We start from the raw sequence: 67935 nt of genomic DNA, 5'->3' as shown, positions 1-67935 counted from the left end.
CTGAGGCACCCCCACAATATTCAGAGGAATCATAGAATATCAGGATTGGAAGGGACCTCAGGAGGTCATCTAGTCCAACCCCCTGCTCAAAGCAGGACCAATCCCCAATTAAATCATCCCAGCCAGGGCTTTGTCAAGCCTGACCTTAAAAACTTCTAAGGAAGGAGATTCTACCACCTCCTAGGTAACGCATTCCAGTGTTTCACCCTCCTAGTGAAAAAGTTTTTCCTAATATCCAACCTAAACCTCCCCCACTGCAACTTGAGACCATTACTCCTTGTCCTGTCCTCTTCTATCACTGAGAATAGTCTAGAACCATCCTCTCTGGAATCACCTCTCAGGTAGTTGAAAGCAGCTATCAAATCCCCCCTCATTCTTCTCTTCTGCAGACTAAACAATCCCAGTTCCCTCAGCCTCTCCTCATAACTCATGTGTTCCAGACCCCTAATCGTTTTTGTTGCCCTTCGCTGGACTCTTTCCAATTTATCCACATCCTTCTTGTAGTGTGGGGCCCAAAACTGGACACAGTACTCCAGATGAGGCCTCACCAATGTCGGATAGAGGGGGACGATCACGTCCCTCGATCTGCTCGCTATGCCCCTACTTATACATCCCAAAATGCCATTGGCCTTCTTGGCAACAAGGGCACACTGCTGACTCATATCCAGCGTCTTGTCCACTGTCACCCCTAGGTCCTTTTCCGCAGAACTGCTGCCTAGCCATAGGTGCCTAGTCTGTAGCTGTGCATTGGAAACATTAGAATCATAGGTTTCAGAGTAACAGCCGTGTTAGTCTGTATTCGCAAAAAGAAAAGGAGTACTTGTGGCACCTTAGAATACCAGGGTTGGAAGTGATCTCAGGAGGTCATCTAGTCCAACCCCCTGCTCAAAGCAGGACCAATCCCCAATTTTTGCCCCAGATCCCAGATGGCCCCCTCAAGGATTGAACTCACAACCCTGGGTTTAGCAGGCCAATGCTCAAACCACTGAGCTACCCCTCCCCCCTTAAAACAATCCCACTTCGTCACATCGGATGCCAGCATGATGCAGCGACAAGGAAGCATGGCCCCAGCTGGGCGAGCAGCAGGGTTTCCAACGGACAGTTTGAGAGGGAGGGCTAGGGAATCGGGTGCTGGATGGGGGAGACCTTGGTTCAATTCCCAGGCCTGCCACGCACTTCCTGTGTGACCTTGGGGAGTCACTTATCTCTGCCCCGTGGCTCCCCAAACAGAGATCCAGGCGCACACAGGGGTGGGTGGGGTTAGAATCCATGCATGTTTGTGAGGCACTAAGTCACTCCATGACGGGGGTCAGAGAAGCACCGAGACAGGAACTTCTTGCCCCAACCTGCAACAAGCCTGCCGTAAGGACCCCTGAGAACCAGCCTCTCCCCCTCCGCTTGCTCCAGCATGGCCGTGCCTCGGGGGGGGCGGGGCAGTCTGCTGGGACCTGTGTGCTCAGAAATCCAAGAGGAGACAAGCCAAGAGCTCCTACCGGCTGATGGTGGAGCATGGTCAGGCCTTTGACCCCTGCCAAGATGAGGTTCTTCGCCACTTCTGCTCCCAGGCCCTTCACGCCAACCAGCAGCACCCGGGATGCTCGCAGCCTGCAACGAGATGCATGGGCAGTGTTAACGATGGACTGCACCAGCTGAGACTCGGCGAGCCCGGAGAACAGCTCTGTGTTCACAGCCACACGATGGCAAGGAGAGAAATACATAATGTGACAAACCATCTGCCGGAGGATGAACTTTAAATCGCAGAAACGCCGCAGCGGCACATCTGGCTCCAGCGTGTGTCTGCATCCCTGGCTACGGGTCGTGTGTCCGTGCTAACGAGAACAAAGAGAATCGACACAACCTATAGCCAGGGCCCTACCCAATTCACGTCCATTTTGGTCAATTTCCCGGTCAACAATGGGGACCCAGACCCATAAGGGAAAATGGGGTGAAACTTTCAGGTCCATGCACAGAAGGTCTCTCTAGGCAGACTCGCATTATAAAAAGGGGGGGCCCAGAGCAGGGACATTGAGCTTCCTCTGGGGAAACTCCAGCGGGAACCATCCCTCTCCTGACCATCGATCCACGGGGGCCCCAGCAGCCCCTCGCCCCGTGTGGGAAGCTGCGAGTACGTGCGTAGCTCTCACTGGTACATGGATCGCTCTCGGAGTTGGATACGCGGGGACAGTCGTCACTTAGCTGGTGACTTTAATCCGACTGAGACGAGACAGGGCACCTTGTTCCCACGACTGTCTGTGTCACTGGCCTGGGCCTCCCTGTGTCCCGGTGAGCGCTGGGTCGAAACCAGGCCGAGGGAGCTCTGCTGAACGGAGACGGTAGCCACCAGCGCCGGCCCCTCACTGCTGTAATGTCACATCACTAGCATTCACTTCAAATAAACATACAGGCCACAGGGGTGGGGGGGCTGATGGTTTGCAGGGCTCATGAGACACTTGGGGGATTCAGGGGGCTGGTGGTGTGGGGGGGCTCGTAGGAAACATTTGGGGGGAGTCGGGGGTACGGGTTTGGTGGTTCAGGGGGGCAGGTGGTTTCGGGGGACCCAGATCTAATAACAGAAACCATTTTCCCTTTCCCATGAGGTGCTGAGTTTTCCCACAGACGCAGTCACGCTATGAGGTGAGTGCAGGGTCTGTTACTCTGCCCCTGGGACTTCGCTACCCCCTGCTGGCTGGGTGCAGGGTGGGGCGGCAGCCTCCCCATCTCCCCCCGCACTGCAAATCCCTGCCCCCTGCTGGGTGGAACCGACGCTGCCTGCGTGTGTGTGTCAGACCCCGTCCTGCTACCGGCTCAGGGGAGATTCCCCCAGCCACAGAGTGTCCGGTCCTGGCAGCACCCACCCCACTGGCTCTGGGTCCCACTGAGCAGGGATCTCACTGGCTCTCTGTTTGGGCCTACAGGAACTCCAAGGACAGACCCAGGATATTTACAGCCAGTTGGTCTATCCCGAAGCTGGTTCCTACTGAGCTCTGCCGAAATCCCGACCAGCCGGAGAACCCTCTGCACGGCTGCACAAAGAGAAGCCATCGCTCAATGGGGGCAGGTCCCAGCGGGGTCCACAAGCGCCGGCTTTCCATTGTGCCGGGGGGTGCTCGAGCCCTGGCTCTGCCCCAGGCCCCATCCCCACTCCACCCCTTCCCTCAAGGCCACACCCCTGCCCTGCTCCCACCCCACCTCTTCCCACCCCCAAGCGCACTGCATCCTCGCTCCTCTCCCCTATGCCTTTGTGGGCAGGAGGAGCGGGGAAGGAGAGGGAAGCACTAATGGGGGGCTGCCAGTGGGTGCTCAACACCCACCACTTTTCCCCCATGGATGCTCCAGCCCTGGAGCACCCATGGAGTCGACGCCTATGCTGGGGTCAAGTGGCCGTAGCTCCATTGGAATGAATGGGGCCAGACCCCCAGCTGGGGTGATGTGGCCATCACTCTACTGGAGAACTCGACTGGGAATAAATCGCTCCACAATGCAGGTGTCACGGAGTCCCTGGGCGATGCTCTGGAACTGCTCCCCATGAAGCCAGGCAGGACTGTGGGGCAGTCGCCTTCCTGTGAGCAGCCTGTCTGCAGGACACACAGCTCACCCGGCTCCACCTTCCTGGGTCTGACCTCGGAGCCTTCAGCATCCTCTGCCCCTCCGTGCGCTTCCCACAGCAAGTCCGCTCAGGCGGGGCTCCTGGGGAAGCCAGAGGGTCCTGCATGCCAACTTCGCAGTGAGACGTGACTCTCAGCCCGCCAGTAAAACAGAGGTTTATTAAACGACAGGAACATGGTCTAAAACAGAGCTTGTAGGTGCAGAGAACGGGACCCCTCAGCTGGGTCCATTTTGGGGGGCAGTGAGTCAGACAACCGCGTCTGCACTTCACTCCTCATCCCCAGCCAGCCCCAAACTAAAACTCCCTCCAGCCCATCCTCCTCTAGGCTTTGTCCCTTTCCCGGGCCAGGAGATCACCGGATTCCTTTGTTCTCCAACCCTTTAGCTCTCACCTTACAGGGGGGAAGGGCCCGGCCATCAGCTGCCAGGAAACAGGGTGTTGGCCATTCTCTGTGTCCAGACCCCTGCACACACCTGCCCTCTTGAGCTCTGCAATGATCATACACCCTTATCCCACCACCTAGATACTTAAGAACTGCCTAGGGGAAACTGAGGCACCCCCACACTATTCAGAGGAAACATTAAGAACAGTCCCACTTCGTCACAGCAGGGATTGGGTAATTCTTTTTCGAGATTAACTTTATAAAAAATAGTGGAAATCCCAAGACAAAAAACAGCGGTTAACTTGGGGTTAAAGGTGATACATGCTGAGCAATGCCCAGGAGCAAAGGAGAGGGGAACAAGGGAGATTTCAAATCCCAAAGAGGAGACAGGCAGGAAATTCCAGGGTCAAGTCAAAGTTAGGAGAACCCAGCATTTGACAGCAGCAATTCCCAGCCCTAAGTGGGGTCTGGGCTGCAGCTGGGCTCGCAGCCCGCTGGGGGACGAGCTGTGGATGTGAGCTTGGTTCAGAGGATTTTCCCGGCTCCTAGAGGAGGGTGAACGCAGGCCAGGGGCATTGACAGTGGAGTTTCATGGGGTCAGGGTCCTGGCAGCACAGAGGGGACCACGGCTCACAGGGACCTCGGCCGGGCTCAGTTAGAATAGTCCCCAGGCTGTTCTGTGCCCTGGTCTACACTAGGAGTTGAGGTCGAATTTAGCAGCGTTAAATCGATATAACCCTGCACCCGTCCACCCGACAAAGCCCTTTTTTTCGACTTAAAGGGCTCTTAAAATTGATTTCCTTACTCCACCCCCAACAAGGGGATTAGTGCTGAAATCGGCCTTGCTGGGTCAAATTTGAGGTACTGTGGACGTAATTAGATGGTATTGGCCTCTGGGAGCTATCCCAGAGTGCTCCATTGTGACCGCTCTGGACAGCACTCTCAACTCAGATGCATTGGCCAGGTAGACAGGAAAAGAATCGCGAACTTTTGAATTTCAATTTCCTGTTTGGCCAGCGTGGCAATGTTAGCCGACGGCCAAGGATGTTTGGTGAGGTGCCAGCTATGCCCGTTTATACCATCCGTGACTTTAACCGCTAGGACGCACTGTCCCTTCGTGGCGGGCAGCCCGGGCTAGGCTGACGGATGCCCCAAGGTCCTAACCACCCGTGACTTTAACTGCTAGAGCTCAGAGCTCCTTCGCAGCGGGCAACCAGGATTGACTGACAGGTGCCCCAAGAGTTTGCCCCGTGGAGGCAGCACAACTCAACGCTAGGCTCTTAGTACTCTCACCTCATGGCCAGGCTTTAGAGCCAAAACGGCTGAGGTTCTTTAATTGTGTTGGCTGCTTTACAGTAAACCAGAGAAAACAAGTCAGGCTTATGCACAAATGGTTACCAAAATTTATTAAGCTAGATTCTAATCATGTGGTTACAAAATTGCTAGTGCCTACTTATTTAAATGTAGAGATGTTACACACACAAACAAGTTACAAAACTGAAGCCACAATCCCAAAGAAAGAAAACAAAGTATAGAGCTCTATTTCAAAATATGTGTACACTAAAGATAGGAGATCAGGTGTGGGTGCTTCTTACCCTCCTTGCATCTCTCGATTCCAGCGGTGCCAAGCCAGGATCGGTCACTCAATTCCGCGGAAAGACGAATAAGGGACAAGGCGTAGGGACCCTCTTAGCTGCAGAAGCCTTGGGAGGCTGTCACTTATCTGACCAGCAGGTAGATAGTGAAAAGCACTCAAAAATCATGGTGCTGTAGGTCCCCTACTTATACCTCTGTACTCCTTTATTCTCTTTCTCCTTTCTTATGCCAAATTGAGGCTGGTCTGTCTGGGTGACGCCATCTTTCGCAAGAGTAGTTTACACTTGCAAGGGAGAGAAACAATAAGTTTCGACTACTGGACATTTCTTTTATCAGGGTAAATATTTTCCCAACTAGGATGTTGGTGTGTGTGCATCACGCTAGTTAGTAGGGGCTAAGAGCCATGTCTGTCACAGGGCCTCTGCCTGCTGTGAGCTTAATCGTCGTATCTGTTCCCAGAGGCACATTGTAGCAGCACACCTGTGCTTTTCACAGCTTCAAAGGCTGTGCTGGAATATATGTTAAATGCCCTGTTCCGGCTTCCTCCTGTGTTTCCAGCAATGCTGGTCTGAGGGGGGGTGGGGGGCTGGCTGTCTGGCTACATTCCACCCCCTGATGCACCACACTACATCCCAGATTGCAAGGTGGCGGTGATGCCAGCACCTCTTGCCCTCCTTGGGGAAATCTAGAAATACCCAACAACCAAATTAGAGGACGAGGGTTCGCGGAATTGGTTAGGATCCCTTTTTAGCTCTAGGTATCTGATTTGCGTGGAGGAAAGAGCAGTTTGAATCAAACGCTTCATAATACATAAAGTTACACAAAAAACAATTACAATAATTAAAATGGTTAAAACAGTATTTACAACCGAATGTAAAAACGGGGAGAGGGAAAATCCCAAGTGTTGAGCTAACCATTGCATCCATGAGGTTTGTCCATTCTCAGCCACTGCATGGTGCAAATTCAATTCCCAGTCCATTGGTTGAATCTAGCAAGGTGCACATCCAGCAATTTGTAGCACCAGCAGCTGAGGCGATGGTTTGGATTGCTCCCCGAAGAGGATGTTCTGGTATTGCCAAGGTGACTGGAGCCAACAGAAGGATCATGAGGGCTTGCAGGAACATATCTCTGGTGGGTCGTGTTCTAGCTAAAAAACTTATTTTAAAACCAAAAGCAAAAATTACACCTGCTATTATAAGTAATGGCAAATATATCAACAGTCCATAGTAGTCTCTAGTGATCAAACAGGTCTGCTGCATGGTCCATTTTGCTGACAGGTTAGCTGGCAGGTTGCTCGGAACCATGGGACCATTCCTGCAATAAATCACATGGTCAGCCGGTCTTGGATGCGATCCAAGCCTCTGTAATGGTTATTAGCCTTTTATCAGCATTTAAGGCACTCCATACACCTTTCTCTTTATAGGCGTGCAAAACGCAGGTAAAGGTTCCCAGGGCTGGGTGTTTAATCACAACAGTATCTCCGGGAGCATACTTGGAACTGTGCAGTGGTGTTCTGGCAGGGGAGATAGCTTTCCCTGTAGGGAAGAATCCCCTGCTGATTGGACTTCCTGTAGGAGTCTGTCTGTTGTTTAATCTCTGCACCACTTCGTCCAGTCTGTCTCCCCATGTGCCATCAGTAGGCTTCAAGTGATTCTTTAGCAACCCATTCCAGCGCTCGACCATGCCATTAGATTGAGGTCGATATGGAAGGTGGAAGGTCCATTGGACTCCATGGTTAAGAGTCCATTCCCTTACAAGTTTATTCTTAAAATAGGAACCATTATCTGATTGGATTTCTTGAGGCATTGGGACAATTGCTGTTAAGCGGTTTAGTCCCATAACTGTGGACAACCCTGTTGCCAATCGGGTTGGATATGCAAAACCAATCCCTGAAACAATTTCTACCCCAGTCAAGATGTATTTCCACCTCTGCCTTGTAGTGGGCAGTGGTCCGACATAGTCGACCTGCCAGGTTGCCCATAGTGTTTTTCCATCTCTTAGCCTGGCAAACCTTTGTCCTTCTGCTATATGTTTTCTAGTCTCAGCACAAATAGTGCAGGCTTGCACCAGGTCTCTAGCCTGTCTGTGGGTGATAGGCCACCCCCTGATATGTGCTTGCCGCACTAACTCATCACTTCCTGTGTGTCCTAAATTATCATGTAACCATGAATATAAGCGTTCCCATTCTACATGTGTGGTAAAGAGCTGGGCAGCTGCATCGGCTAAATTGTTTAACTGTGCAGCTGGGGTATTATTCCTCTGATGAGCTGAGACATGTCCTATAGACAGGGGTTGTTGCAGGGCATGCTGATATAACCACTTCCAGTATTCCAGTCCCCAGACTGGTTTACCTCCTATTTCCCAGTGGCTATTTTTCCAGCTAGTGATCCACTGAGTGGCACCTGCCCAGACCGCATAGGAGTCCGTATATACTGCGGTGGCTCCTGCTTCACAGGCCAGTTTAATTGCAGCCAATTCTGCAAGTTGTGCTGACCCATCAATTCCAGCAGTTAGGGGTGCTGCAGAGGTGTCTGCAGGCGCTGCTGCAGCTTTTCCCTTCCCTTTTCCTTTGACCAGCCTGGCACTGCCATCAGTGAACCATACTCCCTCAGGCTTAGAAGGATCAAATGGGGCAGCATCCTTAATGGGAGACTGCTGTGGAGGTAGGCGGTATTCATCAGGCATTCCTACTTTCCATAGGGATTCCTGAATCATAGTGGGGTTCTGTGCAGTGTCTGCACTCCCTACCCTGTGGTGTATGTAAAGTGCCCATCTTTGGATAGTCATCTTTTGTGCTACGCCAGGTGGTAACTCTTTCCCTTCCAATATAGGTTTAATGATTGGAAGAGGAGTGTGAATTGTGATGTCCTTATCCTGAGTTAATTCCTCAGTTTCTCTCAAGGCTGTGTAAGCTGCCAGAAGCACCTTCTCATAAGGCGCGTAGTTAGCCTGTGACCCTTGCCATGACTTGGAACCAAACTGAATTGGTCGTCTGGGAGCAGTGTCACTTTCTTGCCAGAGAGCATAAGACATTCCAGTGGCTCCCACAGTTAGGTACAAATGGAATGGGGCTTCAGGATGTATGGGACCCAGAGCCTGATAGGTGTGTATCTCCCCTATCAGTTGCCTGAGGGCTTCCTCATGGGCAGGAGCCCATTCCCAGGCAGCACTTTTCTTTAACAAATTGTACAATGGTCTGGCTATAATGGCAAAGCCAGGTACATGTTTTCTCCAAAACTCCAGGGTTCCCAAAATCTGTCTCAATTGATCTTTACTTTCAGGGGAGGGTGCCTGATTTAGCTCTTGCACAGTGTCATTAGGCACAGACCTCCTACCTCCCATCCATACAGTACCTAAGAATTTTATCTCTTGGGAGGGACCTTGGCATTTCTCGGCTGGTAACTCTAAATTAAGGGCTTCTAGTGCTCCTTTGATTTGATTCATAGCCTCCTGTACCTCTTCTGAGGTTTTCCCACCTATTAAGATGTCATCAATGTATTGCACAGTTTGTACATTGGGTGGCAATATAAGGTCATCTAGGACCTTTGCCAGTGCCCCATGGCAAATAGTGGGTGAGTGTTTAAACCCTTGTGGCATTCGGGTAAAAGTGTATTGTACACCTTTCCAAGTAAAAGCAAATCTTTCCTGGTCAGCTGGTTGCAAAGGGACCATGAAGAACATGTCCTTTACATCTAATACTGCTAGCCAGGGTTTATCCCAGGTTTGTATGGTGTTTACAATATCTGTTATGCTAGGGACTGCTGCAGTTAATGATCCAGTGTTACTGTTTAGCTTCCTATAGTCTATAGTGAGTCTCCATTTGCCATTTGGTTTCTTGATGGGCCACACAGGAGAATTAAAGCGAGAGTGGGTACGAATTAAAATTCCTCGCTGTTCCAAATCTTTGATCAGGTCAGTAACAGGGCTTATGGCCTCAGCTGGGACATTATACTGCTTTATGTTTGTTACTGTTGAGGACGGGAGAGCAGGCGTGCTGCTAAGTAAGTTTACAGAATAGTGGGGAGGGCTTTCCTCTTCCAGGTGGGTGGCATGAGGAACAGAACTGACTCCAAAAGCCCATCTTTCCCCATTAATCCTTCCCTTCTTTCCTCTTAAAACGTCCATGCCCAGTATGTTGGCATTGCCCAAAATCACCTCATATTTTCGGGGCTGATGGTGGGGTTGCAAGGGGATATCCAGTTTTATCTTAACTAATGGGTAAGTTATGGTACTGCCATTTACTCCTGTAACAAGTACCTGCTTTCGGCCAGTAGGTGGCGAGCCCTGAAAACTTTCTCCCTTAATCATGGACCTTTGAGCCCCTGTGTCCATTAAGAAAGGAATAATGTGTTTGTCATTTACAGTTACATGTATCCGGGGGTCTTTTGCTGTTGTTTTCTCCTCTTTGGATTTAAGCTGGTTTATTAGGAGAGGAGATTGACCCCGCAAGCTAGTTTCCCTGCTCTGGTAACTCTTGCAGTTGCTGCAGCAATGGAGTATACCGGGTGTCTGCAGGTGGGGAAAGAGGAGAGAGCTGCAGAGGTGCACTGGGAGTAGCATTAGTTGTCTCCCAGTCAGCTCTTTTAAAGGTGGTGAATAATTTTAGCCGCTCTGTGGGCAGTCCATTTATCACATCTCTGGGATAACCTAAAGCCAAACATTGTCTCCACAACTTGGCTCTAAGCTCCTTTTCCTCTTGGGTTGGCTCTCGCTTGTTTTTATGTCCTTTAGATGGTGCCCCCTTGTTTCCCTGAAGGGAACGTATCTTAGCTTTGCCTGTCAGTGCTCTGATGTCTCCGAATTCTCTAAAGTATGACACCAGAAGGTTTAGCAGTGCCCGAAAGGTACTGTTATGTGCTGCAGCTTCTGATCTAAGGGACAGTGCCATAGCCCTGTGGTTACTCGGAACTCCCTTAAGGAGGGGTCTGAGATCATCTACATCTACCTGACCCTCCCATGGACTTTCATAGGCTAACTCTTGAGGGTTTTGGCCAAGCATGCTAATGACAGCCACAGTTAATAGAGCTGTTTTTACCTCATCTATGTTGGTCCAGTGCATTACTGTGGGTTCATCTCGGTCTGCTGGGTAAATTCCTCTTGCCCATCGACAAGCTAGAGACCAAAGTGTTTTAGGGGTGTTCCCCTCTGAATGTTCCAGGAATATTCCTGCACCTAAGTTAAGGCGCTCAGTTTCTTGGGCTGTCAGGCGTATATATCCACCCCCAGTGTCCCAGAGGCGGACCAGCCACTCTATTATACCTTCCTCAGGCTTTTTAGCAAAATCTCCCTGGATTGTTTTTAACTCCATGGGAGTATATTGGCGGGTGGTAATTTTGGTAAAGTGTGTTGGAGCTTTACTCCCTTTTCCCTTTTTACCTCCCTTCTTTGTTTTTGAAGAGCTGGATGGATAATTGTCATCCCCTTCTTCATCCAGCTCTGCCCCACTCAAATTTTCCTCATGTTCTTCTGATTTGTGATGTGTGATAGCTAGTCTTAATTTTACAGAGGGACCTTCCTCCTCAGAGGAGGGGGACTCATCTGCTGAATCCCAAATGTCTCCATCCCATTCCTCAGGGTCTAGCCAGAGAGCAGTCTCAACTTTAGCCCGGTTGATACTGCGTGTTTTAGTCTCCAGCTTTTCCCTTCGTTCTATCCCTTCTTTCTCAATTAAGGGAAGTAATCTTTTCTGAAGTTGTTCCATATCCCTATTCAGTGTTCTTACTCTGGTATCTAAATTCTGGCATTCCTGGCACAGTGTGTCCCTTTCCTGTTGTAGCCTATTAAATTCTATTGCCAGACTATGATAATCCTTACAGGCAGCTTGCCAGATGTTAGTAAGCAGCCATATACAAGCACCTTTTCCTTTCCCTTTCTTCATCTTGCAGGCAGTTCTCCAGTTACAGAAATGCTGCCAGATCTCTGCTGGTTTTCCCCAATATTTCTCCAGCAGTTCTTTGCTCCACAGAGGATTTCCCCATCCCTCTTGGGTCAAACTTTTCTCTAGCTCAGGGAATTCTGTGGTTTTTATCATGACTGGTTTCATTGTGTTACTGTAGTGCAGCCTATATCACAATCCTGTTCGTGACGCCAATTCTGTTAGCCGACGGCCAAGGATGTTTGGTGAGGTGCCAGCTATGCCCGTTTATACCATCCGTGACTTTAACCGCTAGGACGCACTGTCCCTTCGCGGCGGGCAGCCCGGGCTAGGCTGACGGATGCCCCAAGGTCCTAACCACCCGGGACTTTAACTGCTAGAGCTCAGAGCTCCTTCGCAGCGGGCAGTCAATACTGACTGACAGGTGCCCCAATGGCAGCACTAAGAGCCTCTCCACACCCGTGACTTTAACTGCTAGAGCTCAGAGCTCCTTCGCAGCGGGCAGCCAGGATTGACTGACAGGTGCCCCAAGAGTTTGCCCCGTGGAGGCGGCACAACTCAACGCTAGGCTCTTAGTACTCTCACCTAATGGCCAGGCTTTAGAGCCAAAACGGCTGAGGTTCTTTAATTGTGTCGGCTGCTTTACAGTAAACCAGAGAAAACAAGTCAGGCTTATGCACAAATGGTTACCAAAATTTATTAAGCTAGATTCTAATCATATGGTTACAAAATTGCTAGTGCCTACTTATTTAAATGTAGAGATGTTACACACACAAACAAGTTACAAAACTGAAGCCACAATCCCAAAGAAAGAAAACAAAGTATAGAGCTCTATTTCAAAATATGTGTACACTAAAGATAGGAGATCAGGTGTGGGTGCTTCTTACCCTCCTTGCATCTCTCGATTCCAGCGGTGCCAAGCCAGGATCGGTCACTCAATTCCGCGGAAAGACGAATAAGGGACAAGGCGTAGGGACCCTCTTAGCTGCAGAAGCCTTGGGAGGCTGTCACTTATCTGACTAGCAGGTAGATAGTGAAAAGCACTCAAAAATCATGGTGCTGTAGGTCCCCTACTTATACCTCTGTACTCCTTTATTCTCTTTCTCCTTTCTTATGCCAAATTGAGGCTGGTCTGTCTGGGTGACGCCAGCTTTCGTAAGAGTAGTTTACACTTGCAAGGGAGAGAAACAATAAGTGTCGACTACTGGACATTTCTTTTATCAGGGTAAATATTTTCCCAACTAGGATGTTGGTGTGTGTGCATCATGCTATTTAGTAGGGGCTAAGAGCCATGTCTGTCACAGGGCCTCTGCCTGCTGTGAGCTTAATCGTCGTATCTGTTCCCAGAGGCACATTGTAGCAGCACACCTGTGCTTTCGCAGCTTCAAAGGCTGTGCTGGAATATATGTTAAGTGCCCTGTTCCGGCTTCCTCCTGTGTTTGCAGCAATGCTGGTCTGATGGGGGGGGCTGGCTGTCTGGCTACAGGCAAGCTGCAGGTGACCATGCAGAGCCCATCAGCAGAGGTGACCATGATGGAGTCCCAGAATCGCAAAAGAGCTCCAGCATGGACTGAACGGGAGGTACGGGATCTGATCGCTGTATGGGGAGAGGAATCTGTGCTATCAAAACTCTGTTCCAGTTTTCGAAATGCCAAAACATTTGTCAAAATCTCCCAGGGCATGAAGGACAGAGGCCATAACAGGGACCCGAAGCAGTGCCGCATGAAACTTAAGGAGCTGAGGCAAGCCTACCAGAAAACCAGAGAGGCAAACGGCCGCTCCAGGTCAGAGCCCAAACCATGCCGCTTCTATGATGAGCTGCACGCCATTTTAGGGGGTTCAGCCACCACTACCCCAGCCGTGTTGTTTGACTCCTTCAATGGAGATGGAGCAACACGGAAGCAGGTTTTGGGGATGAGGAAGATGATGATGATGAGGTTGTAGATAGCTCACAGCAAGCAAGAGGAGAAACCAGTTTTCCCGACAGCCAGGAACTGTTTCTCACCCTGGACCTGGAGCCAGTACCCCCCGAACCCAGCCAAGGCTACCTCCCGGCCCCGCCAGGCAGAGAAGGGATCTCTGGTGAGTGTACCTTTTAAAATACTATACACGGTTTAAAAGCAAACATGTTTAATGATTAATTTGCCCTGGCATTTGCGGCTCTCCTGGATGTACTCCCAAAGCCTTTGCAAAAGGTTTCTGGGGAGGGCAGCTTTATTCCATCCACCATGGTAGGACACTTTACCACTCCAGGCCAGTAGCACGTACTTGGGAATCATTGTAGAACAAAGCATTGCAGTGTATGTTTGCTGGCATTCAAATAACATCCGTTCTTTATCTCTCTGTGTTATCCTCTGTGTTATCCTCAGGAGAGTGCTATCATTCATGGTCACCTGGTTGAAATAGGGTGCTTTTCTTAAGGGGACATTCAGAGGAGCCCGTTCCTGCTGGGCTGTTTGCCTGTGGCTGAACAGAAATGTTCCCCACTGTTAGCCATGGTGGGGCGGGGCGGGAGGTGAGGGGTTAGCCACGCGCTGGGGGGAGGCAAAATGCGACCTTGGAACGAAAGCCCATGTGCTGTGTATGTAATGTTAACAGCAAGGTTTACCCTGAAAGAGTGTAGCCATTGTTCTAGAAAATGTGTCTTTTTAAATACCACGGTCCCTTTTTTTTTCTCCACCAGCTGCCTGTGTTTCAAGGATCACAGGATCTTCTCCTTCCCAGAGGCTAGTGAAGATTAGAAGGCGAAAAAAACGCACTCGTGATGAAATGTTCTCTGAGCTCATGCTGTCCTCCCACACTGAGAGAGCACAGACGAATGCGTGGAGGCAGACAATGTGAGAGTGCAGGAAAGCACAAAATGACCGGGAGGAGAGGTGGCGGGCTGAAGAGAGTAAGTGGTGGGCTGAAGAGAGGGCTGAAGCTGAAAGGTGGCGGGACCGTGATGAGAGGAGGCAGGAAGGCCTCAGTGGTGCCTCTAGCCGGTTCTTGGATCTGTCGTCAATTTCAGAGCCGGCTGGAGCTGTGGCTGCTCTGACCAGATGTGGGGGGCTCTGTGTGTGCCCCATTTCCCCACATCTGGTTGGTCGATTGCCCCCCCCACCCCCTATCAATAGGTCTCTCCTCTTGGGGGCCATGAACTTTCCCTGGCACTTTGGGGGTGGAGCGCTAGGGGGCGCTGTGCTGTAGGGCACGGGGTGGGGGCGCTAGGGGGCGCTGTGCTGTAGGGCATGGGGTGGGGGCGCTAGGGGGCGCTGTGCTGTAGAGGGCAGGGTGGAGGGACTAGGGGCTGTTGTGCTGTAGGGGGCAGGGTGGGGGCACTAGGGGGCGCTGTGCGGCAGGGACAGGGCAGGGATGGTCAATGCCGGTTCTCACACCGCGGCTGCTCTCCCAGGTCCTCCCCCTCACTTTGGTCTGCTCAAAGCCCAGAGGAAGGGGCAGCGTCTCTGTGACAAAACTACCCCCGCCGAGGCCCAGCCAGCGGCCCTTGACGCAGGACAAACAGCTGCTCTGGCGCCCTGCGCTGCTCAGCAGCGGGGGAGGGGCGTTCTCGGGGCTCTTTGTCCCCCATCCCCTAAATGGGGGATCATAGGTGAGGAGCAGCCGCGGCCTTTGACTCTGGACTGCGCCATGCCCAGCCTGCAGCCATGCACACAGCCTGACAGCAAGCGTGCATCTGGGTTCCTGCTGCACATCTGGGGAAACTGAGGCACAGGGGTGAATCAAAGAACCTCATACACAAGTGGGCTCAGAGTTCTGGGCTCTTCTGCTTCTCTAACCACTAGACTCTGCTCCCCACCCAGAGCCGGGATTGAACCCAGGAGTCCTGGCTTCCAGCCCCCACGCCCAAACCAATTAGAGGCATCCGGTGTGAGCTCCCGGTGTGTGTGTGTGTGGGGGGGTTATACCAAGACCTGCAATAACAGAACCCAGCCCAGTGGGGTGGGCAACGGTTGCCCTGCGTTTAGCTGCCTCCCCTATGCAAATGTGATGCCCTTTGCACCGCGCCATGTGTGACAAACTCATCCGGCAGCTATTTCTTCTGCCTTTGGTAGGAGCTGGTGAGTTAGAGCAGGGGGACTGAGAGCCAGGACGCCTGGGTTCTCTCTCCAGCTCTAGAAGGGGAGGGGTCTAGTGGTTAGAGCAGGTGGTGGTTAGAGCAGGAGGGCTGGCAGCCAGGATGCCTGGGTTCTATCCCCAGCTCTGGGAGGAGAGTGGGGTCTTGTGATTAGAGCTGGGGGGGGGGGGGGCTGGGAGCCAGGACTCCTGGGTTCTTCACAGTATGCCAATGGGGAAACTGAGGCACAGAGTCACACCATGAGCTGAACAGGGAGTTTAGTGCTGGGAATCAAACCCCGATCTCCTGAGTCCCAGTTCAACACCAGAAGCACCCGGCCAGCCTGCGTCTCGCTGCCATCGCTGTCACTCTGCTGCTTCCAGGCTTCCTGTGTCAATGTGGCCAGCAACCGGCCAAGGTGCCCGCGTCCCTGATCGCTTGGACGGGGGCCTGTCTGTCCATCCCGTGCCGCTATAAATCCTGCCTCCTGAACCCCAGGAGGACAAACAAACTGACCATCAACTCCCTGACCTGGTACCTGAACCCTGGGTATGACCCTGAGAAGAAAGATTTCAGTGACACCGTCCTCTATAAACACAACGCCGCCATCAGCCCGGCCTTTGCAGGGCGCGTGAGGTTCCTGGGGGACCTGGAGAGAGATTGCAGCCTGCAGCGGTGTGACCTGCGGGCCAGCGAGAACGGCTCCTACGGGCTGAGACTGATCACCTCGAACCCCAGGAAGAAGCAGGAGAAGACGTGGATGACTTATCAATGTGAACGTGATGGGTAAGAGGGAAAGTCCTGGGCTTCCTTGCAGGAACAGACTAAAGACTCATAGTCCCCCCGCCCCCACAATCCCCTGCTCTAACCACTAGACCCCACTCCCCTCCCAGAGCTGGGGACAGAACCCAGGAGTCCTGGCTCCCGGCCCCGCAAGACACTAGACCCCGCTCTGGCAGCCACCATTACTGGGGACATCCAGGCTGGTTGTTCCTATTTTCTCTACCTCTGTCCCACCCATTTAATGAGGTAACGACTCTCGCTAAAGTCTGGGGCTACACCCAGCCTCGAACTCCCCTTCTGCATGAGAGCAGCACCGACCTTGGCCAGTCGAGCTCAAGGAGATGGGTTTGTACCTAGCGGAAGCAGTAGGTTGTTATCCTCTGTGCTGCTCAGCAGAGCCTCTATCAAAACAGAACGGTTTGGGTGGAAAATTTCAAAGTTGTTTCCATTTTATGGTGTTTTTCCACATTTCTCCTGAAATATTTTACCCACAAATTTTGAATTTCATTTTTCCACTTGTTTTTTATTCCCTTTTCACTCCAAGTGCAGCACAAGGAGGGATGTCGGGGGTTGGGTTCTGTTATTTCATGTTTTCCCTTTTCCCCCGGATGCCCCAGGGGACGTCGTTCCAGCTCTCTGTGCCTCAGTTTCCCCACCTGAAAATCAGGGAGAATAATCCTTTGCCTATTTCCACTGTGGTCTCTTTGGGGCAGAGCCTGTCTCTTGCTATGTCTGGCAGCATCCAGCAAACAGGGCCCCGATCTCACCTGGGGCAGGGCTTGTCTCTCGCTGTGTCTGGGCAGCGCCTGGCCCGACAGGGCCCCGATCTCACCTGGGGCAGGAACTCTACCATAATGCACCTAATGCAGTAGGAAGAGAGCCTGAGATGTGAGCCCATGTATCGGAGGCCTGGTATGGGGCAGGCCATGCTCACAGAATGTGGCAAGAACAGGGCTGATCTTGCAGAAGTGCTGGGCACAGAGCACTCATGCAACCACAGCCCGATATTAAGTGGTACCAAGGAAGGTACAAAAACCTTCCCCCAGGATACCGGGAACACCACGACCCCTCCTAGCAGATAAGCTCAGGCTGACAGTATGGAAGAACTTGTTTAGAGCAGGGTATAAAGATGTGTCCAAGGCTTTGTCTACACTAAGCACCTTTCAATGACACAGCTGTGGCGTTACAGCCCTGCCACTCAAAGGTGAGCAGGGAGAGAGCTCTCCCGCCAACAAAAAAATTCCACCCCCAACGAGCGGCAGCAGCTTTGTCGGCGGGATGCCACTCCTGCCCACAAAGCACTGTTCACGCCACCACTTTTTGTCGGTAAAACTTTGGTCGTTCGGGGCGTTTGAGTTTTTTAACACCCCTGAATGACAAAAGTTTTGCCGACAAAGTTCCAGTGTAGGCACAGCCTCAGAGGGAGAATCTTTGGCCAGCTAAGGGGGCAGTGGAAAGTCCCACCATGGACTGAGCTGCGTCCATTGTCATGGGCATCCATGTCTTAGTATCCTCGGAGAGTCTTCCAGGTGGTACTACCCTGCTTCGTGAACAATAAACCTGGCCTGGTGCCTTCGTCCCTTAACGGATCTTGTGGTCATTGGGCGGTTCGCTCGAGGTCTGCCGTGCCGGCTGTCTGCGCAGAGCTGGGGCAGCACACAGAGAGAACACACACGCAACCGAACATCTAATACCACCTAATAATAAAGTGTTCTCCTTAATAACTTTCCCCTTTGTCCCTCTGACACAGATTCGCCTCCAGCTCCTCAAATCCAACCACCCAGTGAGCTCAGGGAGTCAACCCTGGCCCATGTGATTTGCTCCGTAGCCTATCACTGACCCGACTACCCCATAACCCTGACATGGAACAATGAAAAAACAATCAGGTTCTTAAAAGAAGAATTTTAATTGAAGAATAAAAGTAAAAGCACTCGCGCTCCCCCCCCCCCATCTTTTGGAAGTTTTACCACAGACAGCTAATTCATTTCACTGAAAAATTGGTTTGGTTTTGTGGGGTGGGAAGTGACACTTTGAAAAAACAAACATATTTTTAGGTTTGTTTCGGGGTTTTTTTTAACAAAAATCCCCCAAATATATCCAGGGTTTAGAACTTTTCCTGAGACTGCGTTAATGCCCGGGGATGGATCCCCCCTCTCTGACCTCCAGACTCAGGCAGGGGTCAGCTACGCTTGGGGAAGCTTTCTCCTTTTTATTTCCTGCCCCCGAACACTGAGACACACCCCCGACCTGGATTCTTTTCCAGACACCCCCAAGGAGGTACGAATCACCCTCAAAACCCCCAGAGCATATTGGAAAGCGACTCTGTGATGCTGAACTGCTCCGTGGGCAGCAGTAACCCCCGGTGACCAAGTATATGTGGTACAAGGATAACAGCCAGTATCAGAAGACCCAAGAGAGCATCCTGACCTTCCCTGCTACAAAGGAGCGGTCCGGTCGCTCCAGCTGTGCGGCTCAGAACGTGATCAGCTATGGACAGTCTATGCCTGTCTCCGTGGATGTGCAGTGTAAGTAATCGCTTCCTGGCTTCCCAGCCACTTTCCTCTTGGAATTTCCCTCCCCAGGTGGGTGAGTTGAAGGAAGCAGCTTGGCAGAGCTGTGATTGGGGCATGGGGTGATCTTGGGGGGCCCTGCACTCCTTGGGGAGTGTCTGTGAGCTGCTCTCCATGCCCCCTGCCCGGGTGTGAGATCAGAGGAAAGGGGTGCACACGTATGTTGTGAGGGCTGGCGTGTCTCTTAGCAGCGCTGCGTGGGCTAGGTTGTGTCCGCAGTGGGGCCGGGGGTTTTCTTGCCATGGGGTGCGCCCAAGGGCGAAGGGGCGGTAACGGTGCATAAACGCCGGGTTCTGTCCGTGGTGCAGGAGAAGGGTCCGAGGGGTGAGGGCTCCTGCTCAGGGCCAGGGTGTGTCTGTGACCGGGCGGGGAGGGCGCGGGCAAAGGGTCACAGCGAATTTCTAAGCCAGCCGAGTGAGGCGCGTTCGGGGAAGTCGATTTGTAAATGGAAACCTGCTCCCAGCCGGTACAAGGGCTCAGGTCGCGTGGTGCAAGGAGAGACGGGCACAGGTCAGCGGGCAGCAAGCCGCCGGAGCCCCATTGGAGTCAGTGGGGCCAGACCCTCAGCCGGTGTCTGGGGTGACAGCGGTGGGGTCTGGGAGCCAGGACTCCTGGGTTCTCACCCTGGCTCTGGGAGGGGAGTGGGGTCTAGTGGTTAGAGCTGGGCGAGGCGGGCATAGCAACAGCCTCACATGGCAAATGTGACTCAGCCCCTGTGCTCTTCCCTCCCACACATCCTGTGTGTCTTTACCATGGTCTGCCTTGGCCTCGCCCCCAGCCCCGGATGTGGGTGATTGAGGCGGGCACTGGGCCCTAGAGGGAACTTCACAACAAACGTAGCAATCGCTGGGCCGCTGCTGGAGGGGAGAGTGGCTGAGCGCTGACTGCGCTGCCCGTAGGCCTGCCCAGGGCGAGCTCACCATGTGGGGTCCTGCCCTGCCCTTCCTCTGCCTCCTCTTCGGTGAGTGTCCACCTGGCAACTGGGGAGAGAACCCAGGAGTCCTGGCTCCCAGCCCCACTGCTCTAAACCATTAGATCCCACTCCCCTCCCAGCACTGGGGACAGAACCCAGGAGTCCTGGCTCCTAACCCCTCCGCCCCCGCTCTAATCCACTAGACCCCCTCTCTGCTGGCAACACTTGGGGGGAACCCAGGAGTCCGGGCTCCCAGGCTCTGGGGACAATCCCCTTGTACTAAGTAACAGATGGGGGAGCCATGGGCATGGCGGGCTGTGACCCGAGGGGATCGGGTCGGGGACAGAGGCTGGCCCCCAGCAGGGAGGGCAGCAGGGAGGGGGTCAGGCCGATCTCCCCAGGAAGAAGTTTCGGTCCAGCTCCAGCCACATCCCCTTGTGCAATCCCCAGGCTGGGACCAGGGCCAGCCTAGGGAAGTGTCTCAAACGCCACTTTTGCTTCCTCTTCACGGCTGAACCCCAGCAGATGCTGCCTTGGGTGGGGGGGGGGGTCGTGCACACCCCCGGCTCCTCCCTCTCCCCAGAGTGGCCATTCCCCACCCCTTAGCCCCCACATATCCACAGCCAGAGCCCCCCACAGCTGGGCAAGGAACCCGGGTACTGCTCTGTACAGCAAGGGGGGCTGAGGGTCAGAGCTGGGGGGTGGGGAGCCCAGGGCTGTGGGTCGGGAGTGAGGGGCACCAGCGGAGCTGAGGCCGGGGGGAGGGGCTGCAGTGGGGCGGAGCAGAAGGAAGCCAACAGGGAATGGCCGCGTTGCTGGATGGACGGGGCAGGGGCCAAGGGGGCGTTGTGGGGGGCTCGGGGGCAGACGCTTGTAGCAGGGGGGCTGGACCTGGATCACAGCCGGTTTCCTTTCTCTCCGCAGCAGACGCCGTCTCCGCCCAGGGACAGGGTGAGTGAGAGCCCGACGGAGCCGAGCCACGGAGAGCGGGACGGCGGGGGGGAGGAGCCCCCCCCCAGCACAGGGCTCAGCCCCTCCAGCAGGGGGCAGCAAACACACCCACTCGCCCCACTCCCCGCGGCACAGCGCCCCCCGCTGACACCCCCGCCTGCTCCCCGCAGCACAGCGCCCCCCGCAGAGCCCCCGCCCCGCTCCCCGCGGCACAGCGCCCCCCGCTGACACCCCCCGCCCCGCTCCCCGCGGCACAGCGCCCCCCGCTGACACCCCCCGCCTGCTCCCCGAGGCACAGCGCCCCCCGCTGACACCCCCCGCCCCGCTCCCCGCGGCACAGCGCCCCCCGCTGACACCCCCCGCCCCGCTCCCCGCGGCACAGCGCCCCCCGCTGACACCCCCCGCCCCGCTCCCCGCGGCACAGCGCCCCCTGCTGACATCCCCGCCTGCTCCCCGCGGCACAGCGCCCCCCGCAGAGCCCCCGCCCTGCTCCCCGCGGCACAGCGCCCCCCGCTGACACCCCCGCCTGCTCCCCGCGGCACAGCGCCCCCCGCTGAGCCCCCGCCCTGCTCCCCGCGGCACAGCGCCCCCCGCTGAGCCCCCGCCTGCTCCCCGCGGCACAGCGCCCCCCGCTGACACCCCCACCCTGCTCCCCGCGGCACAGCGCCCCCCGCTGACACCCCCGCCCCGCTCCCCGCGGCACAGCGCCCCCCGCTGACACCCCCCGCCCCGCTCCCCGCGGCACAGCGCCCCCCCGCAGAGCCCCCCCCCGCTCCCCGCGGCACCAGCGCCCCCCGCTGACACCCCCCGCCCTGCTCCCCGCGGCACAGCGCCCCCCGCTGACACCCCCGCCTGCTCCCCGCGGCACAGCGCCCCCCGCTGACACCCCCGCCCTGCTCCCCGCGGCACAGCGCCCCCCGCTGACACCCCCGCCTGCTCCCCGCAGCACAGCGCCCCCCGCTGACACCCCCCGCCCCGCTCCCCGCGGCACAGCACCCCCCGCTGACACCCCCCGCCCCGCTCCCCGCGGCACAGCGCCCCCCGCTGACACCCCCGCCCTGCTCCCCGCGGCACAGCGCCCCCCGCTGAGCCCCCGCCTGCTCCCCGCGGCACAGCGCCCCCCGCTGACACCCCCCGCCCCGCTTCCCGCGGCACAGCACCCCCCGCTGACACCCCCCGCCCCGCTCCCCGCGGCACAGCGCCCCCCGCTGACATCCCCGCCTGCTCCCCGCGGCACAGCGCCCCCCGCTGACACCCCCGCCTGCTCCCCGCGGCACAGCGCCCCCCGCTGACACCCCCGCCTGCTCCCCGCGGCACAGCGCCCCCCGCTGACACCCCCCGCCCCGCTCCCCGCGGCACAGCGCCCCCCGCAGAGCCCCCGCCTGCTCCCCGCGGCACAGCGCCCCCCGCTGACACCCCCCGCCCCGCTCCCCGTGGCACAGCGCCCCCCGCTGACACCCCCGCCCCGCTCCCCGCGGCACAGCGCCCCCCGCTGACACCCCCCCGCCCCGCTCCCCGCGGCACAGCGCCCCCCGCTGACACCCCCCGCCCTGCTCCCCGCGGCACAGCGCCCCCCGCTGAGCCCCCGCCCTGCTCCCCGCGGCACAGCGCCCCCCGCTGACACCCCCGCCTGCTCCCCGCGGCACAGCGCCCCCCGCAGAGCCCCCGCCTGCTCCCCGCGGCACAGCACCCCCCGCTGACACCCCCCCGCCCAGCTCCCCGCAGCACAGCGCCCCCCCGCAGAGCCCCCGCCTGCTCCCCGCGGCACAGCGCCCCCCGCTGACACCCCCCGCCCCGCTCCCCGCGGCACAGCGCCCCCCGCTGAGCCCCCACCCTGCTCCCCGCGGCACAGCGCCCCCCGCTGACACCCCCGCCTGCTCCCCGCAGCACAGCGCCCCCCGCTGACACCCCCCGCCCCGCTCCCCGCGGCACAGCGCCCCCCGCAGAGCCCCCCCCGCTCCCCGCGGCACAGCGCCCCCCGCTGACACCCCCGCCCTGCTCCCCGCGGCACAGCGCCCCCCGCTGGCCCCCGCCTGCTCCCCGCGGCACAGCGCCCCCCGCTGACACCCCCCGCCCCGCTCCCCGCGGCACAGCACCCCCCGCTGACACCCCCCCGCCCCGCTCCCCGCGGCACAGCGCCCCCCGCTGACATCCCCGCCTGCTCCCCGCGGCACAGCGCCCCCCGCTGACACCCCCGCCTGCTCCCCGCGGCACAGCGCCCCCCGCTGACACCCCCCGCCCCGCTCCCCGCGGCACAGCGCCCCCTGCTGACACCCCCCGCCCCGCTCCCCGTGGCACAGCGCCCCCCGCTGACACCCCCGCCCCGCTCCCCGCGGCACAGCGCCCCCTGCTGACACCCCCCGCCCCGCTCCCCGTGGCACAGCGCCCCCCGCTGACACCCCCGCCCCGCTCCCCGCGGCACAGCGCCCCCCGCTGACACCCCCCGCCCTGCTCCCCGCGGCACAGCGCCCCCCGCTGAGCCCCCGCCCTGCTCCCCGCGGCACAGCGCCCCCCGCTGACACCCCCGCCTGCTCCCCGCGGCACAGCGCCCCCCCGCAGAGCCCCCGCCTGCTCCCCGCGGCACAGCGCCCCCCGCTGACACCCCCCGCCCCGCTCCCCGCGGCACAGCGCCCCCCGCTGAGCCCCCGCCCTGCTCCCCGCGGCACAGCGCCCCCCGCTGACACCCCCCGCCTGCTCCCCGCGGCACAGCGCCCCCCGCAGAGCCCCCGCCTGCTCCCCGCGGCACAGCGCCCCCCGCTGACACCCCCCGCCCAGCTCCCCGCAGCACAGCGCCCCCCCCGCAGAGCCCCCGCCTGCTCCCCGCGGCACAGCGCCCCCCGCTGACACCCCCCGCCCCGCTCCCCGCAGCACAGCGCCCCCCCGCAGAGCCCCCGCCTGCTCCCCGCGGCACAGCGCCCCCCGCTGACACCCCCCGCCCCGCTCCCCGCGGCACAGCGCCCCCTGCTGACACCCCCGCCCTGCTCCCCGCGGCACAGCGCCCCCCGCTGACACCCCCCGCCCCGCTCCCCGCGGCACAGCGCCCCCCGCAGAGCCCCCACCTGCTCCCCGCGGCACAGCGCCCCCCGCTGACACCCCCCCGCCCCGCTCCCCGCGGCACAGCGCCCCCCGCAGAGCCCCCCCCCTCCCCGCGGCACAGCGCCCCCCGCTGACACCCCGCGGCCCCGCTCCCCGCGGCACAGCGGCCCCCGCTGAGCCCCCACCCCGCTCCCCGCAGCACAGCGCCCCCCGCAGAGCCCCTGCCCTGCTCGCCGCAGCCGGTGTCCCCAGTGCCGTGCTGCGTTGTGGGGCTCACAGCCGCTCTCCTGCAGGGCAGTGTGGGGAGTGCTACCAGATCCAGGCGTCCATCATCGTCGGGGTGGTGCTCGGAGACCTCCTCTTCACCCTGTTCCTCATCGCGGGGGTGTATCACTGCACCAAGCGCTGCAGCAAACCCACCGGCAACAGCGGTGAGTGGGGGGGGGCGGAGACCCCCGATCCCTCCCCCGCTGCTGGGTTCCCCCCCCCCCGCCCGCCCGCCACCCCCCTCTCCCGCTGCTGGGATCCCCACCAGCCTGTGCGCCCCACCTCACCCACTCCCTCACTGGATCCCCCCATGCCACCCCCTGCCCCGCTGCCAGAATCCCCCCCCCCCCAATCAGACTGGCTGTTTGCTAACAGAAGCTCTTTGCTTGTCTCTCTCTGTAGAAGACCAGAATATTTATATGAACATGCCTGGAAGAGTCAACTGACCCTCCCCCTGGCCTCCTCCTCAGTACCTAGCTGATCCCACTGCTGACACCATCCTCACCACTGGGGGATAGACATTCTCCGCAGATACCAGCACTTCCTTGTCCCAACACATGGGACATGGGGCCTTTTCCCTCTAGGTGACGCCGGCTCCAATCTGGCCCCAGGGTGCTGACTGGCTGGGTCTCAGAGGAGGGCAATGGGACACGAGGCCTTTCCCCTCGGGGCAGCGCTGGCTCCCATCTGGCCCCAGATTGGGGGCTGGCTGGCTTGGGGGTGGGGGTGAGGGGAATGGGAAAAGGGGCCTTTTCCCTCTAAGGGGCGCTGGCTTGGGGGGTCTGATGTGGTCCCGGGTTTGGGTACAGTCAGGTGGAATCTTGGCTCCCCGGTGCCCCCAGCTGATTGGTGACAGAATCACATGCCCTAGCCCCAGTTTGGGGGTTGCTGGGGTTTCCCAGTTTCATGGCCAATCCCAAGGGCTTTCCCCAGTTTGGGGGTGAATGCAAAGGCAGTCATTTTGGGGGCTTGCATTCCCCTTTTTGGGGGGTTGTCGTTTGGGGGGGCTGAGCCCTGGAGGGGGGACTCTGGGACCAGCTCAGGGGGTGCAGAATTTAGCTCCATTCTGAGCAGGGGAAGGGCTGGATTTTGGGGGGGAACACCCCGATTGCCAGAGGGACACCCCAGAGCTGGGCAGGGGCTCACGTTAGGGGGCAATGAAAGGGAGCCAGCGAGCGCCTGGGCTAACGCTGAGGGAGGGCCGACTTTTGGGGGTGCTACCCGGCCACCCCCAGGGATGGGGGAGGAAACAGAAGACACCCCCCTCTGCCCCCACCTGACCCCCATCAGCCCCAAGCATTAAAGGGTTTGGGGCTATAGGCCACCCTACTGCTTCTCTTCATCTTTACTATTAAAACAAGTGGCCTGTTTACTTTGACTCCAGTCGCGCTTTATTGTGACTCCCTTGGCACCCCCTGCTGAGCCCCCACCCTGTTCTCTGCAGCTCAGTGCCCCTCTGGGGGTCGCTGGCTCCAATCCCGCCCCAGGGCGGCGACTGGCTGGCTCTCAGCGCGTGGGGAATGGGACATCGGGCCTTTCCCCTCTGGGGGTCGCTGGCTCCAATCCCGCCCCAGGGTGGCAACTGGCTGGCTCTCAGCGCATGGGGAATGGGACATCGGGCCTTTCCCCTCTGGGGGTCGCTGGCTCCAATCCAGCCCCAGGGCGGCGACTGGCTGGCTCTCAGCGCATGGGGAATGGGACATCAGGTCTTTCCCTTCTGGGGGTCGCTGGCTCCAATCCCGCCCCAGGGCAGCGACTGGCTGGCTCTCAGCGCGTGGGGAATGGGACATCGGCCCTTTCCCCTCTGGGGCCACCGGCTACCGTCCAGCCCCAGGGTTTAGGTCTGGCTGGCTCAGGGGTGCAGGGAATGGGACACGGAGTCTTTCCTGTGTAGGGGGCGCCAGCACTTTAGAGATCTTAGCTACAGGGATGACTCACCCGCTGCTGGGATGCAGCCACCTCTGGGGCGGGGCAGCAGGGTAACAGCCGCACATAACACCTCATGGTGATGGCTCATCAGGTGCTGAGATGCATCTGCCTCTGAGGAAACTCTCAGCAAATAAGCTTTATTAAACTTGAAATCGTACCAAGCACTTCAACACCAACAAAAATAACATGTTTGAGAAATTCCCAGCCAAAAAACCTTTACTGTGAAAATTGTACCAATAGCTTTCACCTGGAAAAAACGGCAACCAAGAAACCTCCCAGTCAAAAACACGTAAACACTGACCTAGGACGAGTAATGGCAACCGGAATGGAAGAGAGAAAAAATATGATAATTCACGAGCTAAAAATTTCCTTAAAATAGAAACAGGACAAAGACTTTCAGGAAAGCAAAAAGCAACTTTGGGAATGTCCAGCCAAAAAACTTTGTTAACGTCAACCCAAGAACTTTAACGGAAAAAGAGCAAGTCAGGAAATTTCCAAGCAAAAAAAACTTTGCTAACGTTGAAATTGTACCAATAACTTCGATGAAGGAAAAGCAACGAAGAAAATTCCCTGAGAAACAACTTTGCTAAAGCTGAAATTATACCAATCACGGTGAGGAGAAAAATAGCAAGGAAGGAAATTCCCAGCCAAAAAACTTTGTTAAGATCGCAAAACCGCAACCCGGGACCAGGGCTGGGGTCTTTGTAACCCGCTCATCCAGAGACAAGCAGGGTGCTTCAACTGGAGATTAAATGAGTCCAGCAGAGAGGAAATGCATCTCTGAAGAACTGCAGGGTGGGATCAATGCTGGAGATTTGAGGGGAACTGCATGTTTGCACAGAATGGTGCTCAGAGCGGGTGGCAGGGAGATAAACTGTGACGGCTGCATGAGTTTGACACCCTGGCACCAGCCACTTGGGTGCCGAGCGGGCGTGGGACGGAGACGGGGCATTAATAATTGGCTCCCGACTTCTTCAGGTCACTGTAAATATCCAATCTCTGACCCTGGAGCTCCTACAAGAGGAGAAACGGAGAGTGTCAGAGAGGGCTCCTGGGAGCCAGGATTCCTGGGTTCTACCCCAGTGCTGGAAGGGCAGTGGGGTCTAGTGGTTAGTGGGGGCTGGGAGCCAGGATTCCTGGGTTCTACCCCAGTGCTGGGAGGGCAGTGGGGTCTAGTGGTTAGTGGGGGGCTGGGAGCCAGGATTCCTGGGTTCTATCCCCTACTCTGCCACTGATTCAAATCACATCCTAATCTGTGCCTTGGTTTCCCCATCATATCAAACAGGGCTAATGCTCTTTTCCCTTATCCCCCGTGTGCAGGGTCGGGGGGCGGGTAAGTGATGGTGCTGTGGATCATTAGTATCAGCCAGGAGCTGAGATCCCTGCCAGCTAGTGGCTGTAACTGAGGGCAAATCTCCAGGCTCTCTGGTCAGTGCAGGGGCCCTGACACGTGGCTGAGACAACCCCGGTCGTGATACATTGTGGGAGCGAGGGGCTGGGGCCAGGGGAAACAGCAGGTCATGCTCACCTGGTAGGGTGACTCCATCTCAGCGTTGGGGGACTTCTTGACCTCCCCTGTGGGGGAAAGAAATAAACGTCCGTCTGTGCGTGCGGGGGGTGATCAGGGACAGACGGACACAGGAAGAGCAGGGCCAATCCCACCAGCAGGTGGCAGAAGAGACACCCCCCTCCCGTGCAGTCCCACTCAACCTAGATGCCCCCGTCTCGCTGGGAGGCCCCCACTTTTCCTGGGTGTCCCTGGCATCCACCCAACCCCAGCCCCGGCATCCTTCCCCAACCTCATGCCCTGGCTGCCCCCAATTCCTCCCCTGTCCACCCCCTGGGTGCTCCCCCATTCCCTCTACCACTCCCAACCCCGTCCCCTGTATGACCCTCAACCCCATCCCCTGGCTGCTCCCCGATCCCTCCCCTGCCCCATCCACTGGGTGCTCCCCTGTTCCCTCTATGACTCCCAACCCCATCCCCTGGCTGCCCCCAATTCCTCCCCTGTCCCACCCCCTGGGTGCTCCCCCATTCCCGTCCCCTGTATGACCCTCAAACCCATCCCCTGGCTGCTCCCCGATCCCTCCCCTGTCCCATCTGCTGGGTGCTCCCCTGTTCCCTCTATGACTCCCAACCCCATTCCCTGGCTGCCCCCAATTCCTCCCTGCCCCACCCCCTGGGTGCCCCCAGTTACCTGTATGACCCCCAACCGCGTACCCTGGCTGTCCCCCAACTCTTCCCCTGCTCCACTCCCTGGCTGCCCCCCAATTTCTCCCCTGCCCCATCCGCTGGGTGCTCCCCTGTTCCCTCTATGACTCCCAACCCCATCCCCTGGCTGCCCCCAATACCTCCCTGCCCCACCCCCTGGGTGCCCTCCGTTCCCTGTATGACCCCCAACCGCGTACCCTGGCTGTCCCCCAACTCTTCTCCTGCTCCACTCCCTGGCTGCCCCCCAATTTATCCCCTGCCCCTTCCCCTGGATGTCCCCCTGTTCCCTGTATGACTCCCAACCCCATCCCCTGTGCACCCCCCAGCCCCGGCGTGCTCCCCAGTGCCATACCCCGTGCGCTCTCCCGTTGGTGGTGGATCTTGCCAGCCAGGAAGTAGACAGCCAGCGCGATGAACAGCGTCAGCAGCAGGTCCCCCATGACCAGCCCCGCGATCAGCCCCCCACTCACCTCGGGGCAGCCGGTGCAATCTGGGAGGGCGTGGGGAGAGAGCGAGATGGGCATCGAGCAATGGATCTGTGGAGTATGGTGGGGGAGGAGAGAGGGTGGGAAGGGGGCAGGGTGGGGGGGAGAAGGGTAAGGAGAGTGGGGGGGCAGGAGAGAAGGAGAGGGAGGTTGGGAGTGGGGGCCATGAGGGGAGGGGTGGGGGTTGTGTGGGACTGCGGGAGGGAGGCAGAGAGAGAAGGCAAGGGGGCACGAAATGGAGCGGGGGGAAGGAAAAAGGCGAGGGGGGGTGGGGAACAGGGGGCTGAGACCAGAGTGGTGGGGCAGAGAAGAGCTGTGGGGGCAAGGAGGGGGTGGGGGACTAGAGGCATTGGGGGAGGGGGCAAGGAGGGGGTGGGGGAGTAGAGATGCAGGGGGGCAGGGAAATGAGCTGGGGGGCAGGGAAGGAATGGGGTGCGGGGTGGGGCGCTGGAACAATTTGTAAAGTGGGGGTGTGGGGGACAGCTGAGAGCCACTGAACCAAACTGGAAACCCGGGAAACCCCCTCAAGCCAGGGGGCACGGCCAGGCCCCAGCACCCCGAGATCCAGTCCCTAGGTGTGGGGCAGCTCCTCACCTCTCTGTGCGTTAACAGAACCTGCAAGACAAAGAAAAGGACCTTCAGTCTAATGGTTAGAGCAGGGGGGTCTGGGGGCCAGGTCTCCTGGGTTCTCTCCCCAGCTCTGGGAGGGAAGTGGGAGCTAGTGGTTAGAGCAGGGGGTTTGGGACCCAGGACTCCTGGGTTCTCTTCCCAGATCTGCCCCAGAACTACTGTGTAACTTGGATAATTAGTGTGAGGAGGTGGGCCCGGGAGGGAATCGCTCTTATGGGCCCAGGGGCTGCTGGGTGGAGCCGAGCGGTCGAGCTCCGCAGGGCCAGTCTCCAGGGGCCCGTGGCTCCCCGGTTCGCTCCTCGCTCCCCAGTGCGCCTCGATCCAATAACAATGTCCCTCCCCGCCCCCCCGCGCTAACATCCACCTGGGATGGACACAGCTCCAGCTTCGCTGTGAGACCTTGGGCAAAGTCACTTCCGAAGCTCCGATCTCGGAGACTGTCCTGAGCTCAGCTCCCCCGGGGTCGATCCGGAGTCACCCCCTGACTGCAATGGGAGGGGCAGGGCTGGGTTCTGATCTCAGCTCCCCTGGGGTCGATCCGGAGTCACCCCCTGACTGCAGCGGGGGCAGGGCTGGGTTCTGATCAATCCAGAGTCACCCCTGACTGCAATGGGAGGGGCAGGGCTGGGTTCTGATCTCAGCTCCCAGGGGTCGATCCGGAGTCACCCCCTGATGGCAGCGGGGGCAGGGCTGGGTTCTGATCAATCCAGAGTCACCCCTGACTGCAATGGGAGGGGCAGGGCTGGGTTCTGATCTCGGCTCCCCCCGAGTTGATCCAGAGTCACTCCCTGACTGCTGCGGGGGGTGAGGGGGCAGGGCTGGGTTCTGATCTGAGCTCCCATGTGGTATCTGTGCAGTGACCCTGCCCCCCCCCATTGCACCCCCCCCCAGCTCTGCACGTGATGTGTTTCCGGTCAGTTCGCCTAGCTGCTGCAGGGCCCCGTGGTCAGTTTCACGTCTCTGGTTTCTCTACTTGAGGCCTGCTCCTGCTCTGGGTTTGTACTGGGGGGAGGGGGAGGGGGGGACAGCAGGATCCCCCGCCCATCTCCCATCCTCTGTCCCCCCCTTAGGCTCACTCTGTCTAACACCCTGAGGTCACCATGCCACTGGGGCGCTGTACCAACGACCCCCATGTACCATAAACCCCTGGGACAGGCCCCAGGACTCCAGGGTTCTATCAGGGCTCTGGGAAGAGAGTGGAGTCTAGTGGTTAGAGCAGCGGGGGCTGGGAGCCCGGACTCCTGGGTTCCATTCCGTTAATGTGACCAGGGCTTGCCAGGCTGAGGCGGCCGGAAGCTCGAGTCCCGTGGCTGGGTATTTTTAAGCACGCCATGGCTGGAGATTGAAGGAGGAAGGATACAGAGAAGTGTGGGGGGAGGGGAGACCCATAAGTAGGAGCCTGAGCCCCACAGGGCACCCAGACAGCTTGGGACCCCCCTCTGTGCCATCCCATTAACACCACTCAGCCAAGGGAAACTGAGGCACAGAGAAGGGTAAGGGACTTGATCAAGGCCTGGCATGGGTGGAACCCAGGAGCCAAGGCTCCCTGCCCCAACCTCACACACTCCTGCTCCTAGCTGGCTCCCAGGCCCGCCCCCCCGCTCTAACCACTAGACCCCACCCCCCTCCCAAAGCCAGGGAGAGAACCCAGGAGTCCTGGCTCTCAGCACCCACTCCCGGCTTTAACCACTGGACCCCACTCCCCTCCCAGAGCCCAGGCGTCCTGGCCTTGCCCACCCCCCTTGTGTTGTTTTTTGCTGAGTCTCTCCTTGGAAAGGGGAAGCAGAAGTGGGTGCAGAAGGGGTAACGCTGCGGGGAGGGGCTTGGGAAGCCCACAGCAGAGCAGCGGGCAGGCTGGATGAGGAGACAGGACCCTGCTGGGACCCCCATTCCTGCCCCCACAGCCCTGGAGGGGTCCCCAGCATCCCGTGGGTGTCAATGGCCAATGCTCCTCTGGAGTGCTGGGGGCTGTTGATTGGTGGGGGAGTCTAGGGGTTCCTGGAGGGAGGGGCAGACCGGCCGGGGCTGTGGTGCTGGGGATTGTATTGGTGGAGGGCTGGGCTGGGTGGGGGCGTCAGCTGGGTGGGGAGACGGAGAATTGGTGTGGGGGGGCACTATAGAGGATGATGGTATTCTGCCAAGGCAGGGTTGGGAGATATTGGCGGACACTGTGGGGGGCTCTTCTGATGAAGGGGGGAGTAGGGGGGAAAGGCAGGTCCTGGGGGACATCTCGTGTTAATGGGTGGAGGTGGGGGGGGAAGGGATCGATCTGGGGGGCTGTGAGTGGGAGAGGATAGATCTGGGGGAGCTGCGATGCAGGGGAGGTTTGGGGGAGCTGGGGGTGGGGGGGGTCAGACTCACCCAACAGTGCCCAGGCCAAGCCCAGTAGGGCGCAGAGGGCTGGGGGGCCCAGAGGTCCCATGGTGCTGGGGTGTAGAGATGTCTGGCTGGGGCGTCTGCCGGGCGCTGGGGTATCCGCGGGAGGGGCCGGGTGCTGCGGATGGAGCCAAGCGACAGCACGGACGGGAAATCCTCGAAAAGAGGAAGAGAAGTGGCCGGGGGGGGGGGGGGAAGAGCTAGAGACCGCAGGACACAGCCCGCCCCCCCCCCCGCAGCGTTAACTACTTCCTCCCCACTGTGCCTGGCACTGCACCCCCTCACCTCACTGCAATCCTCTGCACCCCCGGCCCACTGCAATCCACTGTACTGGGCACTGCACCCCGTGCCTCACTGCACCCCACTGTGCTAGGCACTGCATCACTGCACCCATCACTGCACCCCATGTCTAACTGCACTGGGCACTGCACCCCCGCACCCCACTGCACACCATGCCTCACTGCGCCCCACCGTGCTGGTCACTGCACTACACTGCATTGATCACTGCACCCCCATGCCTAACTGCACTGGGCACTGCACCCCACTATAATCCATAATCCACACCCTACTCCAATACACTGCTCTCCACTGCACCGGTCACTGCATCCCCCATCTTCACGGAACCTCACCCCCCCCCCTGCCCCTGCACAGTGCTGCACTGCATCCCTCCACTCACACTGCACCCCACTGCATCCTCACACTTCACTGCCCCCCCGAGACCCCATTCTGCCAGGCACCAGCCCCACACAGCCACTGCACCTTGCATAACTGCACTCCCCCCCCCCCACCCCGCCCACTGCCCCAGAGGAGGCAGAGCCTAGTCCAAGCCCCTCCCCATTTGGGAACTGAGCCTGGTCACGGGAAACCTGCAGCCACTTCCACACCCAGACCCCTACCCTGCCTGGGGCACGTGGGGGGGGGGGGGAGGAAGAGGGGAGGAGAAAGGGTGTGAGCAGTAACACACCCGTCACACACACCGACAAATGCTAAAGTGCGTGTGAGGTTGCGTACAGCCACCCGTGAACGTGCAAAATACCTGTTGGTGTGTGCGGAAAGCAACACACCCGTGCTGCACGCACACGGAGCCTGGCACAAAAGCATCACACGTAGGGGGACAGAAACAAATGCCCACAGATGCACTTACACACAATGTGTATGAGCTAATACACACACAATGGTGTGCAAAAATACACCCCCCCCCATGCACAGGGCACACACACCAGATGCCCACACCCCTCCGGCACAAAATGCACCCCCCCAATGGATGCAAACACACATCATCGGTGCACACACCTTCAAGCACAAATGCATGCACCTGCCAACACAAACAGATGCATACAAGTGCAAAGCAGAGCAAAAATGCACACACCTTTGTGCCCAGATGCCTCTGCAAATACACACACGCACTCACAAAAACACCCCCCCAGGGATGTACACACCCCCTTCACAAATGCACCAAGAAAACTGCATGCCACATCCCCCTCTGCAAATGCACAACACACCACACCTACCCACACAAACACCTGCACAGAAATGCAGGTGTTTGCACACACACAAAGCCATAGAATATCAGGGTTGGAAGGGACCTCAGGAGGTCATCTAGTCCAACCCCCTGCTCAAAGCAGGACCAATCCCCAATTTTTGTCCCAGATCCCTAAATGGCCCCCTCAAGGATTGAACTCACAACCTTGGGTTTAGTAGGCCAATGCTCAAACCACTGAGCTCCCTGCCTGCATAAAGGCACAAATACTTGCCCACGCAGCCTTATCTTACCAATGTGCACCGCCAGCCATGCAGCTGCAGCAACGGGCTGGGACAGCAGGGCACTTTTCCGACATATTTTGTGGGAATATGTTGTCTGTGCCTCAGTTTCCCCTCAGTGGTGCATGGTTCCCCAGGTGGTGGGAAAAGGTTGTTTACTCTTTGCAGAAACCCGGGTGTGGTTGACACCTACCTGCCTGGGCCGCACGCCCACGGAGCCTCTGAGAAGACACTGGCCATGCCAACTGCCTGGATGTTTGGCACCTAGCAATACCCTTGGGTGGCCCCCCGCAGCCTGGAGCCAGGAGGGTCTGACCAGCCAGGGAACAAAGGGTGGAGGAGGGGTCTGGTGGGTTTGTTAGGTGTGGGGCTGCTGGAAGCGAGAGGGGTCAGAGCCAGAGGCCAGAGCGGGGTCAGAGGTCTCTGGGCTGACGCAGATGGACCAGGCCGTAACTTTCTGTTCTCGGTGTTAACTAAGGGCTTTTTCCAGGTTCCAGGAAGCTCATAACCCTCCTGCTTTTACACCACTGCCCGAGAGTCACTCCAGATTAAGGAGGTTGGGGCACATTGCTCCCTTTGGGGGTACACGTCTCCCTCCGGTGTCCAAATCAGGCAGACTCGCTGCAGGGAGCTCATGGCATGAGGCAGGGGTGTGAAAGACTCCGAGGTTAGGTCCCAGGAGGTGGTGAAGCCAGGTGGTTGCTCCTTGGGGGGCAGGGGGGCTGACACGCTGAAGGGGGCCTCCCGGGGCTGGCCCCGTGGATCTGTGAGACATGCACATGCGGATCCATGCAAAAATGCACACCGGGTGATGCAGGGGTGTGGAAGACTCCAAGGTTAGGTCCCAGGAGGTGGTGAAGCCAGGTGGTTGCTCCCAGTGAGGGGGGCGGGGGACTGACACGCTGAAGGAGGCCTCCCCAGGGCTGGCCCCGTGGATCTGTGACACATACAGACACGGATCCGTGCAAAAATGCACCCCCCCCCCCACGCACCAAGATGCCCGCTCAGCTCCAAACGCGGATGGGCAAGCGCACGCCCACACGCTCCCGCGGCAACGTGCAAGGAAAAATTCACGCATGGGCCACGGCGGCCAACAACACACGCACGATAGACCCCTGCGCGGGACTCCTTTTTTAACCCCGCTCCCGTCCCACCTGCAATACCTGCTCCCGCATTTCTTCCATTTTCGTCCCAGAAATCTTAGATCCCGCAAATCCCGCAAGAAAGACAGATCCCCCCAGGCTGCTAAAAAAACCCAACATAAAACCGATCGGTGAAGATATCTACGTAAACGGAACTCAGGCACAATTTTTACCACTGAAAGAATAAAACAAAACTTGGTTAAACCATGTACACACACACTGGAATGCCTGTTATAATAGACAGGAAATCTCTTTCTATCCCTCGCTTAACTTGAAGTACGAAAAACTTCATTTTAACAGACAGACTTGCTTGGCATTGCTGAGATTCTCTTTCTGCCAAACTGACCGGAGCTTTCGTGTGTTCCTGCAAATCATGGCAGCCTGGGGTATTTGCCCACCTGCCACAAAGTACATTTCACCCACCCCCACTATTATGGCAGCGAGTCCGACTGGACCCGCCAGATCCAGGCCCGCTGCAGAGTTCTCCTGTGGATCTGTGACACGTATGCACACGGATTCGTGCAAAAATACACCCCCTCCATGCACCGAACCGCACACTCGGCTCCAAAAGCTCAGGTGCAAAAGCACGCCCACGTGCTCCGGCTGCAACATGGAAAGAAAACTGCATGGGTACGGCACACAGAGGCCAACAACAATGCATGCGTGATCCCTCAGGGGCCCCAGTGCTCCCTGCTCTACCCCCCCAGACCCCACTCCCCTTCCAGAGCTGGGGACAGAACCCAGGAGTCCTGGCTCCCAGCCCCTCTGCTCTAACCCACCAGACCCCCTCCCTTCCCAAAGCCAGGGATAGAACCCAGGCGTCCTGAAGAGAATTCAAGATTTGGAGGCGACAGGGGACAGCAGCGCCACCTGGTGGTTGGCTGCGATAGCGCCGATCGCAGACCAAACCCAGCCCTTCGTAGGGTGAGCGAAGTGGGGCCATTCAAATCCCCCTTCCCCAAAGGCAGCAGATGAACTCCCCAGCCAGTCCCCCGTTGGCACGCAGCCCTCTCTGGGTGGAGCACAGGCCCCCCTCCTGCCCTGCCCCCCTCCTGCCCTGCCAGGAGAGCGAAAGAATTGAAGAGACTCCTCCCAGGCTGTATTATGTTTCTCTTTAACAGCCATGGGGCCAGGCGACCCCACCCAGCAGCTGGGCTGCTTGGCATTGCCTTGGGGTGAGAACACGATGAGCCACCTGGCAAGGCTGAGAGGGAGGGCTAAAGCCCTGGGCCGGGAGCCAGGACTCCTGCCTGGGTTCTAGCCGAGTTCTGGGAGGGGAGGGGGGTCTAGTGGTCAGAGCTGGGGGAGGCAGATGGGAGCCAGGACTCCTGGGTTCTAGCCGAGTTCTACAAGAAGGATGTGCATAAATTGGAGAGAGTCCAGAGAAGGGCAACAAAAACGATTAGGGGTCTAGAACACATGACTTATGAGGAGAGGCTGAGGGAGCTGGGATTGTTTAGTCTGCAGAAGAGAAGAATGAGGGGGGATTTGATAGCTGCTTTCAACTACCTGAAAGGGGGTTCCAGAGAGGATGGATCTAGACTATTCTGTGGTAGAAGAGGACAGAATGAGGAGTAATGGTCTCAAGTTGCAGTGGGGGAGGTTTAGGTTGGATATTAGGAAAAACTTTTTCACTAGGAGGGTGGTGAAACACTGGAATGCGTTACCTAGGGAGGTGGTGGAATCTCCTTCCTTAGAAGTTTTTAAGGTCAGGCTTGACAAAGCCCTGGCTGGGATGATTTAATTGGGGATCGGTCCTGCTTTGAGCAGGGGGTTGGACTAGATGACCTCCTGAGGTCCCTTCCAACCCTGATATTCTATGATTCTGGGAGGGGAGGGGGGTCTAGTGGTCAGAGCTGGGGGAGGCAGATGGGAGCCAGGACTCCTGGGTTCTAGCCGAGTTCTGGGAGGGGAGTAGAGTCTAGTGGTCAGAGCTGGGGGAGGCAAATGGGAGCCAGGACTCCTGGGCTTTATCGCCGGTTTGGCCACTACCCTCTGCCCCCTTGCCATAGGTGAACAGGCTGCATGTGGAGGCCCTGGCCAGCCTCACCACGTAGCTTTCTCTGAGCCCAGCTGGGGACACCACCCCCCTGCACTTCAACCAGCTAGGGTATTCCTAGGGACCCCCAGCCAGGAAGGGGCACAGGGCCTGCAGAAACTCTGATGGCAACCAGGGGCAGGCCACCAGGGGCCCAGAGGGGGTGGCCACACGCGGCGTCCCTGAAATGCAGCTGGCTGGAGGATCAGGAACTGTCTCGGCTTCCTGAGTTCACTGAGGATCAGGCCCAGCAGTACCCGAATGGGACCCCGTGGCACCCCTCCTCCCCCAGGACCAGGGCCCCTGGGACCTGGCCCAACTCTGCCGCCAGGCTCAGGCTCTTGGCAGACGCAGGCAGCGTTGCTCACACCTGGGCCAGCTCCCCCCTCTCCCAGCACTGGGCTCAGGCTCTCGGCAGACGCCGGCAGCTCCCGGCAGATTCAGTTTTCAGCTTTTCTCCTCACTTGCGGGGGCTCGAAGCAGAATTTTTTTTTAACTGAAGGCTGAGATTCTGGAGCTGCCCCCAAGGCCAGGAGACCAGGGTGATGGGCCCCGGGGCCCAGATCTTCCTGCAGGGAATAAGCCCTGCTAAAGAATTGCAGTTTAGGGTTGTGACACTGGGGGACCCGCAGCCTCCGGAAAAACCCAGGCCTGAGATCTCCTGCCACCCCTCTCCTCCCCCCCCCGCCCCAGCTCTGCCAGTGCCTCCCAATCCCCACCCACAGCCCCTAGATAACCCAGCCCTGGGCTCCCCTCAATCCTGACCTGCAAGCCCCTGCTACACCAGCCCTGCCCCTCCCCGCCCAGCCCTGGGCTCCCCTCAATCCCCACCCGCAGCCTCCAGCTGTCCCAGCCCCACAGCCCTCCCCACACCTATGGCTGTGTGACCAGGAGCCTCCTCTACGTTTGGGGAGGTAACTCCAGGCCCCGTGCGCTGCATGGGGGCTGTGGGGGAAGGGAAGGGGGTCCAGAGTCTCACAACCCCCCCCCGCCGCCCCACTCATCCTATCAGCCCAGGGGAGAGGGGGTCTCCAGCAACTCTCATTGCTGCATGGGGACCAGACCTAGGGACCCCCTGCTGCAGGAGAGAGCTGGGCACTGGTGGCCCGGCTTTCTGGGGAGCCCCTGGGGGTAGAGCAGAGGGACACAGGTGCTGGCAGCCCTGTGGCAAGGCCAATGCATCCCCTTCCCCGTGGGCCCAGCGTGGCCGGTGGCCCCCCACAGCAGCCAGGTGGCCCGGCCCTGCCCATGGCCCATGTCCCCCTCTCCCGCCCAAGAACAAACAAGGCTGGGGGGAGGGGAACACGGCTGCAGTAAAATAAATTGCACTTTAATAAGAAAGTCTGTGCACAGGGGGGCAGCCCCCTCTGCGGGCAGGACAGCAAACCCTGCCCCCCAAGAGACAAACCCCGCCCCCCCAAGAGACATCTGTATAAAAAACCAGCCCGGACGAATGGCTCTGGGGGGAGTCAGGCCCTGACTCCCTCCCCCCTCGCCCAACAGCAGGGGCATCAGGGCCCCCATCCCCTGACAGGGCCCCCACCAGCTTGGGGGCCCCCAACCAGGGCCCCGCTCTACCCCACATCCCCTGCCTCAGCTCATGAGCCCAATGCCTCCCCCTCCCCCCCCGGCAGCTCCAGCCCAAGGCCCCACCCCCTCCAGCTGGGCATCTTTGGTTGCTCAGTCCAGGGTGGATCGGGGGGGAATGGGGGCCAGCCGCGCCCCCCCCAAGTCCCGGCCCCCCCGCGGGCGGAGAGGTCACGTGGGGCGGCGCAGGCCCTTCTCGGTGCCGACGGCGACGGTGATGTTGGCGTAGAGGGGCAAGAGCTCCTTGGCCAGCAGCTCGTACTCCAGGGTGTTCATGCCGTCCTGGCGCCAGGTCCGTCGCGTCTTGGCCAGCAGGTTAAACCTGGGGGGGGGGCGGGGGTTAGCTGGACAAGGACACCCCCCCATCCTGCCCACTGCCGGGATGCTGCCCAATGCCCCACCGGATCTCCTCCCCCCGCGGCCAGGACCCCCCCCCCCCCCGTCAAGCCCCACCCCATTCCCATTCCCCTCCCCCCGCGGCCAGGACCCCCCGCCACCACCCGCCAAGCCCCACCCCATTCCCATTCCCCTCCCCCCGCGGCCAGGACCCCCCCCCCACCACCCGCCAAGCCCCGCCCCATTCCCATTCCCCTCCCCCCGCGGCCAGGACCCCCCCCCACCACCCGCCAAGCCCCGCCCCATTCCCATTCCCCTCCCCCCGCGGCCAGGACCCCCCCCCACCACCCGCCAAGCCCCGCCCCATTCCCATTCCCCTCCCCCCGCGGCCAGGACCCCCCCCCACCACCCGTCAAGCCCCGCCCCATTCCCATTCCCCTCCCCCCGCGGCCAGGACCCCCCCCCACCACCCGTCAAGCCCCGCCCCATTCCCATTCCCCTCCCCCCGCGGCCAGGACCCCCCCCCACCACCCGTCAAGCCCCGCCCCATTCCCATTCCCCTCCCCCCGCGGCCAGGACCCCCCCCCACCACCCGTCAAGCCCCGCCCCATTCCCATTCCCCTCCCCCCGCAGCCAGGAACCCCCCCCCCACCACCCGTCAAGCCCCGCCCCATTCCCATTCCCCTCCCCCGCCGCCAGGATCCCCCCCATGCTGCTCCCCTCCCCCGCTGCCAGGATCCCCCTGAACTCCTCACACCACTCCCCTCTCCCACTGAGGGGATCCCTCCCCCCCCCCACCGTTCCCCTCCCCCCATCACCTCCTGGGGTTCTGCTCGTTGCCCTTGTCGTGGCCGTGTTTGATCATGCGGTAGCGGCCATGCTGGATGGAGGGCCGGGAGATCAGCATCCCGCTCAGCGCCACCCTGGGGGGAGGGGAGGCAGGGTTAAAAACCACAGGCCCATCTAGCCTGGCATCCTGGCATCCGCCCCGCCCATCACACCCGCAGGCCCATCCAGCCTCATGGCAGAGGGGCTGGGAGCCAGGACTCCTGGGTTCTCTCCCCGGCTGCGCTGCTCACGTGCCTTGGTTTCCCCACCTGTATAAGAGACTGTGTGGCCCCCTCCCATAAACCTGGGCTAGCCCAGCAGGTGTCACATGAGAATCCTCACCCCACCCCACACACCCTGGGTGGGAAAACCCAAAGGGGTGATTGGCTGTGAGGCTGCCCACGGCCCCGCCCCCTCACCCACAGCCCCGCCCCCTACCTCACAGCGATGTCATCATCTTCGCCCCCCCAGCCCCAGTAGTTGTTGGGGAAACCGTTCATCTTCATGTACTGCTCCGGGGTCAAAGCCGACACCCCCCCAAAGTAGGTCTTGTAGGGCAACCTACCAGGAAGAGAGGGCAGCGTCAGCAGGGGGCACTCCAGATGGGCAGTGATGGGGCGGGGAGGGGAATCCAGGCGGACAATCACACTTGCCGGAGATGCAGCCCACCTGGGGCACAGGGGCTGGTTATAAAGGGACCCGACGCAGACATGTGGCCCCTCTGGGGCGGGACACCAGGGGCTGGTTATCCAGGTACCCCTCGCTCAGCATGGAGACAGTGGCCACCTCTGGAGTGGAGCACGAGCTCTGGTTATACGGGAACCCCGTGCCTGGCAAGATGCGGCCCCTCTGGGGTGGGGTTCGGGGGCTGGTTATCCAGGGCACCCCTCGCCCGGCCTGAAGACATGGCGGGCTGGTTATCTGGGCACCCCTCACCCACCATGGAGATGCAGCCACCTCTGGGGCAGGGCGTGCTTATTCAGGGACCCCTCGCCCAGCATGGAGAGGCAGCCACCTCTGGGGTGGGGTGCAGGGGCTGGTTATCCAGGGGATCCCTCGCCCGGCGTGAAGACGTGGCGGGCTGGTTATCTGGGCACCCTACGCCCAGCATGGAGATGGGGTAGGGCGCAGGGACCCACTTGTATCCGAACTTGTCCATGGCGACGGAGGCGTGCTTGGGGAAGCGGTCACAGGTGTACAGGTTGCGGTCGTCCTCGGGGATGAGGTCGACGTCATGGAAGAACATGCAGTCCCAGTCCTCATCTTTCATCGCCTCCTTGAACCCCACATTCAGCAGCTTGGCCCGGTTAAAGGTGTAGTTCCCTGCCTGGCGGGTGGGACGACAATGGAGGGTTACCGCCAACCCCCTGCTCTAACCACTAGCCCGCACCCTCCTCCGAGGGCCAGGATAGAACCCAGAAGTCCTGGCTGCCAACCCCCCCGCTCTAACCTGTATAACCCACTAATCCCTCCCCCGCCCCAAGCAGGATAAAACTCTGGAGATCGGGCTGCCGACCCCCCTGCTCTAACCTGTATACCCCACTACCCCGCCCCAAGCCAGGATAGAACCCTGGAGACCTGGCTCCCAGCCCCCCTGCTCTAAGCTGTATACCCCACTACTCCCCCCCCCAGCCGGGATAGAACCCAGAAATCCTGGCTCCCAGCCCCCCTGCTCTAACCTCCCCCTGCCCCAAGCCAGGATAAAACCCTGGAGACCTGGCTGCAACCCCCCTGCTCTAAGCTGTATACCCCACTACCCTCCCCAAGCTGGAATAGAACCCAGGAGTCCTGGCTCCCAGCCTCCCTGCTCTAACCACTAGACCCCCCCCGCCTCTCCCAGGGCCGGGATAGAACCCAGGAGTCCTGGCTCCCAGCCGCCCCGCTCTAACCCCAAAGAGCCGACCCCCCCGGACCCCAGCATCTGGGGCACCTGGTGGATGATGTAGATGCCGTAGGCGAGCTGCTGGCGCTGGAGGAAGGGGTGCAGGAAGTAGAGAAGATAACGCAGGTGCTGCTCCCGGTTGCGGTGGGGGATGATGACGGCCGTGCGGTGCAGGGGGTCGCAGTCGGGGGGCTGGTACCTGCCCCCGGCCCTCACATAGGGGTTCTTGCGGACAATCTCCTCCAGGGTCAGCCCTGGGGGGAAGGTCACCCGGATCGGGCCCCCTGCAGGGCAGAACAAACGCCTGAGCCCCAGGAAACTTGGGGTTCACAGCTCTGGGGGGGCCGCCCCCATACCCACAGAGAGGCTTCAAATCCATGTGAGCCCCCAAATCTCTGCCCCACTCCCACAGCCAGGGACAAAACTCAGGAGTCCTTGGCTCCCAGCCGCCCTGATCTCACCACTAGACCCCACTCCCCCGACAGAGCCAGCGAGAGAACCCAGGAGTCCTGCCTCCAACCCCCCCGCTCTACCCACTAAACCCCACTCCCCTCCCAGACGGGATAGAACCCAGCTGTCCTGACCCCAGCACCCCCTCCCCTCACCACTACACCCCCCCCCACCCCCCCCCGAAGCCAGGGCTAGGACCCAGGGCTAGGACCCAGGGCTCCGGGCGCCCCTTACCTAGGAACGGGGAGGTCTCAGGGCAGTAGGGCAGTTCCTCGGGACGCAGCGGGGGCCGGGCGATGAGGCTGAGGTTGGCGTAGACGTCGCCGGGCAGCGAGGCGTTGTGGGCGGCGCCCTGCGGCCCCCCAAGCCCGGCCGGGGCCCCCCCTTTGTAGAAGATGCCCAGGAAGTAGGCGACCCGCCGGCGGTAGCCCTCACGGTAGAGCAGAGCCATCACCACCAGCTGCACCCCCAGCAGGAGCAGCAGGTACCGGCCGCGGGACTGCAGCATGGCGCGGGGCCGGGATCATCTAGCCATGGCCGGCGGGTGGGCAGGGCCCGGGCGGGGACGGCTGTGGCTCGCCCTCCTGGGGACAGACCTGGGGGAGGGAGGTACATGAGCCCCGTGCCACCTGAAAACCAACCCCACTGCTCCCCAAGAGGTGGGGAGAGAACCCAGGAGTCCTGGCTCCCAGCCCCCCCTGCTCTAGCCCCCTAGACCCTCTTCCCTCCCAGAGCAGGGGATAGAACCCAGGAGTCCTGGCTCCCAGCCCCCCCTGCTCTAGCCCCCTAGACCCTCTTCCCTCTCAGAGCAGGGGATAGAACCCAGGAGTCCTGGCTCCCAGCCCCCCCTGCTCTAGCCCCCTAGACCCTCTTCCCTCTCAGAGCAGGGGATAGAACCCAGGAGTCCTGGCTCCCAGCCCCCCCTGCTCTAGCCCCCTAGACCCTCTTCCCTCCCAGAGCAGGGGATAGAACCCAGGAGTCCTGGCTCCCAGCCCCCCCTGCTCTAGCCCCCTAGACCCTCTTCCCTCCCAGAGCAGGGGATAGAACCCAGGAGTCCTGGCTCCCAGCCCCCCCTGCTCTAGCCCCCTAGACCCTCTTCCCTCTCAGAGCAGGGGATAGAACCCAGGAGTCCTGGCTCCCAGCCCCCCCGCTCTAGCCCCCTAGACCCTCTTCCCTCCCAGAGCAGGGGATAGAACCCAGGAGTCCTGGCTCCCAGCCCCCCCTGCTCTAGCCCCCTAGACCCTCTTCCCTCCCAGAGCAGGGGATAGAACCCAGGAGTCCTGGCTCCCAGCCCCCCCTGCTCTAGCCCCCTAGACCCTCTTCCCTCCCAGAGCAGGGGATAGAACCCAGGAGTCCTGGCTCCCAGCCCCCCCTGCTCTAGCCCCCTAGACCCTCTTCCCTCCCAGAGCAGGGGATAGAACCCAGGAGTCCTGGCTCCCAGCCCCCCCTGCTCTAGCCCCCTAGACCCTCTTCCCTCTCAGAGCAGGGGATAGAACCCAGGAGTCCTGGCTCCCAGCCCCCCCTGCTCTAGCCCCCTAGACCCTCTTCCCTCCCAGAGCAGGGGATAGAACCCAGGAGTCCTGGCTCCCAGCCCCCCCTGCTCTAGCCCCCTAGACCCTCTTCCCTCTCAGAGCAGGGGATAGAACCCAGGAGTCCTGGCTCCCAGCCCCCTAGACCCTCTTCCCTCTCAGAGCAGGGGATAGAACCCAGGAGTCCTGGCTCCCAGCCCCCCTGCTCTAGCCCCCTAGACCCTCTTCCCTCCCAGAGCAGGGGATAGAACCCAAGAGGACTGACTCCCAGGCCCCCTGCTCTAGCCCCTGAGCCTCCACTCACCTCCCAGTGCCTGGCGAAGAACCCAGGCGTCCTGGACTCTCTCTCACAACCTCACCTGCCTGAGGTGTGAGCCAGTCGCTGCAGGAGGTGTGGCAGGAATTGGGAAATCAGGGAAGACAAAAGCCAGCCAGCCCCTGGCTCAACAAGTGTCTCCAGGAACAGATCCGGCCCCCGGCCCCCGCCCCCCCCCTCACAGGTTCCCTGCCACTCCGGGCCAGACAGCTGGGAGCCAGCCGGGACTCCTGGGTTCTATCCCAGCTCTGGGAGTGGAGTGTGGGGGGGGGGGGGGCTGGAAGGCAGGACTCCTGGGTTCTATCCCCTGCTCTGGGACGGGGATGCGCTGGTTAGCACTGAGGCTGGCCCGGTTGGGTCCTGGCCGTGGGGTGCTCGGGGACTCAGCTGTACCTAGCTCAGCCTCCAGGCCCTGACGGAGCTGGGCGGCAGCTGCTTTCATGTGTCAGGGGCTGGATGTTTCACATACTTCGCAGGAACCCTTTGTCCCTGGGCCTCCTGCTGTTAGGGGGAGGGGATCATTCCAGCCACAGGACCAACAGCACCAAGGGAACCCAGGCGTCCTGGCTCCCAGCCCCGCCCTCCCCGGCTCTACCCACTTGACCTCACTCCCCTCACCCAGGGATAGAACCCAGGTGTCTTGGCTCCCAGCCCACACCCACCATGGTGTCCCCTGCCCCCGCTCCCTAGGTCTGGGAACTGGTTTCTCCGGCTTGACCAGCCTTCTGAAATTCCAGGGCCTGGCTGCTCTGATCTGGATTCCAGACCGATGCTGGTGCCCAAACTCTGCCCACGCCAGGGCAGGAGGGGTCCAGGGACTCCCCAACCCCACCTCCATGGGGCTGGAACAGAGCCAGTACCCCATACAGAGCAAAGGCCCCGTGTCCCAACCCCCAAGTTTGCTCCAGAGCCTGGGGTCCCCCAGCCCGAGGGAGAGAAATCCGGGGTACCTACCTCGAGATGGGCAGCGCCCCCCAGCCAGCTCCGCCGGGACGGCTCTCACTCCTGCAGCTGGCTTGGGGCTCCAGGCTCCCTGGTGCGCCTAGGGGGAGGAAGAGGAGGAGAGCGTGAGAGGAAGCAGGAAGGATAAAACAGGGAAGGTGGGCAGGGGAGTGGACTAGGGACTGAGACAAAAGATCCACCCCCTTTTTCCATCCCACCGCTTTACCTAGCACTGAAAGGCAGCCACCTCTGGGGGAGAGTGCAGCACCTGGCCACTGCCCCAGCACCGTTGCGCCAGGTTGTTAAGGAGAAAAACGTCCAAGGGGAAATGGGGCAGGGGTTGGGGAAACTGGGCTTCCTAAGGGAAAAGAAAATGAGCCCCCACAGCTGCCCCATTCCCTGCAGCACGGCACCCCCTACTTGAGCCCCCAGCTCCATGTCATGACCTGGACCCCAGCCCTGCATACCGTGAGATGCCAGGGCACCCGGGCTCTCACACCGAGGTGGGCATGGGACATGCCAGGGCCCCAGAGACCCGGCCTGGACCCCAGGGGGCAGGCACAGAGCCTGGTGGACTCAGCACCCCCCCTCCCTCTCCCCCCCCCCCCCAGTTGCTGGGCAAGCCAGAGTGCCAGAGTGCTGTTGCTTAGACAACCAGGGGTTGCCAGGCAGTCACTCCTCATCCGTCTTAAAGGGCCCCGAGGCTTGGAAAGCAGCAAACCCCATCACAGGGTGCCCGCCAGACGCCCCTTCCTCACAGAGTGAGGCATGTGCACAGACCCCACCCCCCCAGCAGCTATCAGCCAGCTGCTAGAGGAAGAAAGCAAGATCTGGCACGTTTCAGTTCCTGTCTGGGTTACCTAGGTCACAGGGGGACGGCTCGCCCAGTGTTGAGATGCAGCCACTTCTGGGGTGGGGCAGCTGGGGAACCCAGTGACCTGCAATCTCGGACAGGAAGCGGAGAGCCCTTTACCCCGCAGAGCTGCGGGTGGATTTACGTCACCAGGGCAGGACCAGCAAGTTTTTGTGTCCTGGTGCAGCCCGGCCTCTCTTTGTTCTACGCTGCGGTTTTGGGACAGTGACGTGCCCAGAGGAGAAACACAGGGAAGGATCGAAGTCCAAGGTTGCTCAAACTCCGTCTGTGTACGGAACCAGCTGTGCCCGGCTCCTCAGCCACATACCAACGAAGCCGCAAGGTGAAACAAGCCAACGTCTCTCCCCTCCGACACCTCAACCCCCCTTCCCGAGCCAGCTCCACCCCAGGAAGGACTGCAAGTCTGCAGGGAAGGAATGGGCATGCGAGACAGGGATAGAACCCAGGAGTCCTGGTTCCCAGCCGCCCCGATCTAACTACTAGACCCCACTCCCCTTGCAAAGCCGGGAAAAGAACCCAGGAGTCCAGGCTCCCAGCCCCACCACTTCTAACTCGCTAGCCCATATTTTGCCCCATGGGTGACCTCTTTGAGCACCCCCAGGTAGCTCAGCTGACTCCCCCGTGCACCGGCACTCATGTGGCATTTACGCAAGCCCTGGCCGTGCGCAGACCTGGCATCAGGGGGATGAGCCAACAACAACATGGCCCTCGGCACCATTCCGCACAGCGAGGCCAGCCAGGACCCCGGCCAGGCCAGCCCCTGGACCCCAATCTGGCCCCAGGCCAGGGGACTGGCTGGCTCAGGGGGGTGGAATGGGGCCCTTTCCCCTCTAGTGGGCGCCGGCCCCGATCCATCCCCAGAGCAGGGATGGGTTCTGCTCCACCGACTCCGCTCCAGCCAGCCGCCAGCAGGCTCCATAGCCAGACAATGGCACATTAACAGCCAGCGGGACCTGGGCAGCTGGGCGCCGCATGGGGATTGCACCCAGCAGGGCACAGAGCCAGCTGGAAGACGGGCATCGAGCCAGGCTCAAGCCAACAGCGTGACACAGGCCCTTTCGGAAACAGAGCCAGGTCCATGCCCAGACACAGCACCCGCCCGGCGAATGGGTGCCCACAGGGTGCATGGGGGGAGTCCCGGGACCCTCAGCTGGAGATGGGAGGTCACGACAGTGCTGAGCTAGCCCTGGGGAGGGAGAACCAGTGCTCGGAGGGTGAGACAGACCAGTGTGTGGGGGGCAGTGCTGGCATGGGGCGGAATGTGGGGGAGGGAGGGAAGCTGGGTGAGCAAGGCCAAGCCATTCCCCCGCTCCGTGCCTCAGTTTCCCCAGCTATCAGGCAGGGATAACTCTTCTTCCCCTCTTGCATAAAGCGCTGAGCTCTCTGGCAGCTTTATTAAGGGAAGTGGTGCGGCAACACCGGGGGTCTCGCCAGCTCCCGACTCAGCCCCATGGTGCCTCCCATTTCCTCCCCACACCCTGACCATCGCTGCTCCGTCCTCGCTGTGACGGCTTGCTACCGGGCCTCTTCTCCTGCCCCGCGATCATCTCGGGGTCTCTCCTCCACCCCTGTCAACGAGCGCCCCCCCCAGCACCAGGCGCAGCGCTGGCCTAACCCCGCCGCGCACAGAGGGAGACGTCGCCCCGAAAGCGCTGGCAAAAAGCAGAGGCCAGTGGAAGCTCCGCTGCAAAAATCTCGGCCCAACAGGCTGAAGAACCGACCCAACAAGCTGAAGAACCAGCTCACTGCACGCTGGGACAGTTCAAGCTTCATCCGTCCCCGCTCTAAACCACCAGACCCACTCCCCTCCCTGCGAGAGGGACAGAACCCAGGCGTCCTGACTCCCCCCCCCGCCCCCCACCCTAGCCATTAGATCCCATTCCCCCTCCCAGAGCTGGGGACAGAACCCAGGAGTCCTGAGGAGCTCCTGAGACCTGTGTGGCCTGGCAGTCACCGGGAGGGAGATGCCAGAACTGGGTGCTGCTGGCATCCAGCAGCGTCTGTGGATGAAACTGGGTCGGGAAGGAATAAAACCCCCTGTGCACATGGCCCTGGCCGTTTGGAGAGTCGCTTCGTTTCTGGCCTCAGGGATTTCCAGTGGCAGTGAGTTCCACAGGCTGCTAAACAACAAGGGGCTTGGCAGCTTCTAGTGGAACAGCCAGCACTGCCTCCTGCTAGGTGGGTGGGACTGGGACCTAGATGGACCCAGCTCTGGAAGGAGAGTGGGATCTAGTGGGTTAAAGCAGGAGAACTGGGAACCAGGACTCCTGGGTTCCATCCTAGCTCTGAGAGGGGAGTGGGGGTCAAGTGGGTCAGAAGCAGGGGTGCCAGGACTGCAAATCTAGTAGCTCAGCACCCCAAGGGCTGGGCGAGCATCTCCCCTGCCACCCGGAGACCCCCCAGTGCCACCCACCAGACACCGCCATGCTTCCTGGACCTGCGCTCTCTGCCCAGCCCGAGAGGATAGGGGCAGCAGGCTGGAGGGGCCCCGGAGCGGGTGAGAAACCGCCTAGATGTGCGGTCTGACCCAGGGGGGCAGGGAGGGGGCAAGAGACCAGCCAGAGGGGCCCAAAGGGCTGATCCGGCCCCTCCAACAGGCACGGGGGCAGGGCTGGCATGTGGAACCCCATGGGGCAGAGCCGAACGCTACGCACACGGGGTTCGAGGAGCACCCCAGCTCATCACCCTTCCCCTGGTGGGGGTAAGCGTGCCCCCCCCCATACTCCCATAGGGGAGGGGACGACCCATGTGGGGGATGGGCTGGGAAGAGCAGGGGGCGGGAGATACCCCGAGGCTGAACAGGCGAGGGGCACTCCCCATAGTGGCCAGGAGGGGTGGGGGGTACCCAGAGGGTACATAGGGGAGGCGGTGCGCACTCCCATGGGGGGGCAGGTCATACTCTGGGGGTGCACAGAGGAGGGGGAGTAGGGAGAGCAGCTGCTGCCCATGGGGGACAGGCGGGGGGGGGGAGCAGGGGTGGGAGGTACCCTGGGCATGCACAGGGGAGGGGGCTCCCCATGGGGGGCAGGCCGTAGGAGCAGAGGTACCCCGGGGTGCACAGGGGAGGTTGCAGCAGGGGGAGGAGATGGGCGGTGCGGGGATGCTCTGGGATGCACAGGGGAGGATGCAGTGATGGGCGCTCCCCATAGGGGGCAGGAGGGGGAGTACCCCGGGGGTGCCCAGGGAAGGGAGCAGCAGGGGGAGAAGATGAGGGGGCGGGGCAGGCTGGGGGGAGCAGGTGCAGGGTACCCCAGGGTGCACAGGGGAGGGGGGCTCCCCATGGGGGGAGGGGCGGGCTAGGGGGAGCAGGGGTGGGGGGTACCCTGGGGATGCACAGGAGAAGGGGGTTCCCCATGGGGCACGGGGCGGGGTGGGAGGAGCAGGGGTGGAGGTGCCCCAGGGGTGCACAGGGGAGGGGGGAGTAGGGGGAGGAGACAGGGGGAGGGGGCTCCCCGTGGGACAGGCTGGGTGGAGCAGGGGCGGGCTGCACCCCGGGGTGCACAGGGGAGGGGGCTCCCCATGGTGCATGGGGCGGGCTGGGGGGAGCACGGGGGTACCCCGGGGTGCACAGGGGAGGGGGGCTCCCCATGGCAGGCAGGGCGAACTGGGGGGAGCAGTGACAGAGTGTACCCCGGGGTGCACAGGAGAGGGGGGAGCAGGGGGAGGAGAGGGGGGGAAGGGGCTCTCCTTGGGGGGTACCCTTGGGTGCACAGGGGAGGAGGCGGAGGAGATGGGGGAGGGGGCTCCCTGTGGGGGGCAGGGCGGGCTGGGGGGAGGAGAGCAGGGGGTACCCCGGGGTGCACAGGGGAGGGGGGCTCCCCGTGGGGAGCGGGGCAGGCGGGGGAGCAGGGGCAGAGAGTACCCCGGGGTGCACAGCAGGAGGGGTCCCCGTGGGGCACAGGGCGGGAGGTACCCCAGGGTGCACAGGGGAGGGGGGGTACCCATGAGGCATGGGGCCGGGGGAGCAGGGGCAGTGGGTACCCCGGGTACACAGGGGAGGGGGGATCAGGGGGTAGAGATGGGGGGGTCCCCATGGGGCAGGGCGGGCTGGGGGGAGCAGGGGCAGAGGGTACCCTGGGTGCACAGGGGAAGGGGGGTCCCCGTGGGGGGCAGGGCTGGGGGAAGCAGTGGTGAGGGGTACCCCAGGGTGCACAGCGGAGTGGGGGTCCCCGTGTGGTGGGGGGAGCAGGGGCGTGGGGTACCCCAGGGTGCACAAGGGAGGGGGGTCCCCCTGGGGGGCAGGGGAAGGGGGAACAGGGGGAGGGGGTCCCCATGGGGCACAGGGCGGGGTGGGAGGAGCAGGGGTGGGGGATACCCCGGGGGTGCACAGGGGAGGGGGGAGTAGGGGGAGAAGACAGGGGGAGGGGGCTCCCCGTGGGACGGGCTGGGGGGAGCAGGGGCAGGAGGTACCCCAGGGTGCACAGGGGAGATGGGGGTCTCCGTGGGGGGCAGGCTGGGGGGAGCAGGGGTGGGGGTCCCCATGGTGCACGGGGTGGGGGAGCAGGGTTGGGGGGTACCCCGGGTGCACAGCAGAGGGGGCTTCCCGTGGGGCATGGTGGGGGGCTCCCTGGGGTGCACAGGGGAGGTGGGGGTCTCCATGGGGGGCAGGGCAGGCTGGGGGAGCAGGAGTGGGGGGCTCCCCGGGGTGCACAGGGAAGGGGGGAGCAGGGGTGGGGGCTCCCCAGTGTGCACAGGGAAGGGGGGGGTCCCCACGGGGGGCAGGGCAGGCTGGGGGGAGCAGGGGTGGGGGGCTCCCCATGGGGCACAGGGCAGGGGGAGCAGAGGTGGGGGGTACCCCTGGGTGCACAGGGGAGGGGGTCCCCATGGGGCATGGGGAGCAGGGGTGGGGGGCTCCCTGGGGAGCAGGGCAAGCTGGGGGAGCAGGGGCGGGGGGCTCCCTGGGGAGCAGGGCAAGCTGGGGGAGCAGGGGCGGGGGGCTCCCTGGGGAGCAGGGCAAGCTGGGGGAGCAGGGGCGGGGGGCTCCCTGGGGTGCACAGGGGTGGGGGGGTCTCCGTGGGGGACAGGGCAGGCTGGGGGAGGAGGGGTGGGGGGCTCCCCGGAGTGCACAGGGAAGGGCGGTCCCTGTGGGGCACAGAGAAGGGGTGAGCAGGGGTGGGGGGCTCCCCGGGGTGCACAGGGAAGGGGGAGTCCCCATTAGGGGCAGGGTAGGCTAGTCGGAGCAGGGGTGGGGGGCTCCCCGTGGGGCACGGGGCAGGGGGAGCAGGGGTGGGGGTACCACGGGGTGCACAGGGGAGGGGGGTCCCCGTGGGGCACGGGGAGCAGGGGTGGGGGGCTCCCCAGGGGGCATGGGGCAGGGGGGGTCTTCGCGGGGCGGGGTGAGCGGTGGTGGGGGGCTCCCCGGCTTGCACAGGGGCGGGGGGGTCTCCTTGGGGGGCAGGGCAGGCTGGAGGGAGCAGGGGTGGGGGGCTCCCCAGGGTGCACAGGGGCGGGGGGATCTCCGTGGGGCACGGGGAGCAGGGGTGGGGGGCTCCCCAGGGGGCATGGGGCAGGGGGGGTCTTCGCGGGGCGGGGTGAGCGGTGGTGGGGGGCTCCCCGGCTTGCACAGGGGCGGGGGGTCTCCTTGGGGGGCAGGGCAGGCTGGAGGGAGCAGGGGTGGGGGGCTCCCCAGGGTGCACAGGGGCGGGGGGATCTCCGTGGGGCACGGGGCAGAGGGAGCAGGGGTGGGGGGTACCCCAGGGTGCACGGGGGGGGTCAGCGCGGGGCAGGGGGAGCAGGGGCGGGGGGTTCTCCGTGGGGCACGGGGCAGGGGAAGCAGGGGTGGGGGGCTCCCCGGGTGCACAGGGAAGGGGGAGTCCCCATGAGGGGCAGGGCAGGCTGGTCAGAGCAGGGGTGGGGGGCTCCCCGTGGGGCACAGGGCAGGGGGAGCAGGGGCGGGGGGGTACCATGGGGTGCACAGGGGAGGGGGTCCCCGTGGGGCACGGGGAGCAGGGGTGGGGGGCTCCCCGGGGTGTACAGGGGAGGGGGGGTCTTCACGGGGTGGGGTGAGTGGTGGGGGGGCTCCCCGGGGTGCACAGGGGCAGGGGGGTCCCCGTGGGGCACGGGGTGGGGGGAGCAGGGGTGGGGGGCTCCCCGGGGTGCCCAGGGAAGGGGGTTCTTCGCGGGGCGGGGTGAGGGGGGGCTCCCCGGCTTGCACAGGGGCGGGGGGTCTCCTTGGGGGGCAGGGCAGGCTGGAGGGAGGAGGGGTAGGGGGCTCCCCGGGGTGCACGGGGCGGGGGGAGCAGGGGTGGGGGGTTCCCCGGGGTGCACAAGGGACGGGGGTCCCCATGGGGCAAGGGGAGCAGGGGTGGGGGGCTTCCCGGGTGCCCAGGGAAGGGGGTTCTTCGCGGGGCGGGGTGAGCGGTGGTGGGGGGCTCCCCGGCTTGCACAGGGGCGGGGGGTCTCCTTGGGGGGCAGGGCAGGCTGGAGGGAGGAGGGGTGGGGGGCTCCCCGGGGTGCACAGAGGTGGGGGCTCCCCGTGGGGCACGGGGCGGGGGGAGCAGGGGTGGGGGGTACCCCGGGGTGCACAAGGGAGGGGGGTCTCCATGGGGCGCCGGGAGCAGGGGCGGGGGGGGGGGTCCCCGTGGGGCGCGGGGCGGGGCCCGGCTCTCACCCCCTCTCTGTCTCCAGACGGCCGGGCCGGGCACTAGCCCGCTGCGCGCTCCCGCTCCTCCCTGCCCCGACGGGGGCTGGACTCCCCGCGTCACCGGGGAATCTGGGCTCCCATTGGCCGGGAGAGGGGGCGGGGCTTGGCCGTCGCGTCAGACATGGGCCGGGCGGGGAGAGACCATCCACAGGGGGAGACACCAACCTGGGCGAGGCGGGAGAGACCAACCTGGGGAAAGGGACCATCTGAAGCGGGGAAGACCATCCAAAGCGGGGGAGGGGGCGAGACCAACTATCTACGCGGGGGCGGGCAGCTGGGAGGGGAGGGTGTCTGGATTTTTACCCCTTGCTCAGGCCCATAGCTCTAGCTTGCCCCTTTTTCTCTCCTCGCCCATCACCCGACCCCGGGGGAACTGTGCGAAACGTGGGGGAAACTGAGGCACGCAGTGGCCTGGCAAAGAATGCTGCAGCAAATCCCCACTTTGTTGGAGCAAAGCGCGTTCGCCAGACCCATGGACTGGGGGGCTTCACCCTGGGAACTAGCGCTGCTGAGAAAGATTGGGGGGGCTGTGGGGGTTCAGCAGCTGCACACGATGCTCCCGGGGTGACGCTGAGGCTCTCCTGGGCTGCACAAACTGGGGACACATGAGTGGGAGCAGAGAGGTTATTTTCCCTCTGGATCTGGCCCTGGGGTGACTGGGCTGGCAAACCGGGCCCAGACCTGGTGTCCCCGATTGCTGATGAGTTGGGGAGGGGGTCAGAGAAGAAACCAGGGGGAATGATTTCAGGGATGGAAACCCTATCTTCGGGCTAGAGACACCAGCAGCTCCATCTATTGAGCCAAACAAAGGGAAAGTTACGGGGGGGACCTGATCCCCGTCCGTGAACACCTACATGGAGGACGAATATTTAATACCGGGCTCTTTGAGCCACCAGGGGCACCTACAACACCCGCCAACTGCTGGGATTTGAAGCTAGATGAATCCAGGGTAATAAGAGGGGAATTTTTAGCAGTGTGGGAGTAATTCCCCCTGGGGATAATTTCCCAGGGGCCACAGGGGATTCTCTGTCACTGAGGGGTTTAAAATCCCCTCGGGGTGTTGCTCAAAGAGATCTGCTTGATGGAGGATTTGGGGGGCAGTTCCTTGGTCCGGGAGTCCAACTAGATGGTCCCATCCGGCTGTGGTAGCCAGGTATCTCTCTCCTGGCCCCTGACGGCAGTTGCCTCCAAAATGGCATCTGGACTTGATCTCACCCCATGGCTGCTGTGGAGAGCAGCTACATCCCCCTCCCCCCCAGCCAGAGCTGACCAGGGAGCCCCCCATCCTGATTCCCATCACGCAGGCCCCCAGCTTGAGGCCATGAGGGGTGGAAATGAGAGGCCAGCCGGCCCTGGGCCAGGGAGATGGAGGAACAACAGGAAACAGCTGCGGAGCAGCTGGGCCCCAGCTCCACAGGTCGGGGTGGGGGGTGGGGGGGAGGGAGCGGGAGTCACGAGGCAGCAGGACATGATGCCAGCTGGCCAGGGATAGGGACACTGCCTCCTACACTAAGTGCTAATAACCCCAGTGTCCCGGTGGGGTGCTGTGTGGCAGAGAGCAGGGTGGGGGCTCAGAGGGGGCACTGTGCTGCGGGAAGCAGGGTGGGGGCTCAGTAGGGGGCACCATGCTGCAGGGAGCGGGTTGGGGACTCAGCAGGGAGCCCCGAGCTGCAAGGAGTTTCACATATTCTTCACTTCCCGTTCTTAATTACTGTGCAGCGTTGCCATGCAGCTGTTCCCCAGCTGCCCCACCCCAGAGGTGGCTGCATCTCAGCGCTGGGCAAGCCCTCCTCATGCGGCATTATGTGTGGCTGTTCCCTTGCTACCCCGCCCAGAGCTGGCTGCATTTCCCTCACGTCTGTCCAGGCTAGGGATAGATCAGGGTCTGTTCTGATCTGGGCGACGTCTCCACGTCCCTGTCCCTGAAATATCCCGTCCCAATTGAGACCATGTGTCTGAATGCTGCCGGGCGTGTGGCTCTGTCCCCTCCCTGGATAGGTGAAACCCTGCCCTGCAACTCTCCACATCCCAGCTCCGCCCTGCATGGCCCATGCTCCTACCCAGGGACAGCTCCGGAGGGCGCAGAAAACTCTCTTCTCCCCCCTCCCACACACAGCTCCATCCCACATGTGCTTCTTATAAATAGTTGGCGAGAGATTCACCCCGCATCTCCCACCCAGGCCTGCTTCTTCCAGAGCTTGAACGTGGCCAGACGCCACTTTAGTTTAGGGTTGGTTTGTGCATATAGGGACGGCTCAGTGGGGCGGGACGTGGGGGTCAGGACCAGCCCGATGTCCCAGCATGGGGTGCTTAGAATTGTGCTGTGCTGAAATGCAGCTACCTCTGGGGAGGGGCAGCTGTTTGACATCTGCACAGCAACACTGCACTGACCCCTACTGAGCCCCCTGCAGCATGGCGACCCCAGCTGAGCCCCCCGCCCTGCTCCCTGCAGCACAGCACCCCCTGCGGAGCACACCCCCGCCCTGTTCCCTGCCGCATGGCGCCCCCTGCTGGGTCCCCTGCCCCACTGCCTGTGGCCTGGCACCCCATTGCACTGAACGGGGCCATTGGGGCCTGCAGTGATTGCCATGGGGAGGGGTCTGGGCAGGACAGACACCCCGCCGGGTCCCCCCACGGCTGGCTCCCCCGGCAGGTCCCAGGCTGCCCCTGGGCACCATCTCGTCCCCTAGTGCTGGGGCAAGGGACTGGGAGGGCAGAAGAAGCCGGGGCTGCAGGGCATGGCCCGGGGCTGGCAGGCAGCAGCAGGGGGAGCGCAGGAAGGGCTGACGGGGGGGGGCAGGGCTGGGATGCCCAGGGAACAATGGGGAGAGGGGTTGTTGTTCTGCGGGCGGCCGCTGGGAGGTGCAGTCTCGGGCAGGTGCATGCTGGGAATTGTAGGCAGGTGCATGCCGGGAGAGGCAGTCTGTGGCCAGGTGCATGCTGGGAATTGTAGGCAGGCGCATGCTGGGAGATGCAGTCTGTGGCCAGGTGCATGCTGGGAGTTGGTCAGCGGGCCGTGCAGGAGGAGCAGAGGCTTCAGCTCCGACAGCGGGTGAGTCAAACCCCGCGACCCCCCCCCGGCTCTGCGTGTGCACCCCGCGGGGAGATCGGGGGTCGGGGCTGGTACTTGGGGGGGGCGGGGCGCTACGGGGAGGGGGTGGTTGGTGGGGGAGGGGGCCTGAGGGGTGGGTGGAGGTTTGCAGGTGGGGGGGGGGGCTGGGCAGCGGGTGGAGGGGCTGTGCTAGGGGCTGGGTGGGGGGCTGGGGTTGGGGAGCTGGGCGGAGGGCGGTGGGGTGGTTTGGAGGGGGATGGTGGGGGGCTGAGTGAGGCGGGAGGCTGTTTATGGTTGGGGGGGGCTGGGTGAGTTTGGTGGGGGCTGGATGAGCTGGGCTGGGCTGGGGGCCGGGTGGAGGGCAGAGGGCAGCGGGGGGCGGGGCTGGGTGAGTTGGGGAGCTGGCCCCCGGGGCGGGGGGGGGGCTCCCCCTCTAACCCTCATTCCATCTATCCCAGCCCCCCTGCCATGCCGGCCACCTGCTCCGCCTGCTGGGCCAGCCCGGCTGCCCTGCGGCGCCCCAAGACGGGCCACGCCCTGTGCCGCGCCTGCTTCCTGGCGGCCTTCGAGGAGGAGACGCACCGGGCCATCGTGGCCGGGCGGCTCTTCCGGCCCGGCGAGACCGTGGCCATTGGCGCCTCGGGCGGCAAGGACTCCACGGTGCTGGCCCACCTGCTGCAGCTCCTTGACCAGCGCCACGGCTACGGCCTGCACCTGCTGCTGCTCTCCGTGGACGAGGGCATCGCCGGCTACCGCGATGCCTCCCTGGCCGCCGTGCGCCGACACCAGTGCCGCTCCGGCCTGCCCCTGCACGTGGTCTCCTACCGCCAGCTCTACGGCTGGAGCATGGACCGCATCGCCCGCCACCTCGGCCCCCGCAACAACTGCACCTTCTGCGGCGTCTTCCGGCGCCAGGCCCTCGACCGGGGCGCCCTGCTGATGGGCGCCGACAAGATCGCCACAGGTCGGGGGGGGGGGGTGAGCCACCAGGTGCCCTGCTGCTGGGAGGGGCAAGATGGTCACGGGGGCAGGAGAGTCCATGGGGAGCATCTGGCGTGAAAGAGCGGGGGCCAGGATTGCCCTGGGGGTGGGGTGTCAGCTGGAGGATTGCTGCTCAGCATGTACAACATCTCCCCAGGGGGGGTGTGTGTGTGTGTGGGGGGGGGGTCCTGTGGGATGGAGGCAGGGAGAGCTGTAGGGTCTGAATTGCGGGGAGGGGGCTTTGCTGGGGAGAAGGGGGCATTGTTGGGTCTTATCTGGAGGGACTCTGTGCTGGAGGAGGGGGTGCTATGGGGTCTGCTTTGGGGGACTCTGTACTGGGCGGGGGAGTCACCGCAGGATCCGACCCGGGGGCCCGCTCCGGCCTGACCCTTCCGCTCTCCCCCCGCAGGGCACAATGCAGACGACGTGGCCGAGACGGTGCTGATGAATTTCCTGCGGGGTGATGTGGGCCGGCTGCGCCGGGGGGCAGGAGTGGGGCCGGCGGGGGGGGAGGGGGCCGTGCCCCGCTGCAAGCCCCTGCGCCACGCCTACGAGAAGGAGATCGTCCTCTACGCCTACTTCCAGGGCCTGGACTACTTCAGCACTGAGTGTGTCTACGCCCCCCAGGCCTACCGCGGCTACGCCCGCGCCCTGCTCAAGGATCTGGAAGCCGTCCGGCCCAGCGCCGTGGCTGACCTGGGCCACTCGGGTGAACGGCTCTTGCTGCGCTCCGACCTCCGCATGCCGTCCCGCGGCACCTGCCAGCGCTGCGGCTATGTGGCCAGCCAGACCCTGTGCAAGGCCTGCGTCCTGCTGGAGGGGCTCAACCGCGGCCTGCCCAAGCTGGGTATCGGCAAGCATCGGCGTCTGCGGGACAAGCTGCGGGACGGGCAGCCCCTCACCGAGGAGGAGCTCAGGCACCTGGGGGCCCCGGGCGAGGGGGAGCCGCCGGAGGAGCTGGGGACAGACAAGGAGCCATGGGGCAGACGGGAGCTGAGGGGCCCACAGGACCTGGACTTCTGAAGTGGTGTGGGGTGTGCCACTGAGAACAGCCGTGCTCCTGTCCACAGCCCCGCTCCGGGGTGGGGTGGAGTGGAGTGGGATCCAATAGGATAGAACAGGGGGGCTGGGAGCCAGGACTCCTGGGTTCTCTCCCTGGCTCTGGGAGGGGAGTGGGGTCTCATGGTTAGAGAAGCGGGGCTGGGAGCCAGGACTCCTAGGTTCTATTTCCAAGTCACTGTGTGACTAGGTAAGTCACTTTTACCTTGCTGTGACTCATTTGCCCCCCCCCTCCCCCCCCGAATTGAGATAATGCAGCTTATATTTTGTAAACTGCTTGGAGAACTGTGGATGAGAAGTGCTCAGTGTGAACAAGTGGCGCATGGTTCTCTCCTGTACCAGGAGATTACGAGGACATGTGAAAGAGCTGATAATAAAACTGTTTGCTGAAGAAGAAATCACGGGGTAAACAGCATCTGTAATCTTTGGCAATCCTCTAACAAAAAGCCCGACGGGCACTTAAGAAAATTCACACGTCAAGGGGGCAAAGGTCCAAACTTGAGATAAGATATTTCAAAACAATTGAGAGGAAACTGCTTGAGGGACTGGCACTGAAGAAAAAGTTTTTCTCATGTAAATATTAGAGAGTTTGGACTTTTCAGTCTGATTTAGGGCTGGGTCAATTTTTCCTGAAAGTCTTGGGGCAGGGGAAACCTACAGCATGTGTGGACTGATTTACACAGCCCCAAGGTTTTGGCAGCTCACCGATAGCCTGGTTCAAACCACAAGGGTCAGAGGTGATGAGAAGATTTTGACAGAAATGATTTTTAGTCAATCCACCCTGTAGAACTGAATGGTGGGTCGGAACCTTTTTCTGCCGTTCCCATTCTATAGCGGGGATGCAATTTCCATCTCTTCTCTAGAACAGGAATTCCCAACCCCAGAAGGGGGTGGCAAGGCTATTATAGGGGGGTTGTGAGACCTAGGGGTACCATATTTGAAGGACGCTGCCAGGGGAAAAGGGGAACTGGTGTGGGGGTGGGTACAGCTTTCTGGCCACCCAGCTCTGAAGGCAGTGCTGCCGTGAGCAGCAGCAAGGTTGGCATCTAGGAGAGGACAAGGTTTCACTTTTATTACAACTCAGCAGCAAGAAGCGCGAAGTAGGGACGGAGGAGGACAGTTTGCACGCCAGTGTAGCCTTTTATTTCATTTCACGTGAATTTTGTAACGTATCGCACCCCTGTGCGTTTAGATCTAGCAGGGACGGTTTCAAGCTCAAGAAGGAACGTCACCTCGGCGACTTGCTTTCGCTGTAGAGTCTCTCGGAACACAAAGACCCCAAGGGTAGAGACCACGCAGGCATTCGCAAGTACAAGGTCTAGTCTGTTTTATAGGCTTTGTTAAAGTTATTACCCAAGCCAATCGCAATTCTAGACAGACCTGTGCACAAGTTCCAAATATTGTTACATTCTCGTCCTCTCCAATAGTCTTCGGTCTGATGGGTCTCACGGTTTGATGAGAGGGATGGTTTCTGCTGGAGATTCCCATAGCAAGCTCAATTTTCCCGCTCTGGGCATCCTGGTTTTATAATGTGATTCTGCCTATAGCGACCTTCTGCGCCTGGACATGAAAGTGTCAGCCCTCTTTTCCCTTATCTGTCCCCTACAAACTTAAGGGAGCCTGATTTCTTTAGGTCGCGTAGGCTCTCTTCTTTCTCATTCGCATTGACACACAGCCTGTATCCTGTGGCGAAGGCACGTGCTGGAAACAGATCTGCCTTTGCAGCATTTTTAGGATTTAAAATTCATCTTCCAGTTAATTTTTCTCATTACCCCGTGACCCTTCTTTTCCCCATCATCTTAGGGCATCGGGTTTTTCTTCACGTACTTACTTATATCTGCATTTCTTAACTCCAAGGCCTAAAATAGCGAAGCTAAAATTTTGCAGGCCTCAGCCTGCAGGCCTTGCGTTTCGACCCTACTTACTCAGATACTTAATACATGATTATTCCCTCTACATGCTGATCCGTCTTAGACTTCTATAATCCTACAATGTAACTGTTTAGCATACAATGATTATATAGGCCATAACATGTTAGCTAGTCAGAACATCACACAATAAATGAACAATAAACTAAAACCATTGGCTACACCAGGCCAGAGAGAGACGGGAACAGAGCTGAAGCCAGTGCAGGCTCCTACCAGCCCAGGTCCAGAGACCAGGTAGGCACCGGGGGTGGAGTGCGCAACCAGTGCCCAGACAGATATGGCTGGGTTGGGGTTGCCAACCCTCCAGGATTGGCCTGGGGTCTCCTGGAATTGACATTCATCTCCCCGTAACCATTGAAAGCGATCTGGGAATTATAAGTAGGATATTTTAAGAAAATGACATTACGTCACGTTGGGTAAAATTTTTTTCCAGAATAGCTTCAGTCAGAGTTGGCAGCCCTAGGCTGGGTGAGGGAGCTGATCTCCAGCCTGGGCAGGATAGGGAAGCCACTAAGGGATTCAGCGCCATTGATTGCAGGGATAACGCCGACATGCGTCATTTACTGCTCCTGTGAGTATGTCCAGTGATTTGCTGTCACGTCTTGCTGGGGGGGTGTAATCATATTTTCAAAGGGGGACCCCTGCTCTAGAATGGGTTTAAACCACCAGCCGCCTTTTAGGACAGTATTTTCCATCTGATTCTCTAGGCCGGAGTGTCTCAAGTCTTTTCTGCACTGGAGCTCACCATGGTCCTATAGGCCCCCCTCCCCACCCTTACCTTGTCTCGGTTTCAGATAATAGACCCTGAATTTAATCCTAGCAAAGGTCAGGAAAACTACTGTACCTCTGAGCTCCGCTCTAGCTCAACTGCCAGATTGGGGCTGGAGGCGGAAAACCCTGAGGTAGGTTCTCTTGGCCGTTGGAAATGGCCATTTCGTCAAAACCAAAATGTTCGGTGGGGAGGTGTGGGGTGGGGTGTCTAAATGAATTATTCTGACATTTTCATTTCAGGTGCTATTCCTGCCTGCTGGCTGAGGCCCTTTCTGGGACTCAGTGTCCCCTTCTCTAATAGGGGCAGATTGATGCGCTTGGAGAGCCACAGATTGAAAACACCAGCTAGAGGGGAAGGATAGCCCAGTGGTTTTCGGGCACGGCTCTAGGACTTGGAAACTCGAGCAATTCTCTGCTGCACGACAGACGTCCTGCACGGGCTGGAGCAAGTCACTTTAGGCATCAAGATTCACTTGAAATCAGCAATGCTGCCTGAGTCTGCACAGAGCCCCACGTAGCAGTAGGATTTAATGTTTGTATTTTATATAATTTAGAATAAAGAATAATAATGTAGCATGTATTAAATGTGTTGGTGTATGATTGGATTATATTCTGCCAACCACCCTTTTTGAATACCAGAAAGGAATGGGCCGAATGGGCCATTGGTAGAGCTGCATCAGCCAGCATCTGTGTCTGAAGCTGATTTTAAGGCCGTGACAGACCTTTAGGGTCACCATTTTGTTGTAGGTTTAGCATTTTAAAATAAAAGAATGCCACGATTGTTCTCCTGCATTGCAATTTGATGTTCCCGTTCAAATGCTCTGTGTAAATCCATCCTGTTTTGAGTGCGAATAAGGAATGTGTATGTTAGAAGATAAGTGGGAAGGCCATCACCAAACCAGATGTTCTAGGGAGGAACCGAGGCAGACGCAAGGGCACCAGAAAATTACAACACGACCCTATTGAAATGTCAGAAGAGGGCAGATAGACGACTCTAAAAGTAAGACAGGCACCTACCAACGGGGACAAGATAGCTGTGATCAAAACCAGCATGGGGTAACTCCCTAAGAGACCTAATAAAAAAACAAAATAAGCAAAACATTTTAAGAAAACAAGCATTCATCAAATAAGAATTGATTACAGTCTGTGTCCATGGAAGGGACAGTTCAGCAAGGAAAGCAGGAACGGGCCCGGACAAGCAGGCAAGCAACAAATAAAGAGATTGGAAAACAGGGTGGGAGCCCTGAGCGGCATAGTGTCATGAGTAAGGGAAGCAGTAAGTACAGGCATGGGGAATTCACATCCCTGGACAATACTTGGAATAGTGAAATCTGAGTTGATGAAGGTGTCATTTTGGAAAATAAGTGATTTAAGGAAAGAGAGTGAGAAGTTCACTCTGCAGAGCCTGGAGAGAATTAAGCAGTTGAACGTTGTAAAAAAAATTTATTTTAAAAAAGTGTTAGAGAATTCTTGGTTTCTTTGCAGCCATTCTGAAGGGAAAGTGGGCCCTTTTCCAAAGAAATGTCTGTAAATAATCCAGGCAAAGAGATAATCTGATTTAAATCATGTGACTATGAACAATTTAGTCAAATTCACTAAAAGAATTTAAAGGGTTTCTATTGGAACTTAATTGCCCCCAAATATATACAAATGTAATCTATGTACAGCTGTGTAAAAATTAAAGCAGTGTAAGGGATGTTAAGGAAAACAGTATGTATGTATCTGTGAGTGAGTATAAATATATTGTGTAAATATGTGGAGTGTTTAGGACCTAAACCAACACTCCTGGTTTGTAAAACTCTTGTAGGTTTAAGATGAATTGGTTTTCTTTTGTTTTTAAATAATACCACTAAAATCCATTTGAATCTTTCATTCAGAATTGCAAAACTGAGAAACACTTTTTGCCAGACACAGGTAACTAGAGTTGTCTGGCTTTGGTATTTAGCATTTAGCCCTTAAGTTACCTCAATGCTTTATAACATCTTCTCAAAGACCAAAGTCATGGCTGCAGCAGGGCAGTCAAAACCAGAAGAATGGGAAGAAATTCTAGATTTGTTTTGTGGTAACAAAATAGCAAATAAAAGCTGTAGTAAAATAATTTTTTTTAAAAAAGGCTGTGCCCCTCTGGAGTAACAGCAAGGGTGAGGTGCACAAAATAAAAAAGGCAACATTAAAAACACTGAGCCTTAAGGTGGCACTGAGTAATCAGACTGTCACTTTGATAAGGGTACATGAAAACTCTGTAAGCACAAAAAAAACAGTTACACCATATGTAAAAATTGATATGGCTAATGTTATAGGAGTTAAACTGTGGGAGGAATGTGCATTATGCCAGGACAGGTGCAGTGTATATTGTAGAAGGGATAAAAGAAACGCAAACAAAACATGCCACTTAATTAAAATGAGACTCCAGTGTAAGGTTTGGCTTTACCTGCTTCTGGGAACTTTCAGTGTTCAAATAATTAGAGCAATCATGGGAGAATCATAGAAGATTAGGATTGGAAGAGACCTCAGGAGATCATCTAGTCCAACCCCCTGCTCAAAGCAGGACCAACCCCAAATAAATCATCCCAGCCAGGGCTTTGTCAAGCCTGAGCTTAAAAACCTCTAAGGATGGAGATTCCACCACCTCCCTAGGGAACCCATTCTAGGGCTTCACCACCCTCCTAGTGAAATAGTGTTTCCTAATATCCAACCTAAACCTCCCCCACTGCAACTTGAGACCATTACTCCTTGTTCTATCATCAGCTACCACTGAGAACAGCCGAGCTCCATCCTCTTTGGAACCCCCCTTCAGGTAGTTGAAGGCTGCTATCGAATCCCCCCTCACTCTTCTCTTCTGCAAACTAAATAACCCAAGTTCCCTCAGCCTCTCCTCATAAGTCATGTGCCCCAGCCCCCTAATCATTTTCATTGCCCTCTGCTGGACTCTCTCGAGTTGGGGGCCCCAAACTGGACGCCGTACTCCAGATGTGGCCTCACCAGTGCCGAATAGAGGGGAATAATCACTTCCCTTGATCTGCTGGCAATGCTCCTACTAATACATCCCAAAATGCCATTGGCCTTCTTGGCAGCAAGGGCACACTGCTGACTCATATCCAGCTTCTCGTCCACTGTCACCCCTAGGTCCTTTTCCGCAGAACTGCTGCCGAGCCATTCGGTCCCTAGTCTGTAGCGGTGCATGGGATTCTTCTGTCCTAAGTGCAGGACTCTGCACTTGTCCTTGTTGAACCTCATCAGATTTCTTTTGGCACAATCCTCTAATTTGTCTAGGTCCCTCTGTATCCTATCCCTACCCTCCAGCGTATCTACCTCTCCTCCCAGTTTAGTGTCATCTGCAAACTAGCTGAGGGTGCAATCCACACCATCCTCCAGATCATTAACGAAGATATTGAACAAAACAGGCCCAAGGACGGACCCGTTGATACCGGCTGCCAACTAGACATGGAGGCATTGATCACTACCAGTTGAGCCCGACAATCTAGCCAACTTTCTATCCACCTTATAGTCCATTCATCCAGCCCATACTTCTTTAACTTGCTGGCAAGAATACTGTGGGAGACAGTGTCAAAAGCTTTGCTAAAGTCAAGGAACAACACGACCACTGCTTTCCCCTCATCCACAGAGCCAGTTATCTCGTCATAGAAGGCAATTAGATTAGTCAGGCATGACTTGCCCTTGGTGAATCCATGCTGACTGTTCCTGATCACTTTCTTCTCCTCTAAGTGCTTCAGAATTGATTCCTTGAGGACCTGCTCCATGATTTTTCCGGGGACTGAGGTGAGGCTGACTGGCCCGTAGTTCCCAGGATCCTCTTCCTTCCCTTTTTTAAAGATGGGCACTACATTAGCCTTTTTCCGGTCGTCTGGGACTTCCCCCGATCGCCATGAGTTTTCAAAGATAATGGCCAATGGCTCTGCAATGACATCAGCCAACTCCTTTAGCACTCTTGGACGCAGCGCATCCGGCCCCATGGACTTGTGCTCGTCCAGCTTTTCTGAATAGTCCCGAACCACTTCTTTCTCCACAGAGGGCTGGTCACCTCCTCCCCATGCTGTGCTACCCAGTGCAGCAGTCTGGGAGCTGACCTTGTTCGTGAAGACAGAGGCAAAAAAAGCATTGAGAACATTAGCTTTTTCCACATCCTCTGTCTCTGTGTTGTACCCCTCATTCAGTAAGGGCCCCACACTTTCCTTCACTTTCTTCTTGTTGCTAACATACCTGAAGAAACCCTTCTTGTTACTCTTAACATCTCTTGCTAGCTGCAACTCCAGGTGTGATTTGGCCTTCCTGATTTCACTCCTGCATGCCCGAGCAATATTTTTGTACTCCTCCCTGGTCATTTGTCCAATCTTCCACTTCTTGTGAGCTTCTTTTTTGTGTTTAAGATCAGCAAGGATTTCACTGTTAACCCAAGCTGGTCACCTGCACAGATCCTGGCTGAGATCAGGGCCTCCATTATCTGAGCACTGTGCAGCCCCACAGAATTTTCACAAGACCTCAGCTCCCATGAACTCCTGGAAATGAGTGGGGAGATTTTCGAGCCAGCCCAGCACACTGCTGCTGACAGGGACAATATGTCATCTGTGAATAGGCAGAGCCATGCGCAGACCCAGCCTTCTCTCTTGGCTGCTCTCTAGGTCAGAGGAGCCGTGGGGAGCCCTGCAGCCGCTCTCGCTCGTCCAAAAGGCCTGGCAGGAAGACGGGGAGCACACGGCTTTCTCGGACCCCATCCCAGCTCGGCGCACAGGAACAGAGGACACCGGCATTGCGGCCCAGCTATTTCTACTGATGCCAAGGGAGAGTCTGAGGAATGGGCACAGTCTTTTCAGCCACAGCTTTTGCAGGTGAAAAACGCAGATGCATGCAGGCCGGACACCATCCCCAGCAGGAGTTCTTCTGCAGGGCGGCTTAGCAGCTGCCCCAAACACAGCCCCGAACTGCAGCCACACCAGGGGAGGCGCGAAGGGGGCCCAGGGGCCGGGTGTTCCCCAGGAATTGACAGGAGAGGGGATGTGCCAGTGTACAGGGGGGTTGGAATATGGCTAAATTGGCAACACTGCAACTGAGCACTAAGGGGTGTGTGCGTGCAGGGGGCATTCGAGGCGGGGAGGGGGGCAGGAAAATCCCAAGCAGGGGGAATCTCTTACCGTCCCCCAGGCTGGGCTGCGCTCAGGTGGGGGTTGATGGTCCCTGGGAAGGGGCAGCAATCTGTGGGCACACGGCTCACCCCGTCCTGCCCGCAGTGTCTCAGCTGCTCTCTCACCGTCTGTGGGCTCCTCGCTCCCCTTCTTCCTGCCGCCCCCTCTCTGTGCGGGGGCCTCCCCTGCCTGCCTTTGGCTGGGCCCCCGGCTCTCTCCTGCGGCCCTCGCTCAGGCCCTGGCTCGCTCCTGATCAGTGAAAGCAGCAGCTGGCTGAGGAAGCAGGGCCGGGCCTCACCCCAGCTGGCTGTGGGGGGTAATAGGGGAGGGGCAGAGTGGGGCCTAGATCCCTCTTCTCCCCCCCCCCCCCCCCGCGCAGTTCCAGGTGGACACACAGCCCTAAATGTCACCGTGGAATCAGGGGGTGAGAGTGTGTACTGAGAACACCCCCACACCCCCACAGAGCAGCACTCACCCCACACAGCAGGGACACACACACACACACACAGAGCAGCACTCACCCCACACAGCAGGGACTCACACACACACACACACACACACACACACACAGAGTAGCACTCATTCCACACAGCAGGGACACACACACACCCCCACACACCCCCACACACCCCCACAGAGCAGCACTCACCCCACACAGCAGGGACACACACACACACACACACACACACACACAGAGCAGCACTCACCCCACACAGCAGGGACACACACACACACACACACACAGAGCAGCACTCACCCCACACAGCAGGGACACACACACACACACACACACACACACAGAGCAGCACTCACCCCACACAGCAGGGACTCACACACACACACACACACACACACACACAGAGTAGCACTCATTCCACACAGCAGGGACACACACACACACACACACACACACACAGCAGCACTCACCCCACACAGCAGGGACACACACACACACACACACACACACACACAGAGCAGCACTCACCCCACACAGCAGGGACACACACACACACACACACACACACAGCAGCACTCACCCCACACAGCAGGGACTCACACACACACACACACACACCCCCACAGAGCAGCACTCACCCCACACAGCAGGGACTCACACACACACACACACACAGCAGCACTCACCCCACACAGCAGGGACACACACACACACACACACACACACACACACAGCAGCACTCACCCCACACAGCAGGGACACACACACACACAGCAGCACTCACCCCACACAGCAGGGACACACACACACACACACACAGCAGCACTCACCCCTCGCAGCAGGGACTCACACACACACACACACAGCAGCACTCACCCCACACAGCAGGGACACACACACACACAGAGCAGCACTCACCCCACACAGCAGGGACACACACACACACAGAGCAGCACTCACCCCTCGCAGCAGGGACACACACACACACACACACACACACAGCAGCACTCACCCCTCGCAGCAGGGACTCACACACTTCAGGGCTTTGGGAGAAAGCGAGGGCTTTGTCTGCATTCGAGGAAAAGGGGGGTGTTAACGTGAAATCCTGAGGCAGGCCAGGCACGTTGTCGCTCTGACACGGGTGAGCAGAGCAGAAGAATTACTGCTCGTGTAGCTTCCCGTTTCTTTTCGGAGCTCAGCCCTGGGGTGGATTTGAACTCAGGACCTGGGTGTTATGTCTGACGGCTGTGTTGGGGACACTGGGGCATGGCCACTAGGTAACTCGAGGGGATGGAAGACCACGAGTGTCGATGAAGCCCCCTTGCACTAGGCCCCGGTGTCCTTGGCCCCCCCTCCTGCCTGGAGGCACTCGCAGCAGCTCTGCGTACTAGGCCCAAGTGTCCTTGGCCCCCCCGCCTGGAGGCACACACAGCAGTTATGCTGAGAATCTGCAACAGTATGTTGCAGAGTCAGACTGCCTGAAACTAAGCAAGGCCAAACAGGGGAGATATGGAAGAACAATGCTGAATAAAGCAGCTTTATGTATAGTTTAACAAATGCTACAGAGAACCAGGGAACTAGCTGGGAACTGGATTGGCTGGCTATATGGATACTTGGGGCAGCTTGCTATTGGATGAGTATGCTGGGAAAAAGGATGTATAAAAGCCTGTGTAACTTCCTGCTCTGTGTGCAGGATTTGAGATTTTATTCTCCCTGTACCTTTTTGCAGCTGCAAATAAACTTTTCTGCTTCTCCACTCCGTTGTGATTATTGGGTGCAGCACACCGGGTAACGAACCAACTCAAGCTGTTGTTCAGCCTCTCGGCACTGGGTGCCGGCAACAGCTGAAACATCCACCTCACACAGGTGCTGCGGAAGCTTCCTAACCGGGGGGGGCCCCCACCGGTGCCTGAACTGTGGCCCCACCCTCCCAACACCTCTTCCCCCTGAGCCCCTGCCCTCGCACTGTCCCTTTCCCTGAGGCCCCCCCACGTCACCCCCTTCCCTTGAGGCCCTGCCCCAAACGTGCCCCTTCTCCACAAACCCCTGACCTCACACCACCCCTTCCCCCCAGGCTCCGCTCCCACACTGCCTCTTCCCCCCAAGAGCTCTACAAAACCACCCGCTCCCATTGCTCATCCTTATAGCCGGTAAAAAGAGGGAGCGCCATGGCCACCGGCCCTCCCTGTTCCGGCGCCCCTGCCCCATGATCTCCAAATCGCGGCTATAAACCCTCCGGGCCTCTCAGCGGTTAGGCATGTGATGCCTGTTTTGAGAGCTAAACACTTTTGCTCTTCCGGGTGTGAATTCTGCTCCCGTGTGCAGAATATGGGGTGCACTGTCACAGTACCCACCTGTTGTTTTGTTTCTGTAACTTCTACGGGACATGGATCATCTCCCTGTGTTATGGGTTTGTATCGCACTGAGCACTGTGGGGCACTGACCTGTGACTCTCTGACCCAGGTCCCACCAGAGGACCACAAGGGTCCCTCCTGGCCTTACAATCTATAACTCTGTGAGCATGAGTGTGTAACTGGGAGCCCCTGGTGC

General features: G+C 59.7%; 4 protein-coding genes across 7 annotated transcripts; 2 read left to right on the top strand and 2 right to left on the bottom strand.

Moving 5' to 3' along the window:
* Nucleotides 1-19695: 19695 nt before the first annotated feature.
* Nucleotides 19696-25415, top strand: HCST (hematopoietic cell signal transducer). 2 transcript variants are annotated; one of them, XM_077841252.1, is made up of 4 exons: nt 19696-19831; nt 20711-20734; nt 24064-24201; nt 24440-25415. In XM_077841252.1, the coding sequence occupies exons 1-4, from the start codon at nt 19792-19794 to the stop codon at nt 24481-24483; spliced, it is 246 nt and encodes an 81-aa protein (XP_077697378.1). In that variant the 5' UTR covers nt 19696-19791; the 3' UTR covers nt 24484-25415. The 2 variants fall into 2 exon arrangements, with proteins under 2 accessions (XP_077697378.1, XP_077697377.1); XM_077841251.1 differs by having other exon boundaries at nt 20708-20734.
* A 661-nt stretch (nt 25416-26076) lies between these two features.
* Nucleotides 26077-31822, bottom strand: TYROBP (transmembrane immune signaling adaptor TYROBP). The gene is made up of 5 exons (XM_077841017.1): nt 31654-31822; nt 29257-29277; nt 28530-28667; nt 27495-27541; nt 26077-26980 (listed from the first exon to the last, which is right to left on the bottom strand). The coding sequence occupies exons 1-5, from the start codon at nt 31712-31714 to the stop codon at nt 26918-26920; spliced, it is 330 nt and encodes a 109-aa protein (XP_077697143.1). The 5' UTR covers nt 31715-31822; the 3' UTR covers nt 26077-26917.
* A 6096-nt stretch (nt 31823-37918) lies between these two features.
* On the bottom strand, nt 37919-52051 carry LOC144279575 (beta-1,4-galactosyltransferase 3-like). 3 transcript variants are annotated; one of them, XM_077841143.1, is made up of 8 exons: nt 51964-52051; nt 44492-44579; nt 41927-42288; nt 41291-41526; nt 40500-40687; nt 39799-39921; nt 39351-39455; nt 37919-38518 (listed from the first exon to the last, which is right to left on the bottom strand). In XM_077841143.1, the coding sequence occupies exons 3-8, from the start codon at nt 42198-42200 to the stop codon at nt 38368-38370; spliced, it is 1077 nt and encodes a 358-aa protein (XP_077697269.1). In that variant the 5' UTR covers nt 42201-42288; nt 44492-44579; nt 51964-52051; the 3' UTR covers nt 37919-38367. The 3 variants fall into 3 exon arrangements, with proteins under 3 accessions (XP_077697269.1, XP_077697271.1, XP_077697270.1); XM_077841145.1 differs by lacking the exon at nt 51964-52051 and adding an exon at nt 47767-47971; XM_077841144.1 differs by lacking the exon at nt 51964-52051 and adding an exon at nt 45340-45748.
* A 2931-nt stretch (nt 52052-54982) lies between these two features.
* On the top strand, nt 54983-57984 carry CTU1 (cytosolic thiouridylase subunit 1). Its single transcript, XM_077841142.1, has 3 exons — nt 54983-55048; nt 55507-56012; nt 56439-57984. The coding sequence occupies exons 2-3, from the start codon at nt 55517-55519 to the stop codon at nt 57050-57052; spliced, it is 1110 nt and encodes a 369-aa protein (XP_077697268.1). The 5' UTR covers nt 54983-55048; nt 55507-55516; the 3' UTR covers nt 57053-57984.
* The last annotated feature ends 9951 nt before the right edge of the window (nt 57985-67935 follow it).

The sequence above is a fragment of the Eretmochelys imbricata genome, chromosome 24, assembly GCF_965152235.1.
Source record: "Eretmochelys imbricata isolate rEreImb1 chromosome 24, rEreImb1.hap1, whole genome shotgun sequence".
Taxonomy (NCBI): domain Eukaryota; kingdom Metazoa; phylum Chordata; order Testudines; family Cheloniidae; genus Eretmochelys; species Eretmochelys imbricata.
The sequence above is the reverse complement of the archived record's forward strand: the minus strand, read 5'-3'. Positions and strand labels throughout refer to the sequence as shown.

Bases quoted from the DNA above. Each gene is read 5' to 3' on its own strand.
- CTU1 (XM_077841142.1), top strand. From the start codon at position 55,517: ATGCCGGCCACCTGCTCCGCCTGCTGGGCCAGCCCGGCTGCCCTGCGG. The intron at 56,013-56,438 runs GTCGGGGGGGGG...CTCCCCCCGCAG, and splicing joins CGCCGACAAGATCGCCACAG to GGCACAATGCAGACGACGTG.
- HCST (XM_077841251.1), top strand. From the start codon at position 19,792: ATGTGGGGTCCTGCCCTGCCCTTCCTCTGCCTCCTCTTCG. The intron at 20,735-24,063 runs GTGAGTGAGAGC...GCTCTCCTGCAG, and splicing joins CGTCTCCGCCCAGGGACAGG to GGCAGTGTGGGGAGTGCTAC. The intron at 24,202-24,439 runs GTGAGTGGGGGG...CTCTCTCTGTAG, and splicing joins CAAACCCACCGGCAACAGCG to AAGACCAGAATATTTATATG.
- TYROBP (XM_077841017.1), bottom strand. From the start codon at position 31,714: ATGGGACCTCTGGGCCCCCCAGCCCTCTGCGCCCTACTGGGCTTGGCC. The intron at 29,278-31,653 runs GTGAGTCTGACC...TTTGTCTTGCAG, and splicing joins CTTGGCCTGGGCACTGTTGG to GTTCTGTTAACGCACAGAGA. The intron at 28,668-29,256 runs GTGAGGAGCTGC...ACGCCCTCCCAG, and splicing joins TTCTGTTAACGCACAGAGAG to ATTGCACCGGCTGCCCCGAG.
- LOC144279575 (XM_077841143.1), bottom strand. From the start codon at position 42,200: ATGCTGCAGTCCCGCGGCCGGTACCTGCTGCTCCTGCTGGGGGTGCAG. The intron at 39,922-40,499 runs GTGGGTCCCTGC...TCTTCCTGGTAG, and splicing joins ATGGACAAGTTCGGATACAA to GTTGCCCTACAAGACCTACT. The intron at 39,456-39,798 runs GTAGGGGGCGGG...CCCTCCCCCCAG, and splicing joins GATGATGACATCGCTGTGAG to GGTGGCGCTGAGCGGGATGC.